Here is a 72,089-nt window from a genome sequence, read left to right as displayed (position 1 = left end):
TTTACAGTTTCTTATATTCTAAAAGTGTAAACTAAATAATTTGAAAAATACATACCAATTCATCAACAAAGACCATTTCAAACGTTTTGATTTTCTTAGGGTTGTTCCATTCCGAAACAGTCCATACATGCACAACACGGAGTTGTAAATGATGGTTAACATGTGTTGGCTTAAGATCTTCAAGATGAACTAATGTGATCATATTTTTTTTTGTTGAAGAAAAAGCAATAACGAATCTCAAACTAAATTAAAAGAAATAATAATAACAATAACATAAGAATTAAATGTTTAAAAATAATAATAATGATTAATTATGTGCAAAATATATAAAAAGAAAAACCTTTTGTAGTTGATTGTAGCTTCTTTCTTTTTTTTGTCGTACGTGAGTTATATTATAGATATCAATAAAACCGAAAAGTGTAAATTAATTATTTTTAAATTGGGTGAAATTCTAAATTGGTGATGGTTTTTCAAAAAGTTTTAATTAATTATCTTTAAGTGTAAATTGGTGATGGAAATCCAAAAAGTATAATTAATTATTTTTAAATTGTATTAAAGTGTAAATTGATAATGGAAAAATTAAAAAGTGTAAGTTAACTATTTTTAAATTGGGTTAAAGCGTAAATTAGTTATAGGAAACCAAAAAGTGTAAATTAATTGTTTTATATTGGAGTTAAAGTGTATATTGGTGATTGAAAACCAAAAAGTGTAAATTATATTAGATTAATATTAAAAAATTAGAGGATGAATAAGGATAGAAGATTAGGCTAAAGAAAGGAGATTAGGGGTGCCAAGTATACCCTCAACCCCCCTTTTAGTTATATTACTAGTGCTCAGTCACGTTCATTGGACGGATAGTCTTAAGATATATAAATCTTATAATAATTGTGAAACAAAAAGTGTATCACCTATAACTTAATCAATACGAAAGCTAAAAAAAGGAAAATATGAAAATTAACTCCATATAAATATTGATTCCAGTTTATCCTTTTCTTTCAACTCGATTTACTTAAATAAAAAGAGAAACAAAAAGTGTATGACCAATATCACAACTTAATCAATACGAAAACTAAAGAAGAAATAAATGAAAATTAACTCCATATAAATATTGAATGTAGATTACCTTTTTTTTTTTCCAACTTTAGTTAAATAAACAGAGAAACAAAAAGTGTAAAGTATATAATTTGAAAAATACATACCAATTCATCAACAAAGACCATCTCAAAGGTTTTGATTATTTTCGGGTTGTTCCACTCCGAAACAGTTCATACATGCACAACACATAGTCGTAGATCATGTTTAACATCTGTTGGTTTAAGATTTTCAAGATGAACTAATGTAGTCATATTTTTTTGTTGTTGAAGAAGAAGTCGTAATGAACCTATAATGGACAACAAATTAAATTAAAAGAGATAATAATAACAATAAATTAAAAGAATTAGGGGTGCCAAGTGTACCCCCAACCCCCTCTTTTAATTATATTATTATTACTAGTTTATCAACCCGGGTGATACCCGAGCATTATTATGATATTTTTTAAAATTTTAAAACATATAATCGTTTTTTAAAATTTTCTTTTTTTTTGCCTTCAATGTTTTATAATTTGCTTTTAATTTTCGTACCATATTTTCATTTTCATCTTAAGTTTTTACTTTGTAATACATTAACAATATTTATTTAACTTTACTTTTTACTCATTCTATAACTAAAATTTTGGTTTTACTATCTCAGGACTTAAAAGCTTTTTATTTTTTCCTCGGGTTTAAGTGTAACTGATCTCATCACTATTGGGAGGAGCTTAAACAATCACAATAATAATAATAATAAGGCCGCTCGTAGTAAGGTAACGACGAGCTCGTCGTTACCCTTGTCCATCCTATCGTCCACCTACGTTAATGTTACAAGCTTTTTCCTGCTCGTCGAAATGCACAAGCTGGACGAACAAGTGTGGGGTCATGCTACAAAGAAATTCACCCAATTATTAATTATAAAGAAGTGGGTTAGAATAAAATATAATAAAATTTTTTTTTAGAAGATATGAGAAAAAAGTCTTAATGGTAAGGGTAGTTTTTAAATTAGAATAAATTGTCGTAGCATTTAGGAAGAAGTGAATAAAAGATTTAGGAAGAACCATAATAAGAAAGGCCTTATGTATAAAATTAGTAACAAGGACACTTTAGCAAGGAGAATTCCATATGGTATTTGAAATAGAGAAAACCATGAAGGATATGATTTTAAACAAAAAAGTCATATATATTCTGTATCATCGAATCACTCAACTATCAGGGGCCAAAAGGAATGAATTGAATGTGTTCATTTGAAGAGTCATACACACTTTAGTCCAGTAATTCAGTATCATTGCTTTCCTCGTCCCTTCCTTAACTTTTCACCACCAATACACTTCATGCATGATCTACAACTTTTTTCCATCATATATTCATATGCATTGCTAGACTTTTTTTGAGTGTTACCACGAGGTCAAAAAACTCATTGTGTTCATCAGGATTACCACGAGGTCAAAAAAGGTCAAAAAAGCAGGTGGTGGTACATCTTCCTTATAAAAGAAAAAGCCTCTTTTTTATATTAGATAATTCAAAGGTTACCTTTGAATTACCATAATTACTTTTAACTTTTTATGCTTTGTCCTTAATTAATTATAATTTATACTCTAAACCTTTATTTTAACAAGGAAAATGACTAATTTTTATAACAAAATAGCCTAAAAATCCTCCTAACACTCTATGAAGATGACATGTGGTATCCACTAATTCACTTTCCTAATATTGTCCCCTGATTTTTCCACATATCATAATCCAATAGTTAGGAGGATTTTTAGGCTATTTTTTTAGGAGGATTAATCATTTCCTAATTAACAATTAACACTTTAAGCCATTATCTTCTAAAAATTTTCACTATCACAATTACATCAACATACACCACTTGACACCGCCATCACCACCAATAGTACCATCACCAACACCGTTAGACCGCCCTCCCCACCACCACCACCAAATTGTTCGAGTATCATGCTCGTAATTATAAAGGCTTAAGGAGTATATTTTATAAATCATGTGCATTAATTAATACTTATTCAATTGAGTCATTAGTCGTTTCTTTATCTTTAACGTCTCATATGTTTGTGCATAAAATTATGTTAATTTTAATTTGAAAAAAAAAACATAGAAAAGGTATAATGATCCAAAATATGATCTTAAATGGTCTAGTTATTACTCCCCCGTCCCATTTTAATTGTCCAAATTTGACTTGTCAAGTCTTCTACTTCTAACTTTGACCGTAAATATTTGAGTTTATATTTTATAACACTTGCTATAAAATATATGAATGGATTGAGTTTTAAATATATTTTTCATTGATATAAATTTAATCAACTAATATATAACACAAACAAAAATATTTACGGTCAAATTTTGATTAGAAAGACTTAAAAAGTCAAATAGGACATTTATAATGGGACGGATGGAGTATTTTTTAAAAACAAAATTAAAAAGACCTTATATATAAAAGTTATACAAAATGCATCATTTTGAGAAGTATGCCTACATTATGACTTCCTAAATTATATTTAATAACTAGGTGGAACTCATGCGTTGCACCGGGCTTCCTTGTTTTCTACATGAGTCGTAAATGACATCCAACAAAAAAATTTGTTATAACGAAAAATGAATACGATAAAGTACTGTAGATGTTAATTTCGATTGAACAGTTAAATTGATTCCGTATTCATATGTCTACAAAATGAAGGTATTGATATTCATAATACCGAAAGTGTAGAAAAAGTGATTGAAACGAAACAAAAGTTCAATATAAGAACATATATCTATCTATACTTCTATATCTATATCTATATCTATAATTATATACTATATTATAATAAGATAGCCCTATGTTGAAGGTTACATGAGGGGAAATGTCTAAAACACCCTTAATGATTATATTACACTATCGGTCTTTATTTTTTTTCAAATTTCTCCTTTTTATATCAATTATTTTTACAACAATTATCTACACAATTTGACACCGCCTCCAGCCCTCCACCATCAACAATCGTCTCCACCACCACACCGTCGCCGCCACGAACACCGCCGCAATTGCGTGGGTACCGTGCTAGTACTATATTATAAAAAATAGCACTTTATTTTTAGAATTGTTGAAAAATATGTAATATTTTCACTTAGCACCCCTTAAAATATTTTCACATACAGTACCCTGTTAACATTAATGATTAAATTACACTATCAATCCTTTATTTTTTAAAATATGTCTGCTAACAATTTAAATCAATTACCTTTACATCGACTATTTACATCGTTCAACACCTCATCTACCACCAACAGTTGCCCCCAACACCACATCGTCGTCACCACGACCACCGTCGTATTGCGCGCGTAACGTGTTAGTAAAATTTGAGATAAATAATTATATATATAATAAATAAGATATTTTCCCGACATAGTTAATTTCTTTGTTGCCATATTGTAGATTGGGTGAAAGCAAAAGTCTTATAAATGCTGGTACTTTACATGGTTAGTTTCTTTGTAATCCTTGATTTCAAAATTGAAAACTCGCGAATATTTTTCAACAATAGTTACTTCAGAAACCTAACATTTTCGAAAACATTATATAATCGATATCACTTCATGAAATAGTTAATTACTTTACATAGTTAATTTCTTTGTAATTCTTGATTTCAAAATTGAAAGCCCGTAAATATTCTTCAACAACAATTACCTTAGGAACCAAACATTTCAGAAACATTATATAATCGAGATCACTTCATGATCAGTTCATGAGTTAGACATCGTTTACATGAGATACTAAAGGGTTATTTTGAGTTGAACAACATTGAATGTATAATGCCCCAAACTCTTTTAAACATCATGTAATAAAATATTGCACAAGTTGGAAAATTTTAGTATTTAGAAAAATAATGCAAATTTTCGTCGAAAATCAAAATGTTATAATTCAAGAAATGACAAATTAAATGTTCTTAGACTATTTACGAGTTCTAGAACTCGAGAAGTTCAAACGAAGGCTCAGTAAAAAGTGAGGTCGACGACAACGGATGAAGGATGGTATGGCGGATGATCCGCTTTCACCTACGGATGCTCTGGAAGATGATATGCAGCATCTGCAGTTTCCTGCAGTCCCACCAATATTGACAACCTTTCTTGACAACATTTTTATGACCAAAAAGACATATCTCATACTTAGACAGTCAAACAAATTATAAATGTACAATCCAACATTTCAACAATGACCATTTCTCAAAAACACAATCTTCACCATGACGGGTCGTCTAACCCATTTTACCAACATAAAGTTTAACACTTTGACACTAAACTTACAATACCAAAGTTGAGTTGAAATTTAACAAAATACATAACAAGACCATATCATATACTTTCATCATTTCATTTACAAAAATACGAGTTTTTAGGGTACTTGGGAGCCCATGGACCAAAAGGGATATCTAAAGATCAAATACTTCCAATCAACACAATATAGCTCTTACCCAAACGCTTATTCAAAATACTTCTATTTAGCCGCTTCTTTACCTCGGCTACTACCTTTTCCAATAAGAAAATTTAAACAACTAAATAATAAGCAAAATGTTTAGTGAATGCATATACATAAAAACATACACACGTTACCATTAAACACAAGATTAGGGTATAGCTTATAACATTCGTCATGCCATCTTGCATACAAATCAAAACACAAATTTAAGTGATATGGATCCATACACATATTGCTAGTAGGACTTTACCCACCTACTAGTCTTTAACAAACAATCTTGCTAGTAGGAATTTACCTACCTACTACTCTTTCACAAATACAATTACTAGTAGGAATTTACCTATCTACTAGTCTTTAACAACAATAATGCTAGTAGGAATTTACCCACCTACTAGTCTTTCACAAAAACATATGCTAGTAGGAATTTATCCACCTACTAGTTTTCAATATCAACAATCAAATGAGTCAGAGGAATTTACTCACTTATGACTCTAATTGACATGAATATGAGTATGTGTATATGCACTCACCTCCAACTTGGCTACTAGGCTTAATTACACAATCTTTTCCACCACCTTCAAGTAGTGACAAGACTAAAAGAAATTGAAACTCCAAATTATTCTCTTTTCTTTTTGTGGAATAGCACCACCAAAATTCCTTGTTTTAAGTTCTTAATTTGATGAACTAGATTGGGTGAATTTTATGGAAGAAGATCACACACAAATACTTTGCTTAAAAGAAATTGGAAGATTTGAGAAGAAAGGATTGGAATTTTGAAATGGATTTGTGTTAGTGGAGTTGATGATACATCAAAAATACATATGGTTGGCTTCCTGATATGTCGTATTTTATACCCATTTCCCACGGTTTAGTTAATCGTTTTTATATGGTTTAAGAGACGTTTTCGTATATATTTGGTGCATTTATGGTATTTGTTAGTGTTTCAGGGTGTTAACAAGTACTTAGCGTTAATCTGGAGAAAACGATGTTTCTGGAGTAAAATGAGTGCTTACGGACGTTTTACGAGGCACGGAATTGAAGATTGGAAGTTGGTCAACAAAAGTCAACGCGCACTGCAGCGCAGCATTAGCATGCGTTGCAGTTTCATGTTTCGAGGATTAAACTGCTTTGCAGTCGTGTGAGACTGCGACGCAGTGGTACCATACTCAAGCTAGATAAAGTCAACGATTGTCAAAGTCAAAGAAAGTCAAAGGAAGACTGCGACGCAGTCTGGAAATGCGACGCAGTGTGGCTCCGATTTTGATATTATTTTTGGAAAATATCAATAGCTTGCAAGAACATTCATAAAACCCTAACTTTTACTTCCAGCCGATTTCTGGAGCTTTTGAAGCAGATTTTCGTCAGATTACTTTTCTTCGAAGAACTTCATTACGATTGGATTATTTCCGTTACTCGTTTTCATTCCTTTGTATTCGGTAACGATGACTTCTCTTAATTTGATTTGTTATTCGTATTTTAATATGAGTGGCTAATCGCCTTTTCATCCATCTTGATGGAGTAAAACAATATATAAGGATTGCATACATTTTATAATTCAAAGTTGATTACATTTAACGTTATATCGAAATCTCAGTGTATTTATTCCTTAAAATTTATCTTGAATTGATTGGTGATTTATATGAGTCTTTAATGGTAGTTATTGATTTCATATATTTTATTTCAATGGTTTGGGTACAAATGATTGGATCTATGACGAGTACGGTAGATAATCACTCAAAGATAATAGGAATAAATGTGTTGACGGTTGGGTACAATCAATAGGTATAATTGTTAGTTTAATAACCAAAACCATTTTTGAATTAGCAAAGTTATAAAAGATGTCTTGGGGTACCGGTATTTGTAATGGAACTAGTTTATTTAAGAGAGTCAAAGTCTTTCACTAACTTGACGGGTACGGGGTTGGTGTTTAATTTGAGTCTCGGTTATTTAATCAACTAAATTGGGTTTGAACTTCATTTCATATGCAATCCGAACATGTTGTTGAGCAAAATCAAGATGGGTTACCTTTAAATTATTGTTTAATACAACAACTCCACTTTTCGATTAATCCTAAGAGATTACCAACTCTTTTACTAACTATTTGCAACGTGGCAATTCGGCCATAAAACCCCCTTTTATTTGAATCATTTCATTTGAACAATTGCTTACAAATATCCTTGTGAATGATCTCGGATTTACCGATTTACTATACTGCATACGAATGGGTACACTGCCCGTGAGTGTGTTGTAGTTAGTTTTCTAGTAGTTCGTGTTTATAAATTTTATTACTCGATTTCACACATCACTTCCCTTATGTTGCCACGTTTTTATCAAATAAAATAATGGTATACCCGTTAGCCACTAAAACTCCAACTAAATTAATCCATATCTCAAAACAAATCTAGAAAATTATTTTAATGTTAGAACTACAATAAGGGTTAATTTTATTTACCTTTAAAATATTGAGGTGTTACAAAATGACATTGACTTGGTTACCCTTTTAAAGCAATCACCAGCTCACATATGTGGTCTCGGTTGAAAAGTGAAAACCCTTTTAAAGCAATCACCAGCTCCCATATATGGTCTCGGTTGACCATTTTTTACCAACTCACCTTCTTATTATTGCACTTTATATGAATGTACCGTCTTATTATTAACTCTTCTCAACTCTTCCTCAACTATAGCGATAGGTTCTTCTACATATGTTAACTTTTTATCCAACTCAATTACATTTACAAGAACATATGTGACATCATCGGCAAGGCACCTACGAAGTTGAGATACATGAAAAGTATTATGAATGCGAGATAGTTCTTCGGGTAACTCCAATTGGTATGCCACTTTACCAACACGAGCTAAAATTCCGAAAGGACCAACAAATCGTGGACTTAACTTTCCATGTTTACGAAATCGTAGCAAACCCTTCCATGGAGATACCTTTAACATAACTCGTTCACCAACCATGAACTCGATTGGTCTTCTAATAACATCGGCATATGACTTTTGCCTATCTTGAGCCGCTTTAAGTCTCTTGCGAATTTCATCAATCTTTTGTGTGGTCTTAAGAACAACACCTTTTCCCCCAAGTTCTCGTTGACCAACTTCTCCCCAACAAATGGGAGTTTGACACCTTCTACCATAAAGCATCTCATACGGAGGCATCTTAATGCTGGAATGGTAGCTGTTATTGTACGAGAATTCAACCAAGGGCAAATATACGTCCCATGTTCCACCAAAATCAATGATACATGCCCGTAGCATGTCTTCTAGTGTTTGAATGGTTCGTTCACTTTGGCCATCCGTTTGAGGATGATATGCAGTACTCAAATGCAATTTAGTACCCATATCATCATGGAATCTCTGCCAGAAATGAGAAGTAAACCACGTGTCTCTATCAGATACAATAGAAACCGGAATACCATGCCGAGCTACAACTTCTTTCAAATAAATATCGGCTAGAGCTTTAAAAGATGATGACTCTCGAATAGGTTAAAACAAGGCACTCTTTGTCAAACGATCCACAATCACCCAAATGGTGTCGAATTGGTTTATGGGAATTTTAGGAAGTTTAGTAATAAAATCCATAGTCAAATGCTCCCATTTTTATTGTGGAATTTCAAGCGGTTGAAGCTTCCCATACGGCTTTTGATGTTCCGCCATAACTTGCAAACAAGTCAAACATTTTTCAACATACTTGACTATCTCATGTTTCATACCCGGCCACCAATAATCAACTTTCAAGTCTTGATACCTTTTTGTTGTGCCGGGATGAATAGAATACTTGGACTTATGAGCTTCATTGAGAAGAATTTCTTTTAGAGTGCAAGAATGTGGAATCCAAATTCGTCCAAAACGAATAGTGAGACCATGTGAGTCCTTAGAGAAATGTTTTATTTGACCCTTAATTCTTTCTTGTTTTGGATCACATTGCAAAGCTTCCTCTTGAGCTTCCATTATGCGTTCCATGAAATCATTTGTAATCATTATCCACAATGGTGAAACACGAATAGAAAAATGAGAAGGTTTTCGACTCAAGGCGTCCGCTACAACATTGGCTTTCCCAGGATGATACAAGATTTCACAATCATAGTCTTTTAGCAAATCTAACCATCTTCATTGACGATTATTAAGATCTCGTTGCTCAAAGAAATACTTAAGACTTTTATGATCAGAATAAATGGTGAATTTAACACCATAGAGATAATGGCGCCAAATCTTCAAGGCGAAAACTACAGCCGCAAGTTCCAGATCATGGACGGGGTATGATTTCTCATGACTCTTTAATTTCCTTGATGCATAGGCTTTTGCATCAGAACATATCCAAGACCATTAGACGAGGCATCACAATAAACCGAGAAGTCTTCAACTCCTTCCGATAATGTAAGAACAGGTGCTTGGCTTAACTTCTCTTTTAAAGTTTGAAATGTTTTTTCTTGTTCATTCATCCATTCAACCTTTTCATTCTTCCGAGTTAACTTTGTTAAAGTCGAGGCAATCTTGGAAAAGTCTTGAATAAATCGACGATAATAACCCGCTAATCCAAGAAAGCTACGAATTTCAGTCGGGGATTTTGGAGATTCCCACTTCATGATTGCACTAATTTTTGAAGGATCAACTTTTATCCCATCATTATTTACCACATGACCATGGAATTGAATTTCGCGTAAGCAGAATTCACATTTAGAAAATTTAGCATACACTTTTTCTTGCCGAAGTGTTTCAAGAACTTCACGAAGATGCTTTTCATGATCAGACCGACACTTTGAATAAATAAAAATGTCATCAATGAAAACTATCACAGATTTATCAGGGAAAGGACAGCAAAAAGATCATCTATGCGAGGTAAATAGTATTTATTCTTGATGGTGACTTTGTTAAGTTCACGATAATCAATACACATCCGCAAACTTCCATCTTTCTTTTTAACAAAACAAAACGGGAGCACCCCAAGGAGAACTACTTGGGCGTATAAAGCCCTTATCAAGAAGTTCCTGAAGTTGTTCCATCATTTCTCGCATCTCAGTAGGAGCAAGACGATATGGAGCTTTTGCAATAGATGTAGCACCCGGAGTGAGATCTATTTTACAATCTACCTGTCTATCAAGATAAAGACCAGGCAAACCATCAGGAAAAACATCAACAAATTCATTGACAATCAGAATTTCAGATTAAGATTTGGGTTTCTTATCGGAATCGACAATGTGAGCAAGAAAAGCTTTGCACCCGCAAGAAATAAGTCGACGAGCTCGAGCATATGTGGGTAAGGGCAGCGACTCTTGATTTCTCTCACCAAAAATAATCAAATCCTTGCCACTAGGAGTCTTAAGATGAACACTTTTATCATTACAACAAATTTTTGCCTTATGCTGACCAAGCCAATCCATACCCAAAATTACATCAAATTCGCCTAAGTTCATTGGAATAAGATCGGCTTTGAAAATTTCAAAGTTTATGGTCATGGTACACATCTTTAATCATGTAAGTTTGATCACCCGCTACTTCAACTACTAAAGGAGGTTTAAGTTGTGCTATTTGCAAGGGAATATTTTTAGTAAATCGAGTAGCTACAAATGAAGGATTGGCCCCAGAATCAAATAAAATCTTAGCGGTAATCTCATGAACAAGAAATGTACCTGCCACAACTTCAGTCGATTCCTTTGCTTCCGAAACTAAAATTTGGAATGATCTACTTTTCGCATTGCCAATTTGCTTTGCCAACTTCTTTTCTTTCATTTCCTAACCTCGACCTGCCTCTCCTCTTCTGACAGTAATGGACAACTAATCCTCATATGTCCTTCTTCAAAGCAATTATAACAAAGAGTAGGCTTATTTTGAGAAAACTTGTAATCTAGACTAACGTGCCCCGGTTGGCCACAACTAAAATAACCCTTCTTTGGGGGTAGTCTACAAACCCCTGAATGATGCTTCCCACAATTGTTACAAGTAGGAATATTTCTCTTTGACACACTATTACCCAAACTTCCACTTAGTCAGAACTTTTTGTTTGGAGATTTATTTTGTTCCACTTTCCTTTTTGTATAATCTTCATCGGGCATTCCTTGTTCCACTTCATGCCATCTAGCAACATCAACCAATTGATTAAAAGATTCAACTTGAAGGAGAGTAATCTTTTCGTGAATACTCTTGCGGAGCTTACGATAAAAGTGTTCTTTCAACAATTTGTCATCCCTCAAGTACTCAGGACAAAAATGGGCTTTATCTAGAAATTGCACACAAAATTTATTGACGTTCAATGAACCTTGAGAGTCATTCATGAATTCTCCTCTAAGCTTGGTCACATTGGACAAAATTGGGCTTTATCTAGAAATTGCACACAAAATTTATTCCAATGTCTCATTCAACTTCTTTGTAATAAATGGAGAAAAGTTCTCTAATGCCTTGCCAATTTGTTCACAAATGAAGTCACGGGTTATCTCTTCCCGTTCAACAAACCGTTTATTCACAACAGTCTTATTCCTATCTTGGTTTGGCCGACCATCTTCATGATGAGATGAATCTATACTACAAATTCAAGCAACTTATTAATATAAAAGTCAATTGATATTCTAGTCTCTAACACCACAAACATTCATATTTGATCATTTCCATATTTAGTAACTCCAATTTATAATGTAATAGTTTATGATCGGTAATAGGCCGACTCTATTGTGGTCATAAACTATTTCATTTTAAATTAACCTTACTAAATGCTTCAATTCTCAAATATGAGCAACACAAGTCACCTAAGGTCAAAGTTAATCCTATGGTTCATGTTTAGGCATCCTATATCCGTGAAGATTGAATACCTAAATCCCTCGAACCACGACTCTGATACAAAGTTATAACGCCCCAAACTCTTTTAAACATCATGAAATAAAATATTGCAAAAGTTGGGAAAATTTTAGTACTTCGAAAGATACTGCAAATTTTCGTTGAAATGAAAAATGTTATAATTCAAGAAATGACAAATTAAATGTTCTTATAACGGTATAATAAGGCTAATTTACGAGTTTCAGAACTCGAGAAGTTCAACCGAAAGCTCGGTAAAAAGTGAGGTCGAGGACGGCGGATGGAGGATGGTATGGCGGATGATCCGCCTTCACCTGCGGATGCTCTGGAAGATGGTATGCAGCATCCGCAGTTTCTTGCAGTTCCACCAATATTGACAACATTTTTATGACCAAAAAGACATATCTCATACTTAGACATCCAAACAAGTTATAAATACAAAATCTAACATTTCACCAATGACCATTTCTCAAAAATAGAAATATTTACCATGACGGGTCGTCTTACCCATTTTACCAACATAAAGTTTAACACTTTGACACTAAACTTACAATACCAAAGTTGAGTTGAAGTTTAACAAAATACATAACAAGACCATATCATATACTTCACCATTTCATTTACAAAAATACAAGTTTTTAGGGTACTTGGGAGCCCATGGACCAAAAGGGATATCTAACCATCAAAATGTTCCAATCAACACAACATAGCTCTTACCCAAACGCTTCTTCAAAATACTTCTATTTAGCCGCTTCTTTACCTCGGCTATTACCTTCTCCTATAAGAAAATTTAAAGAACTAAACAATAAGCAAAACGTTTAGTGAATGCATATACATACAAACATACACAAGTTAACATTAAACACAAGATTGGGGTATAGCTTATAACATTAGCCATGCCATCTTGCATCAAATCAAAACACAAATTTAAGAGATATGGATCCATACACATATTGCTAGTAGGACTTTACCCACCTACTAGTCTTTAACAAACAATCTTGTTAGTAGGAATTTACCCACCTACTAGTCTTTCACAAATACAATTGCTAGTAGGAATTTACCCACCTACTAGTTTTTCAATATCAACAATCAAATGAGTCATAGGAATTTACCCACCTATGACTCTAATTAACATGAATATGAGTATATGTATATGCACTCACCTCCAACTTGGCTACTAGGCTTAATTACACAATCTTCTCCACCACCTTCAAGTAATGACAAGACTAAAAGAAATTGAAACTCCAAATTATTCTCTTTTCTTTTTGTGGAATAGCACCACCAAAATTCCTTTATTTAAATTCTTAATTTGATGAATTAGATTGGGTGAATTTTATGGATGAAGATCACACACAAACACTTTGCTAGAAGAAAATTGGAAGATTTGAGAAGCAAGGATTGGAATTTGGAAATGGATTTGTGTTAGTGGAGTTGATGATACATCAAAAATACATATAGCTGGCTTCCCTCATGTTGCTACGTTTTTATGAAATAAAATAAGGGTACTTATACCCGCTAGCCACTAAAGCTCCAACTAAATTAATCCCATATCTCAAAACAAAATACTAGAAAATTATTTTAATGTTAAAACTACAATAAGGGTTAATTTTATTTACCTTTAAAATATTGAGGTGTTACAGAATGACATTGACTTGGTTACCCTTTTAAAGCAATCACCAGCTCTCATATGTGGTCTCGGTTGAAAAGTGAAAACCCTTTTAAAGCAATCACCAGCTTCCATATATGGTCTCGGTTGACCATTTTTACCAACTCACCTTCACAATTGGTGTTGTTGCACTTATATATTATGGTTGTTATCTCCCATCAATAATCCAGATGAAGAGACTTCTAATTTTGTTGCCATTTCAAACTTAATTTGTCCTGCTTTCTAGTCTATAGGAATTACCATAAATTCATTTAACAAAAAACATATAGTAAATGGCACCTAAGATTGGTAAAAAAAATAAAAATCTCACATATTAATATTTTAATATTAATGAATAAATGATGGGCCCCTGATTTTTATTGAATAAAAAATCAAGATTTGAGGGGTTTTCACCCAAGTTGGGTGGTGTTGTCCCACAGATTCACTTCCTTCATGCTATGTGGTAGGTTATGGATTCTATTCTACCCTTCAGTATTAAGATAACTTTATTTTATATTAAATGTGGAAGTTGTTGTGTGCAAATAGAATTTGAATGAATTAGTTGGCATTTATTTATTGGTAATTATGATTAAAATGGGATGAACTGGAATTATAATTGTTAAATGAAAATTACATAGAAATTTATCACGTATACGATTTGGCAAAAGAAGATGATAGATACGTACGATCTTAATTATCTCCCTTAATTATAATTGTACAAAGATATACTCTAGTTGCAATTTAAATAGTTTGACACGTGTAAAGTGACATCTATATTTCTATACTAGATGTAGATCCTGCGTAACACGTAAGTCTATTGAATAATCCTTTTCAGTATATCTGATATAGTTAAATAATTAAAATTTGAATAATATGTATTTATTTTTGTAACCGGATATATTCTTTTTATCTGGGCCGAAAACCACTTTATTTTGTCGGAAACTTCAAGATTTTGGTAGGTTTTATTTTTTTAGGTTTTTTCCTTAAGACAAATATATATAACACATAATATATATATACACACAAACAATACTAAAATAAAAAAAATTTAGCTGGTGGATGATGACATCAGCGTGACATAGGAAATCTTTGTTGGCTAGCCTAGATAGCTGACAACCCAATTTTTTTTATATCATGAGTATATTTCTTTTAGTAGTATGGAGAGATTAATATGATGGCTAGCTTTTGTTAATTAACAATATAACCCCTTTTTCTTTTGAAATACTAACCCATTATTCATGGTTTTCTTGTCAAGGATTTCACGACCAAACGTCCTATTTTTAGAAATAACAGTTCCGGGGATCTCTATCCTCTATCTCTTCCAACCAACTACTCTCCATCAACTTTTGCAGCTTTTACTCAAGACATTTGGCATCGTTGTTTTAGATACCCAAATTCTACTTTACTTCGTTTTTTGCATAATAATTCATCTATTTCATTATCTAGTTCGAATAGTAAGAAACTTTGTCAATCATGTGTGTTTGGTAAACATATTAAGCTTCCATTTTCCAATTCATAGTGATCTTTGGACCTCTCCCGTTGTTAGTACACGGAGTCACCGTTATTACATACTGTTTTTAGATGATTTTACAAACTTCTTATGGACTTATCCCTTACAAAATAAATCGAATGTCTATTCATTTTTTCTTCAATGTCATAGTCTCATTAAGACTCAGTTTGAAAAATCTATTAAAACCCTTCAATGTGATAATGGAACTGAGTACAACAATCACCAATTTCGTAATTTTTGTAAACAATTTGGAATGCAATTTCGTTTTTCGTGCCCTCACGCCTCCTCTCAGAATGGGAAAGTTGAATGTAAAAAACGTTCCATTAATAATATCATTCGTACGTTGCTTACCCATGCTTCTCTTCCACCTTCTTTTTGGCATCATGCCCTAGACATGGCCACCTACATTCTTAACATTCTGCCTTCTAAGTTAAAAGCTTTCAACACTCCGACTCATCTTCTTTATCACAAATCCCCCTCCTACACACATCTTTGTACCTTCGGGTGTTTGTGTTATCCTCTTCTTCCCGCTACCACCATCAATAAACTTCAACAAAGGTCCACTCCATGTGTTTTTCTTGGTTACCCCTCCAATCATCGGGGGTACAAGTGTTATGACCTTTCGACCAACAAAATCCATATTTCTCGTCATGTGTTGTTCGATGAATCCACCTTCCCATTTCAAAATACTCAGTCTCCTCGGTCTTACGATTTCCTTCACAGGACAACTGATTCGGATCTTCATCCTAACATTCTCTATCATCCGACCACCCAACCTGCCCCACCCCCTGATAAATCGGCCCAACCCACTGCCTAGGTCAACCAGCCACTACACCCGGTTACTCCTTCGAGGTTCGCCCAAACTTACACCCGAAACCGAAACCGGCCACCACGACTGCCCAATCCCACGATCGTCCAAGCCCCTGTCATCCAACCTACATCCCCGTCCACTCTCATGTTCCCTCTCCGCCACCTTCACCCACACCACCAGCTAGTGTTCATCCCATGCAGACACGAAGCAAAACTGGCCATTCCAAGCCAAAACAACCCTTTAGTTTACATACCTCTACCACTTTCACTCCTTTGCCTAAAAACCTAACTGAAGCTCTTAATAGTCCCGTTTGGAACCATGCTATGACTGATGAGTTTAAAGCTCTTATTGATAATAAGATGTGGGAGTTAGTTCCTCGTTCTCCAAGTATGAATATTATTTGTTGCATGTGGATTTACAAGCAGAAACTGAAATCAGATAGGACTCTTGAGTGGTACAAAGCTCGTTTAGTGGGAGATGGTAGAACACAGCAGGTGGGCATTGACTGTGTAGACACTTTTATTCCGGTTGTCAAACCGGCTACTATCCGGACAGTTCTTTCTTTAGCATTTAATCGCGGCTGGGATATTACTCAACTTGATGTAAAGAACGCATTTCTCCATGGGCATTTGTATGAAAAAGTTTTTATGCATCAACCTCCCGGTTTTCGGGATGCTCGCTTTCCGGATCATGTTTGTTGGCTTCGTAAATCGTTGTACGGCCTAAAACAGGCACCACGGGCTTGGTACCAGCGCTTTACCGACTATGTCACACGGTTGGGTTTTCATCACAGTTCCAGTGATCATTCACTGTTCATTTACAGGCGTGGTACCGATACTACTTACATTCTGTTATATGTTGATGACATTATTATGGTTACTTCGTCAGGTCAGCTAAAGCAACATTTTATGTCTCATTTATCCGCTGAGCTTGCCATGAAGGATCTGGGTCCTCTTAGTTATTTTTTGGGTATCTCTGTCACCCGCTCTTTTAATGGGGTTATTCTTATCTCAAAGTCGTTATGCCTCTGATATTCTCTAACGGTCTATGATGCAAGATTGTAACCCTGTTTCCACTCTAGTTGACACTGCGGGCAAACTTAATGATCACCCAGGTTTTCCCTTTGATGATCCTACATTGTATCGTAGTTTGGCCGGTGCTCTTCAGTATCTGACATTTACTCGCCCGGATATCTCTTATGCCGTTCAGCAGGTGTGCATGCACATGCATGCTCCTCATATTGATCACTTTCTTGCATTAAAATGCATCTTGCGTTATGTCAAAGGGACTCTTGATATGGGTATATGGATGCAAGCATCTTCTTTGTCTACACTTGATGCTTACACTGATGCTGACTGAGTTGGTTGCCCTGACACTAGGCGTTCTACATCTGGGTATTGTGTCTTTCTAGGGGACAACCTTCTTACTTGATCCTCCAAACGCCAATCAGTTGTTTCTCGATCTAGTGCTGAGGCAGAATATAGGGGCATTGCAAATGTTTTTGGATTCGCAATTTATTGCTTGAGCTTGGCTATCCTCTTTGTCGAGCATGCTTGGTGTATACTGATAATGTTAGTGCCATTTATCTTTCAGAGAATCCGGTCCAGCATCAACGCACTAAGCATATCGAGATTGATATTCACTTTGTTCGAGAGAAAGTTCAACGTGGTCAAGTTCATGTTCTTCATGTTCCGTCCCGGCATAACTTCTCAGATATTTTTACCAAAGGGCTACCGCATGTTTTATTCGTTGATTTTCGGTCCAGTCTAAGTCTTCGGAATCCTCTGCCTTAGACTGCGGGGGTATATTAGACCGTTATATATTATATATGTATTAGTTTAGAATATGTCATAAGTTCGAGGTAATCGAATGAAATAACTTCAAGGTAGTCAAATGTAATTTGTAATTCTATAAATTGATACAATGAAAAAGAAAACCCCTAAGAGATTAATTATTATGTTACAATTATCAATAATACTAGATCAATTCCTATGTTAACACATCTATACTCCTTTATAAACATTATTCCCCCCCTATAAATAGAAAGTATTACTCAAATGTTAGATACGAAAGTACTAAATTGCCCTTATTAAAGACTCACTATGGAAAGAGTTTTTATAAATTACCAACCCCTATCGAAAGGCCTCAATTTTATGTCTTAAATGGGTTAATATTCCGGAACTATCGGCACTTAATGGATTCTATGTTTACGCAGGCTCACGAAAGATGCGAGTGATGGTAAATGGTATCAAGTGACTCAAGATGAAGGCCTATGAACTTACAAGACACAAGGAGATGATTCGGGAGCCAAACGAAGCAATATGAACAGCAGCAGGAGTTGCCAGCACTGCTGGCACCTTGCCAGCCCGCTGGGCCATGCCCAGTGCTATTGGGCGGCCCATATCAACAACCGACTTATCACTATATTTAAGCCAAAGCATCCCTCAAAACCCCAAGAGAGGGCCAATTTAGCAGCCCTAGCCGCCCATATTCAACCCCAGGTCGACTTTGTAGATTCCAAGGAGGTTTTGGAGCTTCTAACACCTTCTGACCTTCATCCCCAACCTAGATCTACTCTCTTATTTTACTTTCAGTGGGTAAACAATGTTTTTCTACTTTTAAGACTTTGTTATTACTTTAATAATGCCAGGCTAGTAGGTTGAATACTTGTTTGGATCGATTTGATCATGTAGACTGTAAGGTACCCTATTGTTGTATGGATCGTAATAAGACGTGATTCGTTATTTCAAGAGTGCGGAATCCTCTTGAGATAACTAGATTGCTATTGCCTTTTGTCAATTAATGAGTAGTTAATCGACCTAAAGAGACACACGAAGTACAAATTCGTGTAGCAGTATTCACGAGCAACAATTCGATGTAATTCGTTAATTATCCCTTTAATTGTTAAAGTTCGATCACTAATTTCGTCAATTAGTGTTGTATTTATACTAATAGGGTTATGGTTCGTGTGGTCTTGCACTTCACACGAAGTGAATCGAGCCCGATCTACCAAAACGTGATCTGCCTCCGTGCTGACGTCAGCACGAGGACAACACAACGTGCTGATGACGTCAGCACGAGGTGCGTAGTCTTGGATCCTTTATTTCACCCGTACATAACATTCAGCCACCGTTTAAGTATTCTAATACACTTATAACCTTGGCTCTACGTCCTTGTACCTGCAAAACAATAATGTAACACACAAACATAACAACAATCATAAACAGATATTATATTGAAGTTCAAACGCAATCTTTAAATACAAACGTAAGTCCAAACAACTTATTATTTAAACGATTACACACATATTCCTAAAACAAAAACGTTAATCAAATCTATGTTGCTATTGTCACACAAATCTGCATCAACATAGACGTTTATCTATTGTACTTTATTTGTTAGATCTGTTGGAGTGTATTTTACTGTTTTTCGTAGATCCATGTTTTACTAGTTCTTCATATTATTATCGATTTCATATCTAAATATATTAGTTTAAATTTGATGGTTCTCTATGATCATACATGATGATATACCCCTACGGAGCTCTAGTTCCGTACCCGAAGTAGAAGCAGAATACGAAGCCACCTTCGTACAAGTAAAATTACTCATGCCCATAACGGAGCTCAACCTCCGTCCAACATGATTATCTCGGAGCTCCAAAGGTAACAAATACCCAGCTCCGAGGAAATATACAAGAAAGATCGGATAAAGATTTTTCCCATAATTATCCTATTAAACATATATCGAAGCTCCGACTTACTCGGACACGACTTGGTAACAAGATTACTACAAATCTCCTCAAGAAGGAAACAAGATATTCACAAAGGAGGAAGAGATTTACCCTAATTTTTTTACCCTCCTCTCCAAGTTATCTACCATCTATATAAATAGAGGAAAAAGCCATACGGCAACATGATCTATCATACACACAATACGCATTATACTAAAACCCTACAATCATCTACCGTTCGTTCAACCTCGGAATAAACCCTAAATTCCTTAAACCCTAAGTCGAACGAATCTACTTAGATCACCAATAACAAGGCGTAAAGCGGTCTTCGACCCTTTGAGCGTAAGGGAATCGCCAATAAACATCACCAACCACACTCACACCTCCGGTTGAGCCATAGTGCGATTATTTGATACAAACAATACACTAGGACTAATATGCTAGGATGGTAAACACTATTCGGTCTATAACTAGATGTAAAAGGTGATTCACTTATAACCGAGGGATCCAGAACCATAGTAATTAGGATGACTAGAACATGATGTTTAAGAGCACTGTGGTCACCAGAGAGAATTATTATTAGGTCATGGCTTAAGAGCCGAGTAACTAAAAGATGAACTAGTAACACAAACTTTAGGTCAATAATGCTTCAACAATGAATCTAACGAAAATTTGTTTATAGATTAGTGTGAGTCTAGCGACAGCACTAGTAATTAGGCAAAGTGAATCTAACGAGAATCTGAGTTGTGATTAAGTTTCCAACAGACTAGCAAATAGGTAGAATAGTATTTGGTCGTACCGTGAGATCGGAGATGCCAAACAAGTATTTTAATTTAATTACCGTTATTTGCTTTTTCAAGCTATTTTTAGATTAAGTCTTTCACTAAATAAGTGGTTGCGGCTTTGATGACCGTCCATATTGTGATAAAAACCCCTATCGAAAGGCATCATTTCTATGTTCAAATGAGTTATTATTCCGGAACTATTGGTACTTAAAGGATCGTATGTTTACGCAGGTTCACGGAAGATACAAGAGAGGATAAATGACATCAAGTAACTCAAGAAGAAAGCCTATGAAGTTACTAGACACAAAAGGTGATTTGGGAGTCAAACGAAGAAGTACGAGAATGAACATCACCTCCCAGTGCCGCTCTTATGCTCCCAGGGCCGCTGGCCACATCAAACCCACTCCCAGCGCCGCTAGGCAGCCCAGATCAAAAACTGACTTTTACCACTATTTAAGTCGAACTAACCCTCAAAACCTTAAGGAGAGAGCCGATTTAGCAGCCCTAGCCACCCACTATCAACCCTAGTTCGTATTTGCAGATTCCCATATGGTTTTGGAGCTTTTAACGCCTTCCGATCTTCATCCGCGGTCTAGATCTACTCTTTTATTTTACTATCAGTTTGGTAAACAATGTCTTTCATCTTTTCAGACTTTGTTATTCCTTTAGTAATGTCTGGCTAGTAGACTGAATACTTGTTTGGATCAATGTGATCATGTAGACTTTTATTGTTTTACTTATTTTGTTAGAATCTGTTGGAGTGTGCTTTACTAGATCCATGATTTACTAGTTCTTCATATTATTATTGGTTTAATTCTGATGGTTGTCCACATCAAACCCACTCCCAGCGCCGCTGGGCAGCCCAGACCAAAAACCAACTTTTACCACTATTTAAGTCGAACTAACCCTCAAAACTTTAAGGAGAGAGCCGATTTAGCAGCCCTAGCCACCCACTATCAACCCTAGTTCGTATTTGTAGATTCCCATATGGTTTTGGAGCTTTTAACGCCTTCCGATCTTCATCCGCGGTCTAGATCTACTCTTTTATTTTACTATCAGTTTGGTAAACAATGTCTTTCATCTTTTCAGACTTTGTTATTCCTTTAGTAATGTCTGGCTAGTAGACTGAATACTTGAGGGATCCATAACCATAATAATTAGAATGAATAGAACATGATGCTTAACAATGTCAGACGCGATCCTTTGACTTGGAAACGAGCACTGTGGTCACCAAAAAGAATTATTATCTAGTCATGGCTTAAGAGTCGGGTAACTTAAAGATGAACTAGTAACACAAACTTTAGGTCAATAATGCTTAATCAATTAATCTAACGAGAATTTGTTATAGATTAGTGTGAGTCTAGCGACAACACTAGTAATTAGGCAAAGTGAATCTAACGAGAATTTGAGCCGTGATTAAGTTTCCAACAGACTAGCGAATAGGTAGAATAGTTTTTGGTCGTACAATGAGATCAGAGATGCCAAACAAGTATTTTAATTTAATTACTGTTATTAGGTTTTCCAATTATTTACGTTGTTTCTTCAGAAACGGTCTGCCTCGGAAATACCAGATATTTGCTTTTCAGTATTAGTTTGTTAGAAAATCGTGACGACCCCCAACAACTATTAGAATGACGTATACTACTAGATTAGGTAAAGCAACGCGTCCCTGCGAACGATCCTGTTCTTATCACTTAGTTATACTACATCTGATCGGGTCCCTTGTCCGTTAAGGTGTGTGTGTTTTTGGTATTAACTTGTACCACATTTTATAAATTTAAACACTAAAACAAAAATCCCACCAGGCTTCTATTTACTTTTTAGTATTTTAATTAGTTTAATAGGAAATCGTGACAACCCCATAACAGCTAGAATTACACGTATTACTAGATTAGGTAAAGCAACGCGTCCCTGTGAACGATCCTGTACTTATCACTTAACTATACTACATCTGATCGAGTCCTTTGTCCGTTAAGGTGTGTGTGTGTGTGTATTTTTTGAGAAATTTACTTGTACAACTTTTTATAAATTTAAACACTAATAAAACGCACCCATCAGTTCTTAATGAATTAATTTACACCAAAACCTTACTTGAATAATCAACACTTTAAGCTCTTATCTATTTAAATATTCCACTATTATCTTTACATCAATGTACATCACTTAACACCGCCACTACCACCAGTAATACCGATACGACTAGACCGCCGTCGCATTATGCGAGTACCATGTTCGTACACGTTAAAATACTTACTGTATAAGTATGTTTATAAATAGTTAAAATTGTATACTTAAAATGAAAAATTCTCTTAATAGTTTTGATTAGAAAAAGACATGAAATAAGTTTTGACATCAAGTAACTATGTAACTTTTCATATGATCATGAAAGAAATTTTTTTTATAATGAAAAATTAGATAAAATTTTGTTTAATGAAAAAGTGATAGTAATTTTATGGAAAAAATATGTTTATGACTATCAATTTATAAGATTGGATTTAAATCTTTGTATTTTTAATCGTATTATTTCATTGAAATACATGAAAAATTTGAAAATTTTTGTTTAATTAATATTCTAAAATCAATGTATCAAAATTTTTTTGAATAATGAGAGTTAAAGAAAGATAAGTGACGTAATTGTTATTAAATAGAAATTAATACTCTAATTAGATGACATATCACCAATAAAATAGTACTAGTATGTTGCCCGCACAATGTGCTGTGGGTAATGTAGTGGCGACGGGTGACGACGGCGACATGTGGTGGTGACGACGAGTAGTGTAAACTGTGGCGGGGGTAATGCAGTGGTGACAGGTGACGGCGGCGACATGTATTGGTGACGAAGACTAGTATACACTATTGAAGTTAATTTGACTGATATACAGTGTAGTTATTTTAAGAGTTAATAGAGTGATGATGTAATTAAAATTGTGGAGATAATTAAATTATTGAATGAAGAAGATGGTGATTTAAAAGAAAGGGAAGGGTAGTTTTGTAATATTGTATGGTGTAACAATTAACATTTTCAAAAATAAAAGAAGTATCTATACTATCTATACTTCTATATAAAAAGAATAACCCCATGTTGAAAGTTACATGGAGGAAAATGTCTAAAATACCCTTAATGGTATATTACACTTATGATCCGTAATCTTTTAAAATATCTCAATTTTACATCAAGTATTTACACCACTTGACGTCGCCTCCACCACCAACCGTCCATTCCACCACCACACCGTCACCGCCACGAACATCGCCGCATAGCGCGGGTACCGTGCTAGTATTATAAAAAAGAATAGCCCCATGTTGAAAGTTACATGAGAAAAATGTCTAAAATACCCTTTTACATCAATTATTTATATCACTCGACGGCGCCTCTACCATCAACAGTAAGATGGTAGAGGCGCCGTCGAGTGATATAGATAATTGATGTAAAAGTAATTAATGTAAAGAGTTAATTGAGATACTTTAAAAGATTAAGGACTAATAGTGTAATATATCATTAAGGGTATTTTAGACATTTTTTCCCATGTAACTTTCAACATGGGGCTATTCTTTTTTATAATACTAGCACAATACCCGCGCTATGCGGCGGTGTTCGTGACGGCGACGGTGTGGTGGTGGAATGGACGGTTGGTGGTGGAGGCGACGTCAAACACCGCCACAAACACCGCCGCAAAAAACGGGTATCGTGCTAGTTTTCTTTATAAATAAGTATAAATATAGATATAGATATAGATTAGAGATATCGCGTGTAAAATTAACCCACAACTATACTATTTTCAGTATTTACGTGCAACAATGCAGATACCATCTAGCTAATTAATTTAATACATGCAGATAAAAACAATGAAGGTTAAATATGTACGTGATAATAATAAATATATATTTAAATTGAATGTTAAATGAATATATGTTTTTTTATTTATAAAAATATATATTATTTTTATGTTTTGAAATGGCTATTTCTATCAATACTAGCTAATAAACCCGGGTTTAACCCGATATTTTAACTAAAACTTTTAAAAGCAAAAAAATTATAAAAAAAAAAATATATGTAATTTTTGTTATTGACATATTATAACTTGGTTTGGAGATATTAAATTGACTAACATAATTTATATATACGAGGGTTGGTGTCCGCGCGTTGTGGCGGTTAAACGGTGATAATAATACAAAACAGTGGGGGAATCGATATGCATGTGTGTAAATAGGAAGAAGAGAAAGAAGTGACTGTGTGTTAGATCTTGGTAAGGTGTTTGTCTGATTGTGTTTAGAGATATAGAATTAGATGTAACGTGTGAATTAGAGACAATATGAGGATATTGAATAGATTGTTGAATTTCTAAAATATGGAGGCCAATTTATTTTATAAGAGATTATAGATATATGAGTACCTATTGCATTAACAAAACATAAAAATATTTTTAAATAAAAATAGAAATTTAAAATAAGTATTTAATGAACAATTTATCTTTAAAAATATTCAATATTAAATATGACATCATAAATAAAATAAAATTTTTTGAAAAAAAATATAAACATGTCACATAATGTTATTTTTCTAAAAATAGTTTTGTAACACAATTTTCTTTTATTATATATAAAGATATCAAGCCGAATACTTGAGTTGTGACTATATTTATGTTAGTGATCATGTTTATTATTTGTGGGGTACCACATAATTAGTTGGCGTACATACACACCAGTACACCACCTATTCTAATACTTCCACGCCTTATTTTTGTCTAACTAACCATAGGATAGTTGACCGTTTGACCTATAATATATTCCTTCGATTCAATTTCCATCGTAAATATTTTTATATGTATTTTATAACAATTGATTGTATATTAAACTCAATTTATCAATGTATATCATATTTATTTTTTGTTAATTGGACATTTTTTATGAATTATTATATATTTTATATCAAGTGTTATACAACATAATAAAAAATAATTATGGTCAAAGGTCAAAGAAAAAATATTAAAAGTCAAACTAGACACTTAATATAAGATAGAGAGGAGTAGTATTTAATTTGAGTTTTTAGGCATGAATTGCTCTTATGATACGTTTTTTTTAATCAAGTCTATGTTAGATAGAACTTTGCATATTAGAGCTTTAGTTTAAATCCTTCGATAAAAATTTCATATGAAATGTTGCTGAGCCCAAAATAACTGTTAAAAAAAAACACTAAAGTTCACCAAAAATGAAAATTAAATACTTATGATGACTCTTGATATGCCTAAGATAAAACTAGAACCTGATATTATGAGAAAACATGTTTCCTAATTGTCATTGCATCATTTAGCGTTTGTTATTTACAGTACGTAATTTGTTCAAGGCCTCATTAATTTACCCGAAATGGTGCTGAACATGCTATGAAACTATATCAAAAATTAGCATGATCAACTATAATTAATTTAACTATAAAAAAATTATGAGTTGATCAAATACCTTATTTAAATAATTATGTTGAAACCACTAGCTTAAACCCTAGTGGTCAGGGGTATTTTCAAAATCTACTATATGAGCCCCGGGGGTGAGTTTACCTAAGATCTTAGGTTCGAGTCTTGGGGTTCTCATCTCAAAGAAATTTTTCATGAGGAGGGGGTTGGAGGTCTAGAAAATCTCTGGTTAAAATTGTCTCCAACATGTCTGAATCGAAACTCACTTTACAAAAAAAAAAAAAACTAATTATGTTTACTAAAAGATCGAGTTTGAACTTATCAATAGATGTGGGTGTGTGGAATATATGTAACCTTTCTTACCATTTTCTTTTATAAGCTGATTGATATTACATATTGATCGATATGACAATGACAATTTCTTGGTAAAATGTACTAGTAACATTTAGATAAAAAAGACATTTTTGAATTTAAAGGGACCAATATGAATATGAACACATTAATTCAAGATTTGTTAAAAAGTCAATGCGTCCATTCTTGCAATTGGTTGTACTTATAAATACAGAGTCCTTCCACCTACAAATGCACAATACAGAGTCCCTCGATCAAAAAACATTCCAACTAACCAAGTGATCGATCTTTAACGTAAGTACTGCTAACTAACTAATTAGTAGTGTAATTAATATGGCCGTGATGTACTCAAAGATAGGCATTATTGGAGGTGGCATTAGTGGTTTAGCTGCTGCAAAACAGCTGGCTCAATACAACCCGACGGTGCTTGAGGCCACCGACTCCATCGGTGGGGTCTGGAAGCACTGCTCTTTCAGAACCACAAAGCTTCAGACGCCTCGTTGTGACTATGAGTTCTCTGATTACCCTTGGCCACTTAGGGACAACACCACTTTCCCATCTTACGTCGAGGTCCTTGATTATCTCAACTCTTACGCAAACCACTTCAATTTGTTCAAATTCATCAAGTTCAACTCAAAGGTCATCGAAATCCGGTTAGCCAAGGACCAGTCGTCGTCACCCGAGCCAGCTGCAGATGGAAAAACTGTTTGGGAGGTTGCTGTCCAGACCAAAAATAATGACAGTATTCAGGTTTTTATTTCAAAGCTAGCTGATCTTTCTTTAGTTTCAAGCTGTACGTACTATGTTTTTGTTTTTTTAAATGCATATAATTAATTAGTATATGATGCATAATGCGCGCAGTGGTATGGTTTCGAGTTCATTGTGATGTGTATGGGGAAATATGGTGATGTACCGATTATACCAAAGCATGGAATGAACAAAGGCCCTCAAGTGTTCAAAGGGAAGGTGATGCACTCTCAAGAGTACAGCAAGCTCAACGCCGACGAGTCTACTCAGCTTCTCAAAGGAAAGAAGGTGGTCGTCGTGGGTTACAAGAAATCGGGCATTGATCTTGCTGCCGAATGCGCTGAAGCCAACCAAGGTGATACTCAGTCCATGCATATTAATTAAGGTTTTTTATTTTATTTTATCTAATCATATATATACTCCTATTGGCGTCCCATTTTAACTTTGAAAGTATTTTTCATTGAATTTTGACTATGATTATTTTTTGTTGCGTTATGCTCCGTATAAAACTTGATTAGATTATATATATAGATAGATTGGACTTTTAATATATTTTTCAATGATAAAAGAATTTGAAATTCAACTAATTAAAGCATCTAAAATGAGACGAAGGGGATAATATTATATATATGATATATATATATATCATATATGATGATTATTCATGCATGATTCAATACATACAAAACTTTCTACGATGATCTCGTGTGTACGTGCAGAAGAAGAAAAAAGATTAATGTAGTCATGTATATGTGGGAAATTATTGGATATTTATTTGCAAATAGTAGTGAGTTCTATGGAGTATGATTAAATGTAGTTATTAAGTATTTTAGACAACATTTAGAATCTATATCTGGTAAACAGAAAGTTCAATAACATTCAAGATTTCCACATCAAGACCAAATATGCCATTTTACGTCTTGTTGTATATATTATTTAATTATTTTGTCCACGCAACCGTGGAAAACTCATAAAAGTTTCCTTTTTAAGCCATTTGACTTTCATATCCGGCCTTTTTTTTCTCTCCTTATTAATAATTTCACTAGTATTCAATATCCCGTGCTATATACGGATTTATTCTGTTTGTTATTAAATATTATATATTTTGCTATATAGTGAAAAGTTATAACAGAATTTGTGTCAAAATTATATATATAGATTAAACATATTTGTAACGATTATTGTCTTATTACCGAAAGTATAGAGTTTTTAGGTAAATTAACACCTAACAATAACAATAGTGATATAAGATACACATAGCTTAAACAATAACAGGCTAGGATAAAATTTTGTGTATATACAATTAAACAATGAAAGTACGTAGAAATCAAACAGAAAAAAAATATATACCTGCACACTCATTATATAGTTTGGACTTTTGAGCTGAGTATGTACATATATATAGATCACTGTTTCCTAAGTCCGGATCGGATCTGTAAACCAACTTAAGCTCTTTAGCGTTTTAGGTTGGAGTTTTTGAATATTATAAACTTTTATTGTAACACTACAATAAAGATATCCAAATATATATGTAATTCTTCATGAATGATCTGGGAGTGATCATCATGATGATGTGTAAGTCATGATCTATCGTCGATAATCCTCAATATAATATATAGGAACTCTAATATAATTTAAAAATATTATATGACGTATGAGTAGGATAATATCAAGTAGATATAATATGTATTATAAATAAATAAGATGATCAATCTTTTCTAAAATTAAAAGATTATGATATATATATCTATTTAAATTAGAGTTTAATTTATTAGCCTTTTAATTAGTTTATTGGTAGATAGATAGCTAGCTAGCTAGGGGGTGATGAATTAATGAATATCTATTTATTTAATTAGGGGAAGACGGAAAAGCATGCACCATGGTTGTTAGGACTTCACATTGGACAGTTCCACACTACTCCATATGGGGGTTACCATTTTACTTGTTCTATTCAACCCGGTTTTCTCAGTTCCTTCATCAAAGACCAAATCAAGGCACTCTCAGGACACTTGTCTGCCACCTTTTATCCCCCGCGGTACATTATTATTAATCAATATTACTAACTATATATATATAGTAGCTAAGCTAGTATATGTGTGAGGTGATGATGCATCGATGGATCATTAACTTGAGTACGTATGTACAGAGAAAAGCAGCATCCAAGATCATCGAGTCTTATCTTCTGTGGAAGCTTCCACTTGTCAAGTATGGACTAAAACCGGATCACCCTTTTGAGGAAGATTATGCATCATGTCAGATGGCAATCTTGCCTCGCAACTTCTTTCCCCTGGCAGATAAAGGCAAAATCAATTTTGTAAGAGCATCTGAGTGGTGGTTTTGGGAAGGTGGTGTAGAGTTTGACGACAATACCAAGTTAGAAGCCGATGTTGTCCTTCTTGCCACCGGTTACGATGGCAAAAAGAAACTTAGAGCTGTCCTGCCCCAACCCTTTAGTAGCTTCTTGGAATTTCCCTCTGGGATGATGCCCTTGTACAGGCAAGTCATATCATATATTCGTATATATATAATTTAATTTAATTGGCCTGCCTGTACGTCTTAATTATTTCCACTAGTTAATAATATACGAGTACTATATAATTAATTACAGGAGTACAATTAATCCCTTCATTCCAAACATGGCGTTCATGGGTTACGTGGAAAGTGTTTCAAATCTTCAGACTTCAGAGATACGTTGCAAATGGTTATCGAGGCTTATAGGTGGTAAGTTTAAGCTGCCTAGCATGGAGAAAATGTTAGAACAGATAACCACTGAAATGGAAATAATGAAGAAAACAACCCGCTTTTACAAGAGGACCTGCATTTCCACTTTTAGCATCAATCACAGTGATGAGATTTGTCAAGAGATGGGATGGAATTCTTGGAGGAAGAAAAGCTGGTTGTCTGAAGCATTTAGCCCTTATACCAGTCAAGACTATCAAGAGCAAGTTTGAAAACATATATACATAGTTGTTAATTACTATAAGACTAATTACTGTATTTGTTATTACCGTTATCTATTTATTTATTACTCCGTACTATATATAAAATAAATAAAGAAGTAACCTTTAAGAATAGGTTGGTTGTCAACACACAACTAGAATACTAGATCTATTTTTCCCTTCACCACTTTGATATATTGTACCGATTACAAATATATAATAATTACCGCTATCTATTTATTTATTACTTAAGGGTCGTTTGAGAATTGAATGATAGCCTCGTTTCATGCATGAAGTCCGTTTGAGCACCAGTTTTTAGATATCTTGAAGTCTCATGAGTATAGTCATATCAATTGCTTATGGAGTAACATCTGGACACTTAGATCAAAACCAACGATCAAGATTTGATGTGTGAAATCTAGTAATAAAATTTATAAACACGAATTACCAATAGGCTGACTATTACACACTCACAGACAGTGTACCTGATCGCATGCAATATAGTAAAAATCGGTAAGCCGAGATCGTTCACAAGGACTTTTATAAGCAATTGTATAAATTAAGCGATTTAAGTAAAATGGGGGGTTTTGTGACCGAATTGCCACGTTGCAAGCAGTTAGTGAAAAGAGTCAGTAATCCCTCTGGATTAATCAAAAGAAGATTTTGTTGTTTAAAACAATAAATTAAAGGTCACCCATCTTGATTTCGCTCGACAACATGTTAAGATTCTACATTTGATGAAGTTCAAATTCCATTTAGTTGATTCAATAACCGAGATTCAAATTGATCGCCACTACCGTCACCGCTTTCTCCTGTTCGCCTATCACACCTGCCACTACACACGAGGTGGGAACCTCTGGTAAAAATGAGACTCGGGATTGGGAGACCTTGGTTGATACATATCGTCCCCAATATCTTAATAAAAGTACATCATTGAATCAGAGGTAGCACACTTAATTATTTGAGCAAGTTAGGTAACCAGTGATCTTCATACAGTAGGAAACAGGGTTGAGTTGGGTTGACCCCAAACAGTTTTTGGTTTAACGTTTTATAAACAGTTAACGTGCCAAATATGATTTGCAAAGTCATGTTATTTATATAATTATTTAATATATGAACTTAATGAATATCTGATGGATTTTGCATGTACATAGTTAATGCAACTTTACAAATGATACTATGATAGTACTTTTAAATGTGTTTTCTGACTTTCTCTCATGCTTGAATCTGATGGATAAATGCATTAGATGTACCAGTTTTCTTCCGTAATGTCTCACAATGGTCTTTGGCAACGGACAAAAGCTTCTACTATCTCCAGATAATCATTTATTCAAGGTACCCTTTTTTTCAATGTCATAAATGTTGGTCTTTCAGTAGTTGTGTTTTATATACCTCTGAAACCTTTTCTTCGGTTCATTCATTAAAAACACTTTCTAAATATTTCATGCACTCAATAAATACGTAATTGTTTTCCATGATTTCCAGCATATACGTATGCTACCTATTGAAGTTTAAACGACATAGTACATGATGTCTAGGCTATAAGGGTTTGTATTATGGTTTTTTGTGTTACCTGTTCACTGTAATCCTGCCACCTCTGCACAAACAAGTTTAAAATTCAGGTTGATCTATGTTGGGGATGAAAGTGCCAAAACGTTAGTGTTACTTAGTTTGCCCTCCATTAAGGGTGTCCCCATGCATTAGGGCCTATAACAAGATACAATTGATGGCTCAGTCCTGCCATGTTGTTTGGCAACCCTGACTGGCCGGTAGCACACACACATTTGACCTGAGGTCCAACATTTACTATCAGTGTGGAGAGTATGAGAGTTTTAATAGCAGGGCAGAATCATCCATGAAACACTCAAGTAGAATCTCACTCCATCCAACACATACCTTTATGCCATAGGCTGATTCATATCTGCAACTAATAAAATCAAACTTTTATGGCCTACCATGTCAGCTAAATTTACGATGACTCTGAATTGGAGGCTGCTGTTGGCGATGACGACACCAAAAGTTTGGCCCTTACTTAGACACGACACAAGAAAAGGGTGTAACAAAAGTGGCAGCTTGATTAATTCAAGTGGCTTCCTGAGTATTAAAATTTGTTTCTTATGGTGAATGCAGGTACGTTGAAGATTCTGAAGTAGAGGTTGATATTGATTAAGGCTTGGAAAACAAAGAATATGGGAAGCATGATGGAGCGAGGAATTTGTTAATAAGGAGTTAGGAGCTTACTACATTTTTTTCGATACTTTGTTCATTTTACCTTTCTTAAAGAACCCAATGGGTCATGAAAGCTTTGTCTCGACCTCATGGTTGAGAAACTGTACCAACTTTTAGGTTTAATAATATTTTCCATCTTTGTTGTGTATATGTATTTGTAACTTGGTGCAACCCATGTCCACCCGTTTTCTTTTAGTTTTAGATTTTAGCTAAGTTTAGGATGCAGTCACTACAAAAAATACCACTTTTGGCGACCAAAAAATTTGCGACGCCAAAAATCTCGTCGCCAAATCCCACAAAACGACAAAACAATCGGCCAAAAGACTTTGAAAGTCAAATCTTAAAATGTCGTCGCCAATGTCGTCGCTAACGGCGTCGCTAACCATAATTTCATTTTAATTTCGAATTAAAATAATTTTATTATTTTTTCCCTTTTTTCGTTCTCCCTCCAACCAAAAGAATTCCCCCCCAAATTCGTTTTGCGACGCTCTTAGTGACGACAAGGTCGTCACAAACTAATTTTTTATTTTTAATTTTTGTTTTCGTTGTTTCCCTCCACCCAAAAAATTTCCCGCTTCATTTTGCGACGCTCTTAGCGACAACAATGTCGTCACAAACTAAATTTTTATTTTTAATTTTTGTTTTCGTTGTTTCCCTCCACCCAAAAAATTTCCCGCTTCCTTTTGCGACGCTCTTAGCGACGACAAAGTCGTCACAAAAGGTATTTTATACATTAAATACTTTAAATATAGTTTAAAACTAACTTATCAAATACTAATTTATAATTTTTAAGATGATATATAATTTCTAAAGCTATAAATAGTTTTAAATATTAATTTATATTATATTTACGAATTAAGTATAATATATTGTATTGTTTATTAATTATTTTAAAACATAATGTGTTAAATAAATAATTATACAAAATTTATATTAATTTTTTTTAAAAAAAATTATTTGGGCCAATTAAGCCCAAATTGATTCGGAAGAAACATATAAGTCCCGATGGAATCCAAAAGAAACGTATTAGGCCAATTAAGCTTTTACAGGTGAGTAAGAATCACATTGGGCCTATCATGCTCAAATAGATACTAAAGAAAGATATTAGTCCCGATTCAGTTCAAAAGAAATATATTAAATTTGATTAAATGAGTGAGAAACATAGTAGTCTCGAATGATGAGAAAGAACCATATTGGGCCCATCAAACCCAAATTGATTCGGAAGAAACATATTAGTCCCGATGGAATCGAAAAGAAATGTTTTGGGCCTATTAAGCTCTAACAGGTGAGCAAGAATCATATTGGGCCCATCAGGCCCAAATAGATACTAAAGAAACATATTAGTCCTGATTCAGTTCGAAAGAAAGATATTATGTTTGATTAAATGAGTAAAAAAAACATATTAGTCTCGAATGATGAGAAAGAATCATATTGGACCCATCAATCCCAAAAACCGCCAATGATACAACTGATAAATACATACTTATCGATGAATGAAACAAGAATCATATTGGGCCCACCTGGCCCAAATAGATTCGAAAGAAACATATTAGTCTTGATTCAATATGAAAGGATCGTATCGGGCCCATTAAGCACAAATAGATGAGAATATGATCATATTGGGCCGATCTGGCCCAAATAGACACGCAAGAAACATATTAGTCTTGATTCAACATGAATGGATCGTATGAGGCCCATTAAGCACAAAAAAAATAAGAAAAGAATCATATTGATTCAACTTTAAATATATTAATTTTAAAAATGATATAGATAATCAAAAACCATATAGAAATTTTAGATACTAATTTATATTATAGATAATTTCAAAAACCATTTAAAGCTTAAGTTTTAAATGTATTGATTTTAAAGATGACATATGCTTTCAAAAACTATATATAAGTTTTATTGGGCCTTAATGAATGAGAAAGAGACATAAGGTTCATGTTAGTCCTGATTCAATATGAAATGATCGTATCGAGTCATTAAGCACAAACAAATGATAAAAGAATCATATTGGGCCACCTGGCCCAATAAAATACGAAAGAAACATAATAGTCTTCATTCAATATGAATGGATTTTATCGGGCCCATTAAGCACAAACAGATGATAAAAGAATCATATTGGGCCTAAACAGATATACAACTTGTCGATGAATCATCCTCGGTCGTCCGAATACGAAATAATATGGATGGATCATCTTGGGTCGTCTTTCATTTCGTTCATATAGTTTGAAAGAATATATAGTTTATAAGTGGGTAATTGTTAATAAATTAAGTATTATTAATTAATTAAGTAAATAAGTATTATTGAATTAATTAATATTAATTAATTAAGTATTATTAATTAATTAACATATTAGTAATTTATTAAGTATTTTTAGATTAATTATTATTAATTAAATAAGTATTATTAAAATAATTATTATTAAGTAAATAAGTATTATTGAATTAATTATTATTAATTATGTATTATTAGTTAATTAAGTATTATTAATTAATTAAGTATTATTAGATTAATTATTATTAATTAAATAAGTATTATTAAAATAATTATTATTAAGAAGAGCGGCCGGAGGAAAAGACAAATAAAACCACCGGCGACGACATTGTCGCCGCCTACGACGTCGCGAACCCACAATCAGAGGGGTTATTACCCGCCATTTCCGATCTAGATCTATTCCTCCCCTCCAAAACTCTCTCGCGCCGTTTCACACCCACCACCACTCTGTACCAAAATCCACCACAATTCCACCCAAAATCCACCCTTATCCGGCCATATTCGTCACAACCAACAACAATCCCGACCACCGCACCTTTCTCAGCCACCACTACGCTCGCCGCCGGTAATTAGTCTTTCTCTTTCTTTTTTTTCTTTTTCTTTTTATAGTTTATATGTATATGGTTTAATATATATGTATATATTTTGTTTTGACCACCACAGCTCCGCCGCTGTTCACCACCGCCGTCATCGTCTGCCTCTTTTCACAACCACTGCCGTCGTCCTGCTGTTCACAACCACCACCGGTAATTTTTCTTTCTTTTTCTTTCTTTCTTTTCCGATTTACTGTATATTATATATATATACATTTCAGATTTAGTATATATACTAGAAATAATTGGTTTAATATATATGTATATATTAATTTCTTTTTCTTTCTTTCTTTTCCGATTTACTGCTGTTCACAATCACCACCTCTGTTTATTTAGCTTTGCATACATTCGAGTGTGTTTCTGTTCTGCATCTGTTCAACTTCTGTTCTGCTTCAGCCATGCTAGTTTCTGTTCTGCATCTGTTCTGCTTCTGATATATATATATATATATATCAGATTTAAATATATGTATATATTTCTTATTCGAATATTTAACATTATTATATATATACAAATTTCAGATTCCCATCTCCAGCGCTTCTTTCTTTCTTTCCTTCTTCTTAGCGAATAATTCTTTCTCTCAAGGGTAATTTTTCTCTCCGCTTATAATTTTTGAATATGTATGTATGCATTGTACGTATGTTTGTATGCATGTGTGTATGTATGTAAAAATCCCCCATTGTTTTATACCGTAGGTCACCCGTTCGAAATTAATTTAATAGAAATTAATTTCGGATAGTCCCCAGTTTGGGACTGCTTTTTGAATGTTATGTCTCATCTAGGAATATGGATTTGTATAACTAATTTACTATTTTTGAAAAATTCGATAAACATATTCCCTTTACTCCCAAGAATATGTGTTTCATACACATATTTGGGGAGTTAAGGGGAAATGCTGTCGAATTTCTCTTAAATAGTAAAGCAGTTATACAAATCCATATATGAGACAAAACATTCAAAAAGTGGGTTAGGATGGCCACCTTGTTACAAACCGATCGCCAAAAATCCCTCCGTAATCCCTTAGTTTGCATTTGTATATGTATATTATCAAGATTCTAAATGTTCTATTATCATGTTAAACACAGTAAATATAATGTCGATTGATAAGAGTTGGACTACCTTAGACCCCTTGTCAGATGAATTTTGGTCTGGTCTTACTACATTTATAGAGAGATGTAAGAACCACTTGACTAGTAATGGTTCATGTCGATGCCCATGTGAGTTTTGTGACAACAATGAATTCTTACCACTCGATGAAATACAAATGCACATACATGAAAATGGTTTTAGCAAACGTTACAAGATATGGAAGTTTCACGGTGAACAAGTCGTTCTACCAGCGCCGATATTACATGTGGAACCTCAAACTACAGACCAGTTGCATGATTTTCTTAACAATGTTCGCCAGGAGAACACTGTCAATGAACAAACCCCAGTGGGCGAGGAGCCAATGAACACAACACAAACGACTGATACAAAAGATGAACTTGAAGAGTTACTGAAAGCTGCTACAACCGAACTATTCCCTGGCTGTAAATGGATGTCTGAGTTGGACTTTTTGGCGAAGTTGAGTAACTGTAAGGCCATTAATAAATGGACTAATACGTCATTCGACCAGTTGCTCGAGATTCTGAGATTTGCATTTCGTTTTGCTAAAATCCCTAAGAACCACTATGAAGTTGGAAAGACAATGAGAAAGGTTGGGTATATGAGTCGATTGACGTTTGTAAGAATGACTGTTGTTTATTTTGGGGAGAAGACAATAAAGATTTGCAATCATGTCCAGAATGCAAAGCGAGTAGATGGAAAGATGACGACACTAAGGGGAAACTTGTCCCTCACAAGGTGATGCGTTACTTCCCATTGACTCCACGCCTAAAGCGTATGTACAACTCAAGATACACTGCGCAATATATGACCTGGCATGCAACTGGACAATGTACAGAAGATGGTAAGATGCGTCACCCGGTGGACGGTACAACATGGAAAGACTTTGATATAAGGTATCCAGATTTTGCCAATGAATCTAGAAATGTTAGATTAGGGTTGGCTGCCGACGGTTTCAATCCATTTGGCAACATGAGTGTCTCCTATAGCATGTGGCCGGTGATATTGACAACATATAATACTCCCCCTTGGATGTGCATGAAAGAGTCTTCGTTCATGCTCACTTTGTTAATTCCTGGGCCTAAATCACCTGGGCAGGACATGGATGTTTTTTTGAGGCCATTAATTGAAGAGTTGAAAAGTTTATGGTCTCACGGAGTCAAAACAAACGATGCCGCCACAAACACTTCTTTCACAATGCGTGCTATGCTTTTGTGGACCATTAATGATTTCCCTACTCGTAGTAGTTTGTCGGGTTGGAGTGGCCAAGGGTACATGGCATGCCCTACATGTAATGTCGACACTCCATCTACTCGTGTTAAGGGCAAAACAGCTTATGTTGGTCATAGAATATTCCTTCCAACAAATCATCGTTGGAGGAATAACAAGAATTTTGATGGTAAGGTTGAAAAGAGAGAACCTCCAAAAAGAAAAACCAATGCTGAAATCTTAGAAGAAGTTAATAACTTGCCAGTTCGTCCTTCGGGGAAACTTGCGGGTAGGAAGAGAAAACGTGATCCAAATGTTGAATTCAATTGGAGTAAGCGTTCTATTTTCTTCGAGCTTGAATATTGGTCTTCACTTCAGCTAAAACACAACTTAGATGTCATGCATATCGAGAAAAATGTTTGTGAGAGCTTGTTGAATACTTTGTTGATGCACAAGGAAAAATCAAAAGACACTGACAAGGCACGGAGGGTGTTAGAAGAGTGGGGAATCCGCCCTGAGTTGTGGCTCGTAGATAAAGGTAATGGTAAGTTTTTGAAGCCTCATCCTAAGTACTCGTTTTCAAATGACGACAGAACTCTCTTTTGTCAATTCATTAAGGGAGTTAAATTACCTGATAGCTTTGGCTCAAACTTTAAAAATAAAGTAATCGACAACGATAGCAAAATAGCAGGGTTGAAGTCTCATGACCATCATATAATGATGCAACGGTTGCTTCCGACCGGTGTTCGAGCGTACTTAGACTCTGACATCTCTACCCCAATAATCGAGCTTTGCTACTTCTTTAAGCAACTTTGTGCTCGAACCTTGATGGTATCTGACATGGAAAAAGCTAAAGAAAAGCTCATCCAAATTTTGTGTCATTTCGAGCTAATATTTCCTCCGTCATTTTTTGACATAATGATTAATCTGGTTATGCATTTGCCCGAAGAGGCCATTCAAGGTGGGACTGTTTACATGCGGTGGATGTATCCATTTGAAAGATACATGAAAAAGTTGAAGAATTATGTCAGAAATAAAGCGAGGCCTGAGGGTTCTATTGTTGAGGGATATGTTGCAGACGAAGCCGCCACTTTTTGTTGAAGGTATCTCAGTGGTGTACAAACAAGATTTAATCGGCCAGAAAGAAATGAGGATGCTCCGATCCCCACTCGTGACTTTTTTGTTTTCAAATCCATATGTAAAGTAAAGGTGTTGATACGCAGTTGGATCCCAAACTAAAGACGAAGATAGATTGGTTTGTTCTTAACAATAGTTCGGAGATCGATGAATACAAGAAGTAAGTTTATCTACCAATGGATCGTTTTTCCTTACCTTATCATTTTGACGAATTATACTAATTTCGTGAATATCTGCAGTGAATTTACCAATCTAATGCCGCCTGAGACTAATTTACAAACAACGTTTCCTGGCTGGTTTTGTGACAAGGTAAACACATGCAATACTCTTTCAAAATAACAATATGTCGTATCTAATCTTTCAATTTCTTTTTTTTCATAGATCAAATGTATGCGAGTAAATGACGAATCTAGCGTAAGTGATGAGTTATTTGCTTTGGCGAATGGACCAACAAGTGTAAACTCATACACGGCTTGCATAGTTAACGGTGTGAGGTTCGTGGTTGAAAGTCGAGACTCACGCCGAACAACTCAGAACAGCGGGGTTTCAACAACCGATTCTAAAGGAACCACGTATTATGGTGTGTTGGAAGATATTCTGGAGCTGTGCTATATAAAAAAATGCAAGGTTGTTTTGTTTAGTTGTAAATGGTACAAAACCGATAAACAAGGTTGTGTCACCAAGAGTAACATAACGAGTATTTGTACTCGGTATGAATGGTATAAAGAAGAGCCATATCTTCTTGCAACGCAGGCAAATCAAGTCTTTTACCTTGATGACCCGGTTAAAAGAAAAGGTGCATCTGGAAAGTATTGGAAGGTTGTCCAAGAGGTTCATCATCGGAAGATTTGGGAGCGAGATATCAACGCAGGTGATATTGAAGTGGATCTTTTACATGGCAGCAATTCATCTGATATTTTGTTGTCGGCTAACTTGGATAATGTGCCATACACGGGTTTGAGTAGTGGCGAACCAATAATAATTGAAGATGCTCCCGCTATGGAAAATGCCATGGAAGATGATCTGCTAGACGATGATGACGACACAGATGATGGTGACACGGACGATGATGACATAGATGAACACACAGACGACGATGTGGAAAATGAATGTGAACCACACGTGGATATTAGTTATGATTCTGATTGATTTTGCGTTGTAATTTGTAAAAGCACGTTATTGTAATATATAATAATTTGTTTGATCTTGATTGATGTACACATGCATTATTTAAATGAATATTAATTACCGTTCTATTTGGCATTATGTTTGTATACTTGTAATTTTTACAGATGGCAGCAGTGCTCCCCTCGTCTCACGGTGGCGACTGTGGGGGTGATCCCCCAGGTGGTGATGGTAATTGGCAACCACAATCGGGGTGTGCGGTGAGCGGTATGACAAATTTCTGTACCATTCTCTTTACATGAATTTAATTACATGTATGTTTGATTTGTTTTTGCTGAACTTAATTACTTGTATTTTTGATTTGTCCATCTTATATTTGTAGGCGCAAAGGAGGGGCGAAAGAAGAACAAGAACCTTAGCCTTAAGGCGGCACACAAAAAGTCGTCCAAAGAAGTCCTTGACATTGACTTTGAAAAAGGGCGAAGAGGGACCTACATTGCTGTTGGTGTTAACAGCGATAACTTCAATTCTCTGGTCGGGACAATCATCTCAAAGATCCCGTATTACTTTCCTTCATGGGCGTCCATTCCTCCCCAGCATACCTGCACCATCTATGACGAGCTGCAGGTTAAGTGTTTTTAGTGCAATATTTGTTTTATTTTGTGAAAGTATAAAGTTGTCTTACTTGTACTTATATTTTTGTAGGCTTGGTATGATGTGGACTCCCATATCTATGGCCCGCAAGGGAAGTTCATCAAGATTGGATTGAATAAGTACTTTGCAAAGATATATCGAGATCAGAAGTACAAGTTTAGCCAGACCCACTTTGAGGCCAGAGGGGGGGTAAAGAATGGAGTTGCACTTAGGACATCACCTCCAGGAGATGTGTCTGCTGATTACTGGGAAAAGTTTGTGGACTTCAAGCTTTCGGATGCTTTCCAGAAACGGTCTGCTGCTAACAAGAAATGTCGGTCAAAGCAAACCATTAAAGTCCGTCATGGAAGAAAGAACGGGGCTCAGATCAGATTCAATAACGTAAGTTATTTTGTTTTTACAGGATAGTTGTGACATTGTAAAATAAATACTAACCTTATATTTTTTTTCATGTATTTACAGAAAGGCGTTAGCCCAATTGATCTGTACAAACGCCACCGGACCAAGAAGGGTAGATTTACCGAGCCCGAGGCTGAGGAACTTCATGTATGTTTTTATTACTTGTATAACGTTTATGTTTAACATACAATGTTTGCATATTTATAACTTGGGGTTATTTTTGTCTTGTAACCATGTAGAGGCGGATGGAGGAAATGAAGAATGACCCGAATTGCATGTTGACTGAGGAGGAGATCATGGAGGAGGTGTTGCAGCCGCGCCGTGGGTGGACCCGGGGGTATGGACCAAAACTCCCCCAGTCCGCCTTTGTATGTGAGGCCTCTTGTAGCCGTTCTCAGCGCATGTACACGCTTGAAGAGATGCAAGAGTATGTGGCAACCTACACCGCACCCCTTTGGAAGAAGCTTGGTATGGCCCCGTCGACCTCGAAGAATGCAAATGACGAGGAAGATGATTTGGAGGATTATGGGGCTAGTGATGACGAGGAAGATGATGGAGAGGAAAGTGATGGAGGAGAAGATGGTGGCTCGGCGGATGCTTGAATGTAGGTTGTGAAACTTTGGAACTTAGTGCTTTTGGTAAAACTTTGAAACACTTTGACATGTTTAACTCTTTGAATGTAGGTTCCCCGTATGATCCTAGAACTTAGATCTTTTGGTAACACTAGCTTTTGAACACTTTAGTTATGGTAACTTAGGTACTTTTAACTTAGTCGTAACTTTGTTGATGTTAGGATTGGTAGTTTAGTTTGTTGTTGATGTTAGAATTGGTAATTTAGTTTGTTGTTGATGTTAGGATTGGTAATTTAGTTTGTTGTTGATGTATTTGGTAATTTAGTTTGTTGATGGCGTAATTGTTTTTGATGTTGTAGATTGCAAGTTTGTTGTTGTTGATGATGATGTTGTAGTTGTAGTTACTAGAAAACAGGTGTTAAAAACAGGTTTTGGAAGCTGAAAATTGCCCGGAAAAACCGGGTGGAATTCTGGAAATGCAGCATAATGCTGCCCAATTTTCTGCAGGATAGCGACGCTTTTAGCGACGACAAAAAGCGTCGCTAAGTTATTTCACAAATTGGTTTTATGCACAACGACGTAATTAGTGACGCTTCTGGACGTCGCAAATCACTTAGTGACGACAAATTGCGTCGCAAAAATTTTTTAATTTTCTTTTCTCTTTATTTTTTAAAGCAGCTGGGTCCCATTTCTGGCGTCGTAGATGGCGTCGCTAAACGTCATAGGAGACGAACTTTCAGCGACGTTTTGTTATCGTCACAATTTGCGTCGCTGATTTGTTTTGCGACGACATTTTGGGTGTTTGGCGACGACATTAGGCGTCGCTAAATGCAATATTTCTTGTAGTGAGTTTCCATTTTGTTCCTGTTAATCATGAGTGACTCAAATATTTGAGATTACGTAATATATGTTAGTATAGTATATAATTGTATAGAGTAAAATTATAAGCTTGGCCCGTTGGCCCTATTGTAATAGTCCATCATAGCCCATAATGTAATTATATATTCTCCGTAATGTAACATTATGAATCATTGAGGAAAACCCGTACTCTTCGCCTTCGAGAAAAACTTCCGACTTGGGTGGAAACACGGGCTCTCTTACTTGGCGAAGAACCCAAGTTGGATGACAATCGTGCATCGGATCCCATTCCTACGGATACCGCTTCATCTCCTAATGTTTTGTTTACCGGTATGTCCTCGAATAATAACCGCTGAGGAGGGAGGCGTAATGATCGTCGAAATAATGGAAGGCGGAATGATCGACTACAACACATGGGAAACAACCAACAATACGGCTGGGTTTACATACCACCACCATGGAATAATAATAATAATAATAATAATAATAATAATAATAATAATAATAATAATAATAATAATAATAATGATAGTTCACGACAAAATAATAATCACCATACCAATTTTGCTCGTCTTCCCCATGCAGGTACTAACAACCATGCTTTTTGGACTAGATCACAAGCAAGTCTTCTTGGGCTAATTATATACTCTATACAATTATATACTATACTAACAATATAAGTATGCAGGATAGTAAGAAACCAAAGTGATCCTCGCACGAGCAATTAAACCTTCGTTTATATCTTATAAAAGTCGTAAGAATGAAATCAATGCTTATTATTTAGAATTGATCAAGGTTTTTATAATTTTATTTAGAATTTATGATTTTACTGCTTTGTGATTGGGCTAATTGTAGCTACACTACGGGGTAATTTTGTGTCATTGAGGTTATTACTGCAGCGATGAGTGTTTATTAATAGTTATGTTAATAAACTAGATTTTAGAGCCGTGTCCAACACTGGACACGGGATTTACGATATTAACAATATTAGATCTTCATACATTTAAGTCATAAAAGCTTACAATTTTAAAAAAACACGGTTTTAAGTGTTATATTTTGCAAGTTGTAGTACAATAATCATAGGTTCCTCCCTGTCATTATTAGCCTAGACATATTGATGGAATTATTTGCCATAGTCATTCCACAAGGCACATGCTATATATAATAATTTCTCCATTATAGAATATTTTGAAACAGATGTACTCATAATGTGATATTATTAGGAAAAATAATTAAGAATTAAAATATAAACATATTTGTGATCCTGTACTTGACATTCAAGTATATGTATTTAATCATGATGCGCGTTCATAACACGCATTTGTTTATTTTCAATCACTTGTTTTATGATAATATGATAACAATTAGGATTGTTTTTATATTCTTTAATAACAATTAGGACTCTTCTAATATTTGTTAATAAGTCATTAGGTTTTTAAGTAATTTTTTGTAGAAAATATTTCATATGTTAAATTTTTTTCGTTTAACTACATGATTGTAAATTTTAAAAAATTCTCTCAAGTTGATGGCTAAAAATAAATATAAATGAAGTATTCAAGGCTAAAAAGTGTAAAATATTTATGGAAAACAAAAAAGTGTAAATTAATGAGATTTTTTCTACAAATTAATATAAATATTAAGGAAAATTTCATATTTGCCATTAAAGAGCTTGTAAATATCATATTTGCCCAACTAAACTTCATTATATCAAAAACACCATTATTAAACATGAAAAATATCAAAAATACCCAAAAGCATAAATTTAATCTATATTAACCATTAAAATCCCTAAAATTTATAAATAATATTATCAAATTACAATTATACCCTCTTATATTTTATCCCTACTTACACGATGAAAAATACAGTTCATAAATAACAGCAAAAGCCTTAATGGCTATGAAGTAATCACTTATCAATTGGCATAGTGATATGAACTACAACGACATACAAATTATAAGAGAAACCCATATAAAAGACTTCATGAAACGATCAACATAAAAAAGCAGAACATTCACTTATTTAAAGCCACTGTTTAAGCAATTAAACGAACTAAGTATGTCAAAGAAAGGAAATCATTTTACCAAATGAACCAACAAACAATAGATCTAACACAAGGTAGAACTAACAGAATTGCTTCTAAAAACCCAAACTGTATTCACGAGCTTTTCATATCAACCCCGAAACTGCACCACTTTCATGAGCTTTCGTAGTCTTTTCTCTTCTCCTAAAATAAAACAACAATTCTTAGCATTATATAAGCACAAGGATTTTTTTATATAAAAAAAAGAATGTAAAAACAAAGGTAACAGAATACTTTTTAACCTTTTATTGGAACTTGCTTGAGATGTTTCATATTGATCAGACCCTTGAGATGGTAGGTTATTGCATGTTTTTTCACGATGTCCAAACTGTCCACATCGCGAACACTTATGTCTTCTTCTTTTAGGTTCGTCCAGTGATATAATTCTATTTTTTCTTGGTCTTCCAGGAGGACGTTTAGTAATCGGTGGATGTATCTTCTCCCCTGTATCTATATGCACCCATTGATCCTTCCCGGATATTGTACCAATCTCTAAAGCATATGCTTCTTTGAATTTCTCTATAGTGAAATATGGATCAACATATTTGTCCCAGTCGGTATCCCTTGTAAAAGCAATGAAAGCCGCTGCATGTACACAAGGGAGACCCTTAACTTGCCAAACCCGACAACTGCATTTTCTCTCAAGTAGGTTAACGTCCCAACGTTTTGTCTTATATGTCACTTCAGCTTGAGTATCGCTAGTTCTTGAAACTTCATATTCACCCAAGTTCTACACAGAAAAAAAAAAGAAATATAAACATTAGTGAGATACATGTATATTGTGAGAGTATAAATTGATATAATAGTTACAGATCAAAATACTTGCCTTGGAGATATTATTGAGATACTTTTTTGCCTTAGGAAATAAAGTGTCGTTCCACTTCATCACAATTCTTCTTTTCCTATCAAATCGTTTCATGAGCTTTTCTCTAATGGAATCAAGGAGATCAAGTATTGGTTGATAACGAAATTCGCCTATCCAAGAATTAAATGCTTCAGAAATATTGTTGGTAATGTAATCACACTTGCATGATATGCCAAACTTGCTTCTACTCCATATTTTATTGTGGTTCTGATTAAGATATGTAATCGCATTTTCACGCACACTAGCAATTTGTTTCATACATCTGTCATAACCGCTAAAAAGTGTAAATTATTGATGGAAAACAAAAAAGTGTAAATTAATGAGACTTTTTCTACAAATTAATATAAATATATATTTGGATAATGATTATTATAATTTTAAATTTGTAGTTTATCTAAGTGATGACATCATCAAAAGTCAATTTGATGAAATCGAACGATGTGATTGGTTAATTAATCATTAGTTCAACTGTCTTATAGTATATATTAAGATAGGACCTTTGAACTATTTGGGGAGTTGAAGGGTTTGTTGATTGGTACAGTAAATCTTTATGTATCTATCTATATATTTATTAATCTAATGGATTAGGTGATTTTGTTTATGCCTTTAGTGAAAATATTTGTTAGGGATAAGTGACAACCATATAAAGGTGTCACTTGTCTGATTTTAATTGGTTGAATACATTTTCTTACATACGATAAACATTATTGTTGAGTTATTTACATACAATACACACAACTTTAGTTATTTCCTACTATAGACATTCGTTCAAAGTTTGTTACATTCCTATTTGTTATTAATTCATCCAGTTCCACTTATTAATAGGTTAGTTAATTAAAATTTTTAACGTCTCTATTTGATTAAAAGTTTCCGTATGATACTATGATTTATGTTATTAAATATTATTACCTGCTATAATGAATTAATGACTTCGTTTATTCTCATGGCCTTTTGCATTACTCTTTCATATTCATTTGGTCAGTTTTTGTAAACCGTATAATTTAAGAATGTCATCATCTACTTCAAACACAAATGAAAAAAAGAAAGGTTAAAGATGAAAAAATGCCTAAGCAAAATTCACAACTTTGCAGCAATATTGGACACCTGAGGCCCTAAGCTTCTGGTCTATCAAATAATACGAGTGATCAAACTTTGGACAAATAACATAGTAGAATCCCTGAAAGCAGAAAAGTATTTACAGATTGAAAGGTATAATTAATCACAAACTTTGACTTTTAAAATCATTGAACTGATATTAAATTTGATTTTGATGTTAGTAATTTTTATTCCTCTTTTCATTTTAGCATTATATGTCTATGATAATTGTTATGGGTTGTTTGTGAAATTAGGAGGTTGATGTACAATTGTTATGTCTTGAAGCCACTAATCATGTTCATTGTCCACCTTGAGAAGACACATCAAAAAGTACCTTCCAGTTTTTCTTTTTTATTTTAGTTTTTTAAAGTTTCGTATTTTGGAAGTTGAATTTTTTTGATGGCTATGTTTGGTGTATACATCTGCGATTAGGAAAGGACAAGCCTACCTGATTCTCACAAACTTACTTAGTTACTATATAGGTATATTTAATTCTTTATTTCCTTTCTTTAGCAATGCAATTAGTATGTTTTTATGGTTTTCCTACATGGATTTTTGATAAGGTAAGTATCCCCATTAGCCACAAAGTTGGGACTGTCTTTAACTATAAGAAATCAGGTCCTATTTTAGAGACTCTTCAATGTGACTGTTGAATGATAATTCATTAATCCATGTGAAAGGTCGTTATGTTGATAGTTTATGTATTTAGTGTCGTGTATGTAAAGTGTATAAGTTAAGGGGTCTAACGTGTCAAGATTAAAGTTAATAACCGCATGGTAGTTATTGGCGGTTATAGATAGTTATTTATGGAAGGGTGTGACTTTTAGGAAAAGTCACAATAGTAGTTAATTATGGAAAGTTGTGACCTTTCATGAAGAGTCACAATAGTTAGGAAATATTTCTATATATACAAGTGTCTATGCATTGTAAAACATAACAAAAATTCATTATATACAAAGTGTGAGTTTTGTCCATTAGAAATGTTTGATTCGAGCCCGAGATGATCCAGATGGGGCCAACAGTGGTATCAGAGCGTCAGGGGCTTGAATCAAACAAAGAGAATTCGTTTTGCAAGAGTGCAAGAACGAATCAGATTAAGAGAGACAGAAACATATTCATGGGAATCGTTTCTGCAAGATATTGATCAAGAGAAGATCAACTGAGACGGATTGATTTAGAGAAATCAATCAAGAGAAGAAAAATTTGATCAGAAGTATCAAATTAATAGACAATTCAGAGGAATTGTTTAAGAAAGAAGAATTGAAAGACGGTTCAGGGAATCGTCCAAAGAAGAGTTGATCAAGAGACGATCAACAGAGAGATAGACCAATTGATTCAGGGAATCAATCAAAAGAAGACCGACGATTTAGGGACAGAAAAAGAACCAATTGATTCAGGGAATCAATTAAGAGAAGAAGCGAAATCAGAGAAAGACCAAGAAGGAATTGATTCAGGGAATCAATTAACAAAAGAGATGAAGTCGAATCGAATCAAAGAAGAGACGAAGACAATTTTGATCCAGTCATCCAGATTGGATCAAATTCAAGACAACATTCAATCAAAGAAATATTGAATAAAAGCGTAAATGAAGTGAAAGAGGCATACTGTTGAGCGAAGGAGAAACTGCCACCGTTGCGTGCGCTCGCCAGAAAAGAAAGAAGAAAGGATGCAACCCATTTTTGAAATCAGTGAAGAGAATTGATTCAGAAATTGGATTCATTATAAAAGAATAAATGACAGAAAAGCAAAAGAAAAAAAAAGGAAGTAACCTGTTTGTTACTGTTGAAACGCGAACCAGAGAGAAGAAGGATTGCAGGAGCAATCGACAGAGAAGAAAAGAACCACCACCAGGATGCACTTGTAGCGAAATATCAGAAGCAGAAACCCATGGTTGTTGGGTGGTCATGAATTGGAGATTAAAAGAGGTTGTTGGTGACTTAGTGCCATTTAATCGATCGTGTGCCAGGGTTCCAGAAATATCAAAGAGAGAACAGGAAACCCATTTCCCTACTTTGTTATTCGAAGACCAGAAGAAAAAAGCCATTGGGCGTGCAAATTGTTTTGTGGGCCAAAATATTTGGAAGGGGCATAAATAATAAAACATGAAAAGGAGTTTTGGGCCTTTGGTTCAAAATGAAAAAATGGGCTGATTATCAAAGGGAATAAAGGCTAGTGGCCTGATTGATATTTATTTCAAGACGAAGACGCGACCAAGACCCGCTACAACATGTTCGAGAAAAACACGATCGAGTTGAAGACATGAAGACGTTGAAGGCATGGATTAATAAATTAAGGGGGAGTGTTGAATGATAATTCATTAATCCATGTGAAAGGTCGTTATGTTGATAGTTTATGTATTTAGTGTCGTGTATGTAAAGTGTATAAGTTAAGGAGTCTAACGTGTCAAGATTAAAGTTAATAACCGCATGGTAGTTATTGGCGGTTATATGTAGTTATTTATGGAAGGGTGTGACTTTTAGGAAAAGTCACAATAGTAGTTAATTATGGAAAGTTGTGACCTTTCATGAAGAGTCACAATGGTTAGGAAATATGTCTATATATACAAGTGTCTATGCATTGTAAAACATAACAAAAATTCATTATATACAAAGTGTGAGTTTTGTTCATTAGAAATATTTGATTCAAGCCCGAGATGATCCGGATGGGGCCAACAGTGACGGGGTTCGTGTTTATGTTTATGGGATTGAGATTTATGTTTATGTTTCCTGGTCTTTTTTTTTTATAGAGAAGTGAATTTGTGCTGCTGATATTACTTTATCCGACGGAGATCACATCGATTTATGCGAATTTGTATCACTATACTAATCATGTACGATAGTCTATTCGCATTTCAGGTTGCTTTTTTGCCCTTGATCACTACCCGCCAGATAGATTTTTGGTTGAGTTTAACGGTAAATCTGGTGCGTCCGCTAAAGAATTGTCTAATGGTGTCACAAAAACTTCTGTGTATGTAAGTAAGTTGCGACCTTTGGTATGTACTTTCCTCACAATCTCATCATGTTAAAGACACTAGTAGCACACAAGCGAATCAAAAGAAGCCATATGGCTTGCTGTCAATTTGCAAGTTTATTTGTTTTGCATATGTGATCATATATATAGGTTCAGTGAGCTTCACATATGTGATTTTTTTCAAACTACTGATCACAAAGTATGCAATTTAAACATATCATTTGATAAAGAAAGAAAGAAACTCCTCACGGTCGCTTTTGGTGGATTTTGAGCCCCAAAATCTCAACAGTGTATGGGGGAGGTTAGGATGTAGGCGGACCTTACCCTACCAAGGTAAAGAGGGTAGTTCCAGGTTCTATCTAAATGGTAGAAAAGGAACTTTGGCCTTTTTGCATGGGATGGGGATTGAACCCTTGACCTATATCTCCAAAGGTCAGGGTGTTTACCACTGATGCAAACCACGCTACTTTTTAAGTAACTCCCAATGCCGTGTTCCACGAGTTTTGGGTCCTAATTCCTTCTTCGACGGTGTATTCTTCAAAGATTTTATATACTCGTAATATTTAGTTGATTGAGGCATGCACATCTCAAGTGTGTACACTTGATTAGGAGACGAAACAGTTGTCTTTCAGCGTTGTAGCGGAATTGGAAACTCAACTTGCTAATCTCCAAGAAGAACTAAAGAAAGCCAAAGACCAACTAAGCCAATCAAAAATTCCAAATCATGGAAGAATCAGGCACACGAGGAAGCTGAAGAGGCCAAATAAAAGCTTACAGACTTCAAGATTCACATTTCACAACAACCTTTTAATGAGACTTTATTTTATTCACAATGTCATTTATGTTGTTAGTCAGCAGTTTAAAACACCACCAAACTTGGGTGTGATATTTCACACATCAAATTTTTTTAATATATTTTGATACTTTTTTATTTTTGTGTAAAGTTGATTAAAAAATGTTGATGTGAAGGGGAAAGAGGTGGGAAAGAGTTGTTATTGTTAGTGAGTGTGGAAGAGGTGGATAAGAAGAGAGAAAAGTTAATGCGGTAGTGTGAAAGAAATGATATTGGGATAAGCCTAACATCTCTTTCTTTGACTCTTTTTATTTCTTTGTTTTCTTTATATCTTTTTCTACATATAACTATATATGTATTTGTTTGAGAGAAATATATATTTCGGGTGATAGACGAAAGAATGTCAAAAACTGGAGTGGTGAGATCTTGGATCGGGACTTGGTGTCAAAATCGATAAAAGTTGATGTCCTCGTCATTGATAAGTATACCTTTCTAACGTTTTTTCAATGTGACAAGTACTATAAGTATCTTTTGATTAGTTTTTAAAAACAAACAAATAAAATTAATCTTTAATTTTGAGGATCTAAGTTTAAGGTGCTCATTTTGGAAGAATCAAACAAATAAAAAACATGTTGGGCTTATCATATAAATGAATGATATTTTCAGTATTACAAATAATAAATATAAAAAATAAGGTTTGATTGAGATAATGGTTCAAAGAGATTAATAAAAGAGCATTATGAAATGAGTTTCAAGTTATTTAGAGTATGTTTATTAAATTTTTTGAATAGAAATGTGAAGAATTGTTGGCTAAAGGACTATTTACCATCGAAGTAAGGGCAACTGAAATTTCTACATGTTCATTTGGTGATTTCTATATGGGTCAGATAACAGTTAGATTGAGTACTCTTTGCTTTGGTATGAGTCTGGCTAACCCATACCAAAGTGGATTCTGAATTGATGGGTAGAGTTATATATGATATCGGTGATGGTAATGGTGAGTTACATAATATTAATTGGATCACTAATTTTTGATCAAATTGTAAGTGCAACCTAGAGGGGGGTGAATAGGTTGTACCCGATTTTTAATTTGGTTAACAAAACTTTTTGATTAATAATCAATCTTGACTTACTAGTTACAAAACTTGCATGATTTAACAACAAAGAAGTTAACACTTGTAGCAATAACAACCAATTGAATCCTTGAGAAGCAAATATGATAACAAGATAATGAACAATAATAAGAAGATAAGGGTAAGAAAGTATATCACCACATGAACACCACGATATATAGTGGTTGGGGTCGGATGTTAACTAATCCGCCTTAATCCACTCCTCGATTCACAATTGAGATTTTGTAGCACTATCTTTCTCCAAAACCGGTGGAGAGTCCGCAATACAATCTTGACACTTCAAGACGAACCAACAATTCCTAATCGCTAGGAATACCAAGTCTTGACACTTCAAGACACACCAATGATTCCTAACCACTAGGAGATCTTCAATTCTTGACACTTCAAGAATTTTCCTAACTCTAACCACTAGAGTTTAATTTACACCCAAATGATCTTAACACTTCAAGATACAAAGTTTCCTAACCACTAGGAAAACACAAGCTCTTGACACTTCAAGAGAATACACAACAATCACACTCACTAGTGTAATTGAATACCCAATTTGTAGGCTCTCAATATTACATAAATATTATCCTCACTACAAATTTGACACTCTTGCTAATAATCAATGATATGAGATTGTAAATGTATGTATGAGTTTTTCCAGGAGTTGTAGATGCAAGAGGTGAAGTCCAAATATGCCCAAGTCTTCAATTTATAGTCAAAAAGTGCTTTATTACCGTTTGACTCGGACGACTCCAAACAGAGGCCGTGCTTCATGGCACAAGAGCCGTGCTCCAAACAAGAGCCGTGCTATACCTGGAAAACTACAAAAAGCCTTTGCAACCTCCCATGAAATCCCACTTACAACAACAACTTTCCTAAACCAATATTAACTTCAAAGGATAAAGAATGAAAGTTGAGAAGATGCTTACCAAGAGAGGGAGATTTGGGAAATGGGATAGTCACAAGATGAGTTATGGAAATGAATCAAAATCCCACTATCTTTTCAAATACAAATCTGAATTTATTCATATATTGACCAATTTTGACAACTTAACCAATTTCGACTTTTGTTGACCTTCAACACATGGAAAAAAATTGGCCTCCAAATTTTGGTGAAAAATTAAGTTGTTTAGATTTGTAATTTGACAGTTTCAACCTTAGAATGATACTATAAGCCTTAGGAACAAGTTTCGGGTTAATAACATAAGTAACGAACGCTTGGTAAAATTCTTTGATTTGGACAGAGAGAGGACGACCTCTAATCCTGCAAAAGCCGTCCTCTGGAGTCGTGCTCTGAACAAGAGTCGTGCTCCATGAAACTTAGAAAATATTTTGACCTCAAATTTGATGAAAAACGAAAGTTTTTATTTTTGAGATTTGCCAAATCCAAACATCTTAGAACATCAATATATGGTTATAGAACAAGTTTGGAGTCACGGAAGTATGCAATGAAGGCTCGGTGAAAAACTAACATTAGGACAGAAGGAGCACGGCTCTTACAGGACATGAGGCCGTCCTCTGGAGCCGTGCTCTGAAGTGAGGCCGTGCCAGGGTTTTTCGATGAAGTACTACACAAAACTCAAACTTGACGTTTTCAACGTTTTAGGTTCCGAATTAACGTATGTATGCCCAAATCATTATTAATACCATTTTACACATTCCATATAATGTTATGGCACGCCACACAATGACCGACGCTATAGATAGTGCTATATTGTGTCTTTATTAATCATTATTTAGAAGGATGTTAAAGCATGTAAGAATATACGTATGATCAATTATATATAACACTTACTTTCATGTGGCATGTTCTCAATCATCATCAAAACTAAGGAGTGCATTATAAAAGTTATAACTTTATTAAACCATGTATGCACCAACACAAATTATTAAAGTTTGTGAGACGTATGATGAGTTTCATCCTATTATATTTTCCCGTACTATATATGGTATCATGTTGAATCAATATAATCGGTCTTCCATATGCGAACCAATTTTTATTACACAAGACGAGATTTTCACAGCTGAAAATAATAGTGACAATGTTATTGATATAAACCAGCCTTGAAATTAATATTCAATGGAAATGGTTATGATAATCCATCATGTTCTTGCAATAATTTTTCAGGTATATAAGATTTCCATGCAATTTTACAGGAAGATGTAGCCAAATCAATTATACGCAAAAAAAACAAGTATGTAGTCAGCTTAGTAATTTAATGTTTAAGTATTTTGTTTGTGGCTTTTCTATTTTTATTTATGTAGTAACATTGTGTTTACATTGATTTATAACTTACATTACTGTAATTTATCTTTCTATCTATGATGTTATTGGCTCACACAGTTATGTTTCAAATTGCTTATGTGTGTAATTGCTGAAACAAGAAAGTTAAAAAAAATTGTTTATGACTGCAAAGGCATCGCGCGGGTCTAAACATTAGTGGACATATATATCAATATATGACAATTTTGAAATGAAATAGTAAAACATAAAGCGTGGAAGGAGCGGAAGCATTCAAATCGGAACTCATGACCGTATAGAATAGCCGTTACTAGAACTACATTTTCGATTATTTTGATTTTAATATATTATTATCTATTTTTTTTATACGCAGAATTGAATTAAATAATACAGTATAAATTTAAAATCACGGTAACTGATGGAGATAATACCTCTTTCCAAAATTACAACACCCCAAAACCCAACAAAATTCAGAGATACAGATTCTTGATTCCTTCTTCTTTCCAAACATACATTCACTATCCGAAAAAATCTGTCAATATTTCTTTCATAATTTTGTGTACGATGACTACCACCTCCCTAAGTGCTCCAGTGACTCCGGCAACAAAACGATGTGCGACGCCTTCATCATCAACATCAAGAAGAAGAGAAAGAGAAAGAGAAAGAGAAAGAGAAAGAATCGGTAATAGTTGTTGTAGCAAGGAAGAAAAGATACTGGTGACCATTAGGATCAGACCATTGACTCCGAGAGAACTTTCTGCTTACGATCTTATCGCTTGGGACTGCCCCGACGAAAATACCATTGTTTCAAGAAACCTCAATCGCCATCACAATGGAACTTACACTTTTGGTTTGTTACTTCTTTCTTTCTTTTTATTATTATTATTATTATTATTATTATTATTATTATTATTATTATTATTATTATTATTATTATTATTATTATTATTATTATTATTATTATTATATTATTATTATTATTATTATTATTATTATTATTATTATTATTATTATTATTATTATTATTATTATTATTATTATTTTTATTATTATTATTTGATACTATTTGATATGGGGTTTGGTGATTCAGATAAAGTGTTTGACCAATATTGTCCAAATACAAAGATCTACGAACAAGGGGCCAGAGACGTTGCTCTCTCTGCTATTAACGGAATCAACGGTATCTCCTTTCTTTCTTTCAAATTCTTGAATAGTTTTCATCGGAATTAAACGCTCCTTGTTTAATTGCAGCGACCATCTTTGCCTACGGTCAGACCAGCAGTGGCAAAACTTACACCATGAGGGGAATTGCAGACAATGTTGTCAATGACATTTATGCCCACATTCACAAAGTATTATCTTTTCTTTCCTTTTTACCCTATATTTTTGCCCTCAGATTATGGTTTTGCCCTCAGATTATGGTCTGAATGGGTTGCCTTTTGACACTAAAACATATGTTCTCCACCACTTTTATTTCTATTTTTTAAAATATGATATATGCATTTTGAGCGGCGTTTGCCTGTTTGACCCGTTTCACCCATTTCTCATGTCTTTAATACACTTCTATCCGTGTACGGTTGCACATTGGCGTCTCTAATGTTAACCTCTTATACTTGTCTTCTCTTGGTCAATACTTTTGAGTTTACAGGCTGAGGAAAGTAAATATGTGTTGAAGCTTTCTGCTCTTGAGATTTATAATGAGACTGTAGTAGACCTCTTGAACCGTGATTCTGGCGCCCTTCGTCTCTTGGATGATCCCGAGGTGAAGTCATCAAAAGTGTCCTCACAAACAATATTACCTTCTTCTAGTAATTTACACTGTCTTATTTTGTTTAAATACAGAAAGGCACGCTTGTGGAGAAGCTGACTGAGGAGGTAGTCAAAGATGCACAGCATCTTAGGTGCTTAATTGCTACTTGTGAAGGTAATCGACAGCTTCAAGACATTTGTAATGTTCATTATTGTTCAATAGTCTACTAATGTTCCTGGAATCACTGGTCTTGCCTGCAGCTCAGAGGCAAGTGGGCGAAACTTCATTGAATGATCGAAGCTCAAGATCACATCAGATAATTAAACTGGTAATCCTAACAGTTTGGTTTGACTTCATTATAAGCTGAGTGGTGCAGCTCTTACTTTCAGTTTTTTGTAGGGATTTCTCAACTTTTTTGATGTCTTGATGCCCTAAATTGAATGTCTGTAAATCATGCATGACCTAAAATAAAAAAAAGTTATATGGTTTTTCCCTTTCAGTAAAATTTTCAATTTCCTTTTTGGTTCAGCGTCATGGTGTTTGGCATGTAAGCTAATAGAATGCCAACCATAACTCATGGTCATTGAGTATAAAGTTGTATTATATGGAATAATGTGATGTTAGCTTGCCTTTCAAAAAAACAGCTAATAGAATGCCTTAATGTTTATCTATTTTTGGTACGATTTTTAGGTTGATTTTTTTACTTATACGGATATATGGTGTTATTAAGGCATGTCTTTGAGTTATTTTTATAAAAATATCTGCGTCTTATGCCAATAACAGTCCATGTAAGGGATATCCATAGATACATTTGGATATATAATTATCACATTATTTATCGGTCTTCCTTTTCAGACTATTGAAAGCAGTCTTCGTGATGAATCAGGATGTGTCAAATCTCTCTTTGCAAGTTTGGTATGTTTTCTGTTACATTCTATATTTGCTCCATGATTATTTCCCTTTAGCTGCTTCTCAACTCATGATCTTCGGCAGAGTCTTGTGGATCTTGCTGGCAGTGAGCGTGCAGCTCAAACGAATGCAGATGGTGCTAGATTAAAGGAAGGAAGTCATATAAATAGAAGTCTACTCACTTTGACGACTGTGATTCGGAAGTTAAGGTTAGCTTCTTAAAGGTTGCAAATAAGTTTAGAGATCTAGTCGAGCATTTTGAAAGAAAGTATCAAATATCAATACTGTAACTCTGTATGCTGCACTTTTTATGCAGTGGTGGGAAGAAGACCAGTCACATACCTTACAGGGATTCAAAACTCACAAGAATATTGCAGACTTCACTAGGAGGGAATGCACGGACTGCAATTATATGCACTATGAGTCCTGCTTTAAGTCATGTGGACCAATCACGAAACACCCTGTCTTTTGCGACTAGTGCAAAGGAAGTTATAAATAATGCTGAAGTTAATATGGTATGATGAACTTCCAAACTTTACTTGATGCTTGTTTTTTACATTTTTTTTTTTTTGTTTAATTCAATAGCTAATAAGGTCAGTTAGATAAGCTTTGGGATACATGTTTAGCTTCTAGCCTTTTAGCAGCTTTTAAAATATAACTAAATATTAGCACATTTATTACAACAAGCATATAGTGCCCGCGCGTTGCGGCGGTGAGATGGTGTGGGTGATAGGTCAAGTCATAAAGTATTATAAAGCACAAACAATAATATTAATGGTCAAAATTGCGAGAGAAAGACTTTAACAGTCAAACTTGGACATTTAAATTGGGACGGAGGGAGTATATCGAATGACATCTCTAATGAAAGAGCATGAAACTCTAAGAACACCCATACAGTTTTTATAATTTATCGATATACGGTTTTGAGATAAAAGATTTTGAATGAATTAGTGGAATAAAATGATTTATGGATGAGAAAGAAAAAAGTAAGTGGTTGAGATTTGAGGAGAGAGAAAAAAAAATAAGTGGTTGAGTTTTTATTATAGTTCAAGTCATCTTTTCTTTAAAAAAAAAAAAAGGCAAAATGCTTTGTAAGATAGTATTAGATATGAAATTTTGCTTATATCAATTTTCTTTACGGTTAGGTTGTTGCTGACAAGCAATTGGTTAAGCATTTGCAAAAGGAGGTCACAAGACTTAAAGCAGAATTGCTGAGTCCAGAGCCTTCTTCCTCTAATTGTTTAAGGTCATTGCTGCTGGAAAAGGAGCAAAAAATTCAGCAGGTATGATTTTGGTTGAATTCCAGCGAACGTATTGGTAACTTGTTTTAGCTGTTTCTTTTCTATCTTATTATTATTCACATCCAGTATTATGTTTCAAAATCAGTTTTAATGCGTAAATCCTTGTGCAGATGGAGAAAGAAATGAATGAGCTGAAGCATGAGAGAGACTATGCAGTATCTCAGCTTGAAGTGGCAAGGAAGTTACAGAAAGAAACAAAGGTCGGATTGAGTTGACCTGTAAACTATCTTCTCTTTTTTCTTAAACTATTTAAGTATTCAATGTATTCGTATAGTTAGAGAAATTATGTAGCCTAAAACTGCTAATAATAATTAAGAAACAGGTTTGAATTATATAAGTATTCAATGTACTAATAAATGGGTTGGTTTCAACTATAATTTTTAGATCAAAAGTTATAGCTGAAACCAACCCATTTCTTGGAACATGAGTAGAAATTGCCACCTCTAGTTTCCATCTATAAGCCTAGTTGCACAAAAGGGTTGCCAACATTTTCTGCCTTACCTTAACTTTCAGAAAGAAACCATGTTGACTTTTTGCTATGGTGCTAATTAGCGTAGAGCCATGGACGGGGGATTAGAGTACTAGATATATATTTCTTTTTTGGATGTAGTTTTAGATAGAGGTGTTAAAAATGTTGTTGCCTTCAGTTATACACTTGGTCCTTTGATGTATTTCTCGGCTGCATTACTTATTTTCAGTTTCTGTACCAGGAATCTACTCATGGTGGCACCTCTCACCAAGTAGTCAAATGTCTATCCTTTAGTAGCAAGGATGTATCAGCATCTGGCAGGCGAATCTCTGAATCATCAGAAAAAAAGAGAGACAGAAGACGGAGAACATTGAGACAGTCAACTGCTTCTCTTGACCCGTGCATGCTGGTACATGAAATAAGAAAGCTTGAGATGAGGCAAAGGCAGCTAGGAGAAGAAGCAAATCGTGCACTAGAATTACTTCACAAGGAGGTTTCCTCCCACAGATTAGGGAATCAGGATGCTGCTGAAACAATAGCAAAACTGTTGTGTGAAATCAAGCAGAGGCATAACAGTTTCACACTTGATGATATTGAAGTTAAGGATAAAGCCAGTTTGAAGGAAGAGATAGGACGGTTGAAATGTGAAGAAAACACTATTGCGTCTCTTGAAGAAAAGCTAGAAAACGTACAAAAATCGTTAGACAAATTAGTGTTGTACAGTGGTGAGGATGGTCCAAATTCAGACTCTAGAACTCCCTTAAAAAAGAAGAAAATTCTTCCTTTCACATTGAGAAATAATGGGAGTATGCCAAATTTTATACGCTCCCCATGTTCTCCTTCCACCTTAAATCTGCATGGTAATGAGAATAGGGATCCTGAGAGTCATGATGTGTTATTAGCTGCTGGTACACTCCAAAGACAGAAGGCGACTCCTCAAAAGATTGATGATGACATGTCTTTGAAGAAAATGACTTCTGCATCTGCATCTAAGCAACCAAGCACGGTGAACGTGAAAAAGCTTCAGATGATGTTTAAGGTTGCAGCTGAGGATAACATCAGAAGTATAAAAGCTTATGTTAATGAACTAAAAGAACGGGTGGCAAAGCTACAATACCAAAAGCAGCTACTCGTCTGCCAGGTTAGAAGCTTTACGATTTTATGGGCTGTTACTGTCTTTGTTAATGTATACTCTAAAACATTGACTGCTGCGTACCATACCAGGTGTTGGAGCTAGAGGAAGTGAATGATGGAGAAAGTGATGAAGCTGATGCAGGGGATCAGTCTCCGATGCCACGTCATTTGGTGTTTGAAGAACAGAGAAAGCAGATAATAATGTTATGGCATTTGTGTCACGTATCTATTATACACAGGACACAATTCTACATGCTATTCAAAGGAGAGCCTGCTGATGATATATACGTCGAAGTTGAACTTCGAAGACTAACATGGTTGGAGCAACACCTATCTGAGCTTGGAAATGCAAGTCCAGCTCTCCTGGGTGATGAACCAGCGGGGTCTGTTGCATCAAGGTGAGTTCGAGTATGTATTCTTATTTACCTACCAAGTGGTAGATATTTCTTATAGTTTTATTGAATTTTGTTTTGTGAATGGTTTTCGTGCAAAACAGTATCAAGGCTTTAAAGCAGGAGAGGGAATACCTGGCAAAAAGAGTGACTACGAAACTTAGTGCGGAAGAGAGGGAAATGTTGTATATAAAATGGGAGATCCCGGTTGAAGGAAAGCAAAGGAGGAGGCTTCAACTGGTGAATCGATTGTGGACCGACCCACTTAACATGCCACATGTTAAAGAGAGCGCTGAAATAGTCGCAAAACTTGTGGGTTTTTGCGAATCAGGGGAGCATGCTTCCAAAGAGATGTTTGCACTCAATTTTGTAAATCCGTCTGACAAGAAAGCTTGGATGGGTTGGAACTTGATATCCAATCTGTTGCATTTGTAACGTGCCAGGTTGAGCGTATCCATAGCTTGTAAACAACCATGCTACAAGGGTTGTCAAGACGAATCTATCTGAAGCTGTCAAAAATCAATAGTTTTTGTACTACTAGATATTATTTTTGAGGTTTTCTAATGTGTTTTTGATAAACTTCTACTCTACCCAATCGCTCATGTTTCGGGTTTGCATGACATCACTACAGATATTTTAACTTCACTAGTTTTGTATAAATAAAAGAAGAGAAAATATCAAAAATGGTCCCTGTAGTTTGTCATATTCGCATTTCGCCCCTTGTGTTTTTTTTCCATTACAAATGGTCCTTGGGATTTTCATTTTCATTGCCAGTAGACCCTGACACTAACTTTTGTTAATTTTGGTCGTTTAAACCCCTCACATGCGTACCATGTGAGGGTATAATCGTACTTTCAGTGATCACAAGAACTAAATGCATCCCTTCTCATTTTTCCAGACACATTCCCCCATTCCTAAAGTACTTTAACTTTTTAGATTTTCTTCAAAAATTCCATTTGACTTTCACCAAATCTATAATCAATCTAAAACATATAAACTCATATCTGTATATACTTATGAGTATGAGTATGCATATCTGGAAATTAAAATACATATGAGTAATATCTATCAAAAGAAATCTAAACTTTTTCTTCTCCTACTCCAATCTCTTTAAACAGAGATCTGATCTGTAGGGTTTTTTTTGGGTGAGTTCGGGTTTGAAATCTAATGGTAGGTTTGGGTGTTGGATAGGTTTAGGTTCTTGTTTGATGTAGGCTTGGTGGTGTATCATAGGCGGGGTGATGGTGGCGCAGTGGTTGTGTGGTGGTGGTTGGCCGTAGGTATCAAATGGAATGAGGAACAGATATATAAATAATATATGGAACCACCATGAATAGAGGACATCGTCGTCGACCTATAAAGCATGAGCTTCAACGGTCCAAACGCCATTATCAATTCACAAATCACCACCGTGAACACCACCCAACAACCACAGTCCCCACTACCAACATCAAATATTAGCTAGAAAAATCAAACTCAGATATGGTGACTTACGGACTTCGAATCAGAAAGTTGTGTATCGTTGGCAGTTGTAAGCGAAAAACATCACTTTGTGGATTTATTTTCTCTGCCATTTTGATTTTTTATTTCTTCCCATACTTGGTTTCTTGATCGATTGAGTGTCATGTGTTATGTAGTTATGTTGCACCATAAGTTTCAATAATTAGTATGAAAATACTTCATAATAGAAGTTTTTGTAAGTTTAGAATATTGTATGTATATGTTATTTACAACACGAAGAGTAGACTCATTGCTTTTGGGGATGACCTATAGGGGATGTATGAATGTGTTTGTTGCAAATTGCAATTATGTTTTAACATCACTGATGCTTTAGGCTTTTGGAATGAGGATCAGGGAAGAATTAAAGAATTGGCTATGAATTTGGAAATTATATGGATGAAAAAATCTAGGAAGATATATTTGATCGGATTTTGGTGGTACGTGGTAGTGGTGGTTGCCGGAAGGATGAAAGAAAAAAGAAGAAAGGTGTTTCTTTATGTAGATAGACAATTATACCCTTACTGACGGGCTCAAACTAACGGAAGTTAGTGATAGGGCCTACTAGCAATGAAAATGGAAAACCCAAGGACCATTAGCAATGAAAAAAAAGCACAGGGCGTGAAATGTGAATATGACCAACCACAGGGACTATTTAATATTTGAATATCCGTTTCTTAATATATTTTTTTTCGACATGAATGATTTCCAGAAAGGAGAGAGAAGCTTAGTATTAAACTAGATTTTAGACCCGTGTCCAACACTGGACACGAGGCTTACAATATTATTAATATAGATATTCATACATATAAATCAAAAAATCTTTGAATTTCAAAGTAAAAAGTATACATAAACAGTAACTGTTCAATTCAAATGTAAAGAATGTTATGAAATAAATGGATATTAGAACCATATATCCTCCTTCATCATTTACATGATTTCTTTATAGACGCCATTTGTTTAAATTAGGATTGTTTTCATATGCTTTGATAAAAGTTAAGACTCCTAATTTAAATAACAATTGTAACTATAAACATTAATACACAAAACTAATAAATAATAAAGGAGAAAATTACACCTTCTTGATAGAAAGATAGAATAAATCTTGATTAATGTTCATATTGGTTAGGATTTAGGATAAAGATATAAAGTTTGAATTGTGTTATATACTTATATTAAATATTAATTATTTATATTTATAATCTATAATTATCTAATATTATAAAATTGTATATATTGTGTAAAGAACTGATTATTAGCATTAGGATACATATTTGTAGTTATCCTTTTTTTTTTTAAATGTGTTCTAATAAGGTAATATTTATCTTAAGGCTTTCTAATTTTTAATTAAACCACATATTTATCATTATGAGGTCGAGATTTATATATATATTTTTTTAATAATAATAATAATAATAATAATAATAATAATAATAATAATAAAAATCAAAATTAAAAATTCTAAGAAATTGAAAGATATGATTGGTTAATAAGCTATTAGGGCAACTATGCTTTAGTATAATAAAAGATAACGTCACTATGCTCTTCTGGTACAAACATCGTTTTTCAAAGATCTAACACTGCATTTCTACATGAAAAGAGGGCAAATTATAGATCGGCACTTATGGTTAAGGAAAAAGAAATTTATGATGTTCAAAGTTGACTTTCAAAACACATCAATCTCTAAAATCTAGTTGTGTACCAAAAGAATCAAGATTCAGTGGTTCTCCAACTGAAATTTTTTTTAAAAAATAACTGCTCAATGCCGCCTTCCGCGGGTTTTGAGCCCCAATACCTCGACGGTGTATAGGGGATGTTAAGATGCAGACATACCTAAGTAACTGAAAAATTTAAGGTGTATGAAAAATTAACGGAAACAACTCCATTGACCTTCAATACTTGTGTTCTTAAATACCAGATCATACTTTCTGTTTGCATCTGCAATTTAAATTAGAATACCAAGATCAAGCCCAATAGTTACAACAGATATTCTGCACATATAGGAAAATGACCAAAACTAAGCAATGTAACCATTAGTGACACTGGAACTGGGGCCCTGTAGTTTATATCTCCAACCATTCTATAACTAAGGATGAACGGTGTATCCGGGGACCAAGCCAATACCGGTCGGTCACCGGGTTGCACACCATTTTGTCCATCCGGTACCTATTGGGTGGGGAGGGTGGTGCCCAGTTCGCACACCATTCCGTCCATCCGTACATATTGAGTGGGGAAGAATGAGGAAAGGTAGCGAGGTATTCCGTCATGGTATAATAAGTAGAAAAGCTGGGGAGGAGTGGTAAGGGACTCCCCCACCTCAATACCCACTTCCTTATTAACCCAAATTCCTTTAGAAAAAATATATAAATGCATCCCAATCCCAAATTATAATTCTGCCCCGCTTTAACATATCCGATAGACAAGCAAATTTCCATACCTAATTCACTGAAAGTAATGACTCCCCAAGTTATCATCTATGACCTATATCAAAGACACTCATACGCTCTCCAGAATCCCACATATCAATCCTAATTGCAGCTATATGCAACAATCCGTTATAGCCATTTACTTACTAATATAACCATCTGACTCTACCCTTTACATCTAACCAAAACATATTTAGCAAACTGACTACAATAAAACTACAATAACTTGTTATTCCATTTTTTTTCAATACAAGTCTTCTATTCTACCAAATCAAACATATGCATAATTATCCAACTTCAAAATTCTGATATAATTAATTACTCCATATATACAAGAAAAATATCCAACATGAACACACAGCTGCATATACTCGGTCTAAAGAAAATAATCAACAGCAATCCACAAGATACCTCAGCCAAAAAAACATATAACAATTAGTCCAACTATTTGACTGACCCATATCTGGTCCTTGTCAACATTTTCTAAAATTAAATTAAAATTACACAACGAACAAAACATCTCCTTATTTCAAACAACCAAACTCTCAAAAACATCTAAAAATCAAATCAAAACACCACGCGAAACTGAGGGGCGTCGGAGCCACTCGCGGGCAAAATCTCCCAACGACAAGGCTCAAGGTCATCAGAAACAGGACAATATCCAGCAAGAGTTACCTTATCAGATGAAACAGCAACTGACCCGAATTCAAATACGGTTACATCCATGTTTGGAGCGGGTCGGGTCACCGCCACTGCTCCGTTCATTCCCGAAACTTCTTCTGAGGTTGAGGTTGGTTTTTCCGACGAAACGATGGGCTTTTCGGTGGTTTTCACGGCGGTGGGAGTCGGATTGTTGCCTCCTTTAAACCAAGAGAGGATACCCATTTGGGATGACTATGGGGTTTGGGAATGATAATGAAAAGTAGATAGAGCCAGGGAAGATGAGAATGAAATTGTATTTAGATGGATGGCGTTGGAATGAGTGAGTGAGTCAGAGATCGAGAGAAATGGGGAGAGTGAATTTATGTGTACGTAGGAAGAGAAGAAAGGGATAGAGTGTGGCCAAGGTTCCTCTTATGAATCGTTGTTTGCGAGGTGTGGCCGGTCGGGACTTATCACATCACATGAATTCAATCCTTTCATATCATTTGTGAGTCGACTCATTACATTTTTCTTTCAAACGAGATACGTAATCTATTCGTTGTCTCGAAATACATTATATTTGTTACCATTTTATTGAAAAAATTATTCAAATCTACTACAATAAATTTTTGATAGAAATAACAAAATATATACAAATAAATATATTAGTTACGAAATTTTGATAACGATGATATAATGCGTTACAAATAAATGTGCATTCATGGATCGAGATTAACATACCACAGACTCCTTAAAAAAAGCATGTATTATTTAAATGATTAAGAAAAAGAAAACAAAATTTGACATTTATCGATAAAAATAAACAGTTAAAGTTTTGTGTGAAAGTGAAAGTAGTTCGCATAAAAGTTTAGTGCTAAAAGGGTTAGAGGCTAAAATGTTGTGATGAAAATAAAGAAAAATTAAAATAAGTATAAAAGTTTAGTGTAAAAGTGTAAAAGGTTGACATGTTGTAGTAAAAATAAAAGAATAAAAAGGTATAAGTCCCAACTCAAGAGATGGTACTAACTGAAGACACCTTTATGTCAATGGTGAGAATTCTTTGCAATATAAACACTAAACTGGAGACGACCAGTTACAGTGAATGTATACCAAGTCCTTGGTTAGATTACTTAAATGGTGACAATAAGTAAATGACAATGCAATAAGTAAGTACAATAAAGTAAATATGGTGAGACCAAGTTGTAATTTTCAAATGTATTTTATTTATTGATGTTAAATAAACTACAAGGTTGTTGCGGAACCAAGATTATACATAAATGTAAATATCCTCAATATCATATCCTAATAACCTATGAAATACGATTAATCTATACTTGGAAATTCTCTTTCATAATCGAAACACTAAGAGTTGTGAAGTGTTCCTTTTTACGATTGAGAAAATATTGCATAAGTTCACCAAGAATATTGCAAAAGTCTGAATATGCAAAGTTATATTCTTGTTGTGCAAAGACCTCTATTTATAGACAAAGAGACAAAGTTGGTATTTGGATTCCAACTTTGTCGTATAAATATGGTTGACAGCATTTAAGGAAACTAGATGAATTCCTTTGAAATGCTTGATAAGGTAAGTCAAGATGTTACTTTATCCAACCTGCTTTATGCACTTTTGCACTTTAATCATAGACAAATGATATTGTCTACATAAAGCTGCATAAAGCAAAAAGGTCTTCTTCGTAATCCGTGAAAGCATTGTAAAGGCTTTAAACTGATGCTCTCCAGTTTCTATCTGAATAGAATGTCAACTGGGCTTCGTTCCCATTGTCATTCTCTATCTTCCATTTGTTGTCTTCGACTTCAATTAGAACGTCTTCAGGTTTGATCAGATCTCAACTGGAGGAAGTCTTCAGTTGCATTAACTATACATCGCAATTGGACTTCAATATATTTCTGGACAAGTCTTCTGGTCTCCAGATGCAACTGGAGACTGGCCAATTTCAATCGAAACTTGACCTAACAAATTCCCCCTATTTGTCCTGAAATATTGCCAAGTCTTTTCAAGTTCTTGTATCTATACAAGTATAAACTTGAAGGACTTGTATGATGTCACACCCCGACTAAGGTGGAAAACTCGGGGTGCAAGATAAGCACACGTGCACATGGATGTTACGTAGGAAATAACTAAATAAGCGCATAGATTAAACATAAATAGTCGAAAACATAGCTCAGATAAGCAAAAAATAGGTTATAACACATAGATTCAATAGCATTCGAATAATCCATAAGATAAGTTCCCACGCAGGGGAAACGATTAGGCATAATGCCAACTAGCACATAGAAAAACATGCAAAACTCTAAATCCTAAGCCTGAAGTCTGCTACGAGTCCCATGCTACCATTCAATTTGCTTGATTACCTGAAAGGATACTTAAAAGAGTCAACACAATGGTTGGTGAGTTTGTAAGATTAATAGTAAGCATTTTGCATCAAAACATACTTTTAAGAGTACACACATCAACGTCCGATTATAGACTTACTTTAGATACAATAAGTATACACAGCTTGAATTCCAATAGGTCTCAAGGCCATTTGGTTAACCAGGCAGTGGTAGAACTCACAGGGATAGGCACAAAGCACTATCAACCACATAAAGCACACACAGGGATAGGAACACGGCACTATCGATAAAGCACACACAGGGATAGGCACACGATACTATCGATAAAGCACACATAGGGTATCATGCAGTAGTCTATAATCGTCATAGTAAAAGAGTATCCGTAATGTAATCGTAAATGTAATCCAATGTATGAAATCATAAGTGTATTTGAAAAATGTAACCACAAGTATATCCAAAATAGATAGTCATAAAGCACCATATACGTTTTATTAGAAAAGCACTTTGTATCCTTTCAGCCCCATGAAAACATGTAAAAAGAGGGACTATGAAGCTCACCTGATTGCCAGCAATAAGATCAAGCTACACAAGATATTCAGAAGCAAGTAATCTGATGAGTGATTTATTTGTGACTTTTTCCCCATCCATTTGTCATGATTTTGAGGAATAAATGAATCATTAGTATGAACTTTAAGGTACTTAATGGAATTAGGTTTGTGAACAGGTTTGATTTGAGAGATGACTGATCGAGAGAGTAGAAATGAGCTTAGGAAGATTAAGGATGAAGTTCGGGAGATGCATGTATGAAGAATAAGAGCTAAAACAAGGAAACGCGTGCGAACTGGAGCAACCAGCGCCGCTGGAATCGTACAGGAACCAGACCAGCGCTGTTGGTCCCCTTCAGGCAACACACGAGTGCCGCTCCTCAGTCACCAGTGTCGCTCGTCCCTTCAGATACACAACCAGCGCCGCTGGTGATTCAAACCAGCGCCGCTGGAGCTAGGTCGTCAGAATCAGGGTTTTTCGTATTTTTTCTATGAAAACCCCATTATAAACCCTAAAAACATAAGCAGAGCACATAGGTCGAAAGTGACGGCTAGAGATCGAGAATTGGGACCTCTCAAGCACTCCGGAGCAGATCTAACATCATCAGACGCTTGGGAGTCCAACCTTGTGATTTATAATCACTCGGTTCTATATTCTTTCTTTCTTTCCGTTATCTCTAGATTTTATGTTATTTTATTTTATCAGATTGTTCATGGCTACTCAGCCTATGAGTAGCTAAGTTACTAGACATTCGTTTGGACGTGATGTAAACATGACTTGATTGTTGATTATGGTTGATTGTTGAACAGTTTCTATGCTAAATCGTAGATCCATATTTATTTGAATCTGAATTGTTACTAGTTTTCATATACAAACTGATTTTTATTGATTTGGTCGAGTCGAATTGGATCCGCGGCTCCCGGATCATTTTAATCTGTTTGCGAAACATTGGTCGGTCTTTAATCAGTGTAATCATTTGATCTATAACTGGACATTTGATTGAGAATTAATAATTAGTTCAAAAGAGTATGTGTTTAATTAGGTTAATCTAGCTGATCTGGAGAACGGAAACCAGATCCAGGTGGTTAGGGTAATCAATGTCTTTCAACTTTAACAAGAACAAAGACTTACATAAGAGATTTCAGTCATAGTTACAGGCTCAGTTTTTAATGCTCAGTGAGCGACCTTAACAGGAACTCATTGAAGTGTTTGACCAGTCGAAAGGCAGTGAGGCTAAATAATTCAAGTGAATATAAAAAGAATCTGAATGTGAAAAGAGTCGTTCAACAATTCCAACTATAACCACTTTTAAGCATGTCAATCAAAACCAAACGAATGTCAGTTTTACATTTATTATTGTCTTTAATTTTATATGCAATTAGTTAACTATGAAACCCACAAAAGAAAACTGTATCTTAAGTGTAAGTATTTTAATTTCCTTAGTTTAAGTTCCCTGCGAACGAACCTAGACTTGCCTAGACTATATTACCACTAGACAGAGTACACTGCTCTTAGTTGCGTTTTAAGATAGATTAGGTAAAACCTTGAATTATAAATTTAAAATTTAGGTAGTTTAATAAAAAAACACACATCAAAGTTTTTGGCGCCGCTGCCGGGGAACTTTGAAATTAGGAAAAGATTAGAATAGTTAGAGATAAGTTACCTTTAGTTTTCTAGGATAATTTTCTAGTTATTAATTTCTGAATATTAGTAAGCAATAAAGTAATAGGTAGAATGGCTAAGGATAGCGAAGTAGAGGAAACAATGCTAGAAAAAAGTAGGAAAGTCCCCGAAACCCCTAATCCACCCATTAAGGTACCTGAAGCAGACGTCCCTTTCTCAGCGAAGTCTACTCACATCAGCATGGTACAGAGCTTAGAGTTCGATGGTGAGGTAAATGAAGATCCGTACCATCACCTATCGCGATTTAAGGAGGAATGTCGGCTTTTCAACTACAGGACAGGAACTAAAGAAACGGTTAGATTGGGAATGTTTAGGTATTCATTGCAAGGAATGGTGTTAGCATGGTTGGAGGAGCTCGATCCGGATTCAATCAAGACTTGGGAGGAATTGAAATAAGCGTTTTGCAACGGATTTTACCCGCACGAGCTGAGGAGAGTCAGAGAGTTAGCTGTGGAGAATTACTCCCAAACGGAATCCGAAACGATGGGCGAAGCATGGAAGAGACTAAAGAAGATGTCGAGAGCTTGCTATGGTCGTGAAAGGAGTATTGAAGAGTTAGTGCAACTCTTCTACAGTGGAGGAACGAGCAAGACAAGGAAGCACTTGGATCTGATGAGTAGAGGATCGTTTGATTACAAGACCGCAAATAGCAGTTACGCGGCGCTAGATGTCATAGCAAAAAGGAATTTAGACAAAGATTGATCGAAGTCGAAGCTGCTTGAAGGAAAGGTGGAGAGTTTGCAAAAGCAAGTCGACATGTTAATATAAGAATCAAAAGTGAGAAACAAAGAAACTAATCAGAGGAATAAGAGATTAAGGAGGGATTTGACAAGGTCACAAAAATGATGGAGTTGATCTGTGATCAATTGTTCTCGAAAGAAGAAACGGTGAAAGGAATCACAACAAGGTCAGGAAAGGCAACAAAATCACCAAGGAACCCTCTGGAGACTGAAGAAGAGAATGATGAAGAGGAAACAGTAGAGGAATAAGAGGAAACTGAGACGGTGAGGAAAAATAGCAAGGAGACGAATGCTGGACAGAAGAACCAGCGCCGCTGGAACACAACCTGAAGGAACCAGCGCTGCTGGTGACCCAACCAACGCCTCTCCTCGTCCAGAAAAGGCCACCAGCGCCGTTGGTCATAGCCCCAGCGCCGCTCCCCGTCCAGAAAATGCAACCAGCGCCGCTGGTCCACCCAGATTCACCACCAGCGCTGTTGGAACCCAACCAGCGCCGCTGGTACCACCCAGAACAGATTCCCAAACGCGATCACAACCTTACAACAAAACAGTTCCATATCCGAAAAAGTTGAAAAAGAATCGAGTGGAGCAGAAAGCGGAAATTTTTAAGGATACAATCTGGGGCACGATGGTTACGATGCCGTTTACGGACTTGGTTAGGTTAACACCAGGATATGCAAGGCACATAAGGGACATGCTAAAGGAAGACAGGGTGTCGAAGGATGTGCACGGAATCGAGGAGGTAAAGGGAAATCTAGAAGAAGGAGATGAATTCGTCACACCGAAGTTGGAAGATCCGGGCAGCTTTGTCATACCTTGCACGTTAGGAAACAAAATAACGTGTGATTGTTTAGCAGACTTAGGAGCCAGTATTAACCTCATGCCTTGGTCTATCTACATTCAGTTAAGTAATGAAGCTTTAGATACGACCATGATGACCATTAAGTTAGCAGACCAGACTTTTCAACGTTCTTTAGGGAAGACTGACAACATAATTGTGACAGTAGGAGACCTGCATTTTCAAGCGGAATTCATGGTCATGAACATTCCTGAAGATAAGAAAGTGTCAATAATCTTAGGTAGACCTTTCTTAAACACCGCCAAAGCCGTAATAGAAGTAGCAGAACGTAGGATCACCATAGGAAATGGTAGGAGGAAGCTGAGTTTGACCATGGAAGGAGACACGGACCTAGGAAAGGATGAGATAGGAAAACTTGCCGAAGAAGTAGAGATAGTGGGAGTAGACAACCAAGCGAATCAGGAGATAGAAGAAATTTTAGGAATAGGATCACCTGAATGCCCCTGGGATTTAGGAGAATTAGAAGAAGATGAATTTGATGGAGCCTTAGTGCAAGCACCCAATAACCTAGTAACCTCGCTAGAAGAACCGCCTACAGATCTAAAAATCAAACCGTTACCGCAAGGATTGGAGTATGCCTACCTGCAAGGGAAGTCGCAACTTCCGGTCATTATTTCATTAAAGCTTAGTACGAAGGAGAAGGCAACATTGATAAAGGTACTTAGATCTCATAAGAAGGCATTTGCTTGGAAAATACCAGATATTAGGGGTATAGACTCATCGTACTGTAACCATTGGATTCACCTAGAGGCTAATTCGAAGCCAGTAGTGCAAAGACAGACGTCTTAACCCAAACATGAAGGAAGTAGTGAAGAAGAAGGTAATTAAGTTGTTAGATGCAGGGATAATTTACCCCATTTCGGATAGCGAATGGGTAAGCCCTATTCACTGCGTTCCTAAGAAGGGAGGAATGATAGTAGTGGCTAATGAGAATGATGAATTGATAGCAACTAGGACAGTTACGGGATGGAGAGTATGCATAGACTATAGGAAGCTTAATGAGGCCACAAGGAAGGACCATTACCCATTACCATTCATGGACCAGATATTGGAGCGACTAGCAGGGAACGGGTATTTTTGCTTTCTCGATGGTTTTAAAGGGTATCTTCAGATTCCCATTCATACGGAGGACCAAGAGAAGACAACTTTTACTTGCCCCTATGGCACTTACGCTTATAGGAAGATGCCCTTTGGACTGTATAACGTGCCCGCGACATTTCAGCGGTGTATGACAACAATCTTTCAGGACATGTTAGAGAAGTCAGTAGAGGTATTATGGACGACTTTTCAGCTTTTGGAGATTCGTTTGACTCATGTTTAAGGCATTTAGATAAGATGTTGGCTAGATGTGAAGAAACCAACTTAGTTCTTAATTGAGAGAAATGTCATTTCATGGTCAAGGAAGGAATAGTGTTAGGACATAAGGTCTCCAAAGCAGGAATAGAAGTAGATAAAGCTAAGATTGACGTTATGGCTAGGTTACTAGTCCCCATTAATATGAAAGGAATTAGTAGCTTTTTAGGTCATGCAAGTTTCTTTAGGAGGTTCATCAAAGATTTTTCCAAGATAACCAGACCAATGACAAACTGTTGGAGAAAGAAGTTAGGTTTGACTTTGATGAAAATTGTGTAAAAGCCTTTAAGAAACTTAAGAAGCACCTCATGGAATCACATATAGTAGTATCACCAGATTATGCATTACCTTTTGAGATAATGTGTGATGCTAGCGATTATGACGTAGGAGCAGTTTTAGGACAAAGGATAGACAAACACTTTAGGCCGATTTACTATGCTAGTAAGACCC

The 72,089-nt window shown here is 35.0% G+C and overlaps 5 protein-coding genes across 5 annotated transcripts; 3 read left to right on the top strand and 2 right to left on the bottom strand.

Moving 5' to 3' along the window:
* Positions 1-26,829: 26,829 nt before the first annotated feature.
* LOC122602181 (probable flavin-containing monooxygenase 1) lies at positions 26,830-30,349 on the top strand. Its single transcript, XM_043774899.1, has 5 exons — positions 26,830-27,317; positions 27,429-27,669; positions 29,171-29,349; positions 29,461-29,810; positions 29,923-30,349. The coding sequence occupies exons 1-5, from the start codon at positions 26,901-26,903 to the stop codon at positions 30,263-30,265; spliced, it is 1,530 nt and encodes a 509-aa protein (XP_043630834.1). The 5' UTR covers positions 26,830-26,900; the 3' UTR covers positions 30,266-30,349.
* Positions 30,350-37,201: 6,852 nt separating this feature from the next.
* On the top strand, positions 37,202-38,770 carry LOC122599381. Its single transcript, XM_043771885.1, has one exon. The coding sequence runs from the start codon at positions 37,202-37,204 to the stop codon at positions 38,768-38,770; it is 1,569 nt and encodes a 522-aa protein (XP_043627820.1).
* Positions 38,771-44,583: 5,813 nt separating this feature from the next.
* Positions 44,584-45,620, bottom strand: LOC122599378. The gene is made up of 3 exons (XM_043771883.1): positions 45,324-45,620; positions 44,740-45,227; positions 44,584-44,641 (listed from the first exon to the last, which is right to left on the bottom strand). Exons 1-3 carry the CDS (start codon positions 45,618-45,620, stop codon positions 44,584-44,586), a joined length of 843 nt encoding a protein of 280 aa, XP_043627818.1.
* An 8,378-nt stretch (positions 45,621-53,998) lies between these two features.
* Positions 53,999-60,249, top strand: LOC122600466 (kinesin-like protein NACK2). Its single transcript, XM_043773183.1, has 14 exons — positions 53,999-54,433; positions 54,674-54,763; positions 54,835-54,935; positions 55,232-55,345; positions 55,426-55,507; positions 55,594-55,661; positions 56,189-56,248; positions 56,327-56,451; positions 56,559-56,757; positions 57,388-57,525; positions 57,654-57,743; positions 58,254-59,153; positions 59,237-59,544; positions 59,643-60,249. The coding sequence occupies exons 1-14, from the start codon at positions 54,148-54,150 to the stop codon at positions 59,971-59,973; spliced, it is 2,892 nt and encodes a 963-aa protein (XP_043629118.1). The 5' UTR covers positions 53,999-54,147; the 3' UTR covers positions 59,974-60,249.
* A 3,598-nt stretch (positions 60,250-63,847) lies between these two features.
* Positions 63,848-64,581, bottom strand: LOC122600584. Its single transcript, XM_043773326.1, has one exon. The coding sequence runs from the start codon at positions 64,344-64,346 to the stop codon at positions 64,029-64,031; it is 318 nt and encodes a 105-aa protein (XP_043629261.1). The 5' UTR covers positions 64,347-64,581; the 3' UTR covers positions 63,848-64,028.
* Positions 64,582-72,089: the final 7,508 nt, after the last annotated feature.

Source organism: Erigeron canadensis, chromosome 5 (genome assembly GCF_010389155.1).
Source record: "Erigeron canadensis isolate Cc75 chromosome 5, C_canadensis_v1, whole genome shotgun sequence".
Classification (NCBI taxonomy): domain Eukaryota; kingdom Viridiplantae; phylum Streptophyta; class Magnoliopsida; order Asterales; family Asteraceae; genus Erigeron; species Erigeron canadensis.
This window is presented reverse-complemented; position numbering and strand designations above follow the sequence as displayed.

Coding starts and splice junctions, on each gene's coding strand:
- LOC122599378 (XM_043771883.1), bottom strand. CDS start 45,620: ATGAAACAAATTGCTAGTGTGCGTGAAAATGCGATTACATATCTTAAT. Junction 45,228..45,323: donor ATCTCAATAATATCTCCAAG/GCAAGTATTTTG, acceptor TTTTCTGTGTAG/AACTTGGGTGAATATGAAGT. Junction 44,642..44,739: donor CAAGCAAGTTCCAATAAAAG/GTTAAAAAGTAT, acceptor GTTTTATTTTAG/GAGAAGAGAAAAGACTACGA.
- LOC122599381 (XM_043771885.1), top strand. CDS start 37,202: ATGCGTTACTTCCCATTGACTCCACGCCTAAAGCGTATGTACAACTCA.
- LOC122600584 (XM_043773326.1), bottom strand. CDS start 64,346: ATGGGTATCCTCTCTTGGTTTAAAGGAGGCAACAATCCGACTCCCACC.
- LOC122600466 (XM_043773183.1), top strand. CDS start 54,148: ATGACTACCACCTCCCTAAGTGCTCCAGTGACTCCGGCAACAAAACGA. Junction 55,662..56,188: donor CACATCAGATAATTAAACTG/GTAATCCTAACA, acceptor CTTCCTTTTCAG/ACTATTGAAAGCAGTCTTCG. Junction 56,452..56,558: donor ACTGTGATTCGGAAGTTAAG/GTTAGCTTCTTA, acceptor CTTTTTATGCAG/TGGTGGGAAGAAGACCAGTC.
- LOC122602181 (XM_043774899.1), top strand. CDS start 26,901: ATGGCCGTGATGTACTCAAAGATAGGCATTATTGGAGGTGGCATTAGT. Junction 27,670..29,170: donor ATGCGCTGAAGCCAACCAAG/GTGATACTCAGT, acceptor TTATTTAATTAG/GGGAAGACGGAAAAGCATGC. Junction 29,350..29,460: donor GCCACCTTTTATCCCCCGCG/GTACATTATTAT, acceptor ACGTATGTACAG/AGAAAAGCAGCATCCAAGAT.